General features: G+C 41.5%; 1 protein-coding gene and 1 long non-coding RNA gene across 2 annotated transcripts in view; one reads left to right on the top strand and one right to left on the bottom strand.

Annotated features, from left to right (window-relative positions):
* fam49bb (family with sequence similarity 49 member Bb) overlaps positions 1-910 on the top strand; it is a 40,964-nt gene extending 40,054 nt beyond the window's left edge. Inside the window, exon 12 of the mRNA XM_005922531.3 lies at positions 103-910. Coding sequence (XP_005922593.1) covers positions 103-166 — 64 coding nt within the window. The 3' untranslated portion in view covers positions 167-910. The remainder of the gene's footprint in view (positions 1-102) is intronic.
* A 31,200-nt stretch (positions 911-32,110) lies between these two features.
* On the bottom strand, positions 32,111-56,857 carry LOC102309703. Its single transcript, XR_315813.2, has 3 exons — positions 56,386-56,857; positions 53,244-53,325; positions 32,111-36,506 (listed from the first exon to the last, which is right to left on the bottom strand). It is a non-coding gene; the product is annotated as an uncharacterized LOC102309703 (long non-coding RNA).
* Between the last annotated feature and the right edge of the window lie 15,232 nt (positions 56,858-72,089).

Genomic DNA, 72,089 nt, shown 5'->3' on the forward strand with positions numbered 1-72,089 from the left:
TCACTTTGAGAGCTCGAGCATATTTTGTTCATAATACTTCAGTATTTTCACTCTTTGTTCTTCTACTGAAGTGCACATTTGCTTTCTCTCTCTCGCCTGCAGGTACACAACCAAGCATTTAAACGATGAATCAACCAACAAGACTATCAAGAGCATGCTGCAGTAGGACTGAGCTGCTAGGACTGCTGAAGGGAGACGCCGCTCTCTCGAATGTCGCTGCACAGAATGTTTTTTTTTTTTTTCTTCCTTTGTTTGCTTTTTTTAAATGGAAAAGAGCTACTGCTCCGCCCTCTTTTATACTGCAAAATGCTACTGCCATTGTAAACGTCTTTTTTGGTGCCAAAAAGATGTCGCTGATATGTAATGTTTTCGATAAAAGCCCATGCCGCTATGGCAGCTAATGAAAGCATTGTGGATGCTCCGGTTTTTATTTTAAACATGTCTTCTTTTTTTTCCCCTGTGTAAGGGGACGGGAGTTCTGACTTGAAAATTTAATACAGAGAGATATATAGAGACGTATATATTATTTTTGGTTGATTTGTTATTTAATTCCATCTTCTGCATGATTACGAAACAAAATAGTCTTTTCCTTGTATTTAAAGTAAAAAAAACTAAACAAAAGCAATGGTTCCTCTTAATTTGTCTGCTCTTTTGTGCTTTCATAATTAAATGTTTTGTTATTGAAATGGTACTTGTTGAATTGAGATTAAGAGTACTGTTTTTATATTTTTTTATAGGTTTTAATTTGTGCATATGTCTTTTTTTTTGTTTTTTTTAGTTGTGTTGTATTTTTTAGTTAAACTTTAAACTGTGATACGTTCAAAATCAAATTAAAACTGGGAGTGTGTACTGTACATGCACAGTATGTTGTGGCTGGAGAAATTAAAAGGAGAACTCTTGTTTTCTACGACCCCGACTCGTCAGGTTTGATCTCTTCTCGCCGTCTCCGGGCGGCCGGAGGGGAAGATTGAGAACGCAGTGACACGTACAGTTTATTTTAAACTTAAAACCAAAATAAGCAACTTTAACACTTCAAAGCAATCCTCTTAATCTAATTGCCAAATTATGTCTGTTCACCTTCATGTGAAGGTCAATAACGCTCTCAGGGTTGATGTTAAGTAATGGTAGTTACAAATAACTGAAACCAGCCGAGCGCAGCAGAATATTAATAAAATGGATTAAGTGAAATCCACCTTCACTACCTGCAGGACTGACTTAACATTAATGCATTGATAATTACAGCACAGAAAACCCTTTTTTCCTGTATTTTGAGTGTAATTTAAGCATGATTTGATTTATTTACTGATAGTGGGTCTTGACGAAGCCCCTCAGTTCAGTCTGACTGAAATAGGACATTTTCGCACCCCTATGCCTGCTTTTAGGAAGGAGGGTGGAGCTTCTGTGCTCGCAGCCCTAGATGACCATATTAGGTATATCCACTCTTGCTGACATCACTCAGAGTCAACAGTAGAAAAAAAGAGTCTGGTGCCTAAGCACCATTTAATATGAGCATCCTTCATTGTGATACTTTATATTTGTGACACTGTGAGTTCCCATGGAAATCGGCTTTTAACGGTCCCTAAAGTGATGGCTCAAAACAAACTGCAAAAGCACCTGATGATCAACGCTGGTGTCGTTGGAGGCGAAGTAGATGAATCACAACCCCGGCTTCCACAGCCAGTCAACACTAAGGATGAATGACGACAGAGCAGGTTAATAAGGATGACAGAAAATATAATGAGTGAACTGTGGATGTAACAGCTGATTATAGGAACCTGTTGGCAGTTTAATCTGTCAGCAGGTGCAACAGAGCAACCATTTTTGGGCTACCCAATGAACATGAGTCTCTTATAGTTCTGTTGTTGGTCTCCACCACCTGTTGAGGGATGTATTTTTCTCTTTAGCTGCTAAATGTTGCACTGTGTTCACTAGTCAGTCTCTGATTTACAGTACAGGCACAAACTGAGAAGGGCCCCCTCTTTAAGGTTCATTTAATGTGTTAGGCTAACCTGCACATATAGAGGGAGGTGTGGCACTCTCCTCCAACAGCACCAAACCAACACCTGTTTTCTTTTAGGTGCCTGTTTGTTTGTTTCAGCTGATTCAGTTTGGCCTAGAATCTTGTGTTGGGTTTTGCAGGTAATTGTTTTTGCATTATTAAACTGCAGCAGGTTGGAGCATCCCATTTCAAATGGGCTCTGTGAGCTATCCATTTGGGGGTTTAATAATAGTACCCCAATGTAACCACATGTCCACAGTTCAGTTCCTTGACATTCATTCAGTTTCCTCTTTCTGCCCGTGATTATTGTCTGTCCTCTTCAGACCGCCAGAAGTTTGATAGAGGTACAAAAGCATTAAGAGCTAGTACGAGGTTGAGCAGGCAGTACTTTCTATCCACTTCCTGTGTGTCCTTTGCCCTGCTTTCTTTTCCTGATTTGTCTACATTTACACTTTACAGTTGTGGTCTCATCACTCATCATGGGCATTAATGTTTGTGGTGATTTTTGTCTTTTAATGTTTTCTTTCAACTGTTCCTTTTCCAGGGTAGAATGATCTTTAATGACTTTAAAAACAACGACTGGGTGCACAAGTTTTAATCTATTTTAGATATTATAATCCACACTGTGTGTACACACAGGCTCAAATATATACATACAATCAAGTAAAACTTTTAGTAAGTTGTGCTGAAGGTTCTACAAGGTCCTTTAATTTGAGAAGGCCAAGGCCCATTAACCTCTGGTTAGAGCTCATGACTTACTACAGCTGGTAGTTTCTCTTTGGCAGCATAAAGAGGATTTGTTTGACAGCTCTCATTGAACTGACCAATACTCATTACTTCAAACAACTGAACATAAGTACAAATTATTCAGCTTTCAAATCCAAGACTGTACCAACTATCAGGCATGGTGGTGGTAGCATCATGCTCCGGGGCTGTTTTGGTGCGAATGGTAATGCTACATTACACATAGTGGATGGAATAATATAAAAAGGAGGACTACCTCCAAATTCATTAACTTGAAACTTGGACACAGTTGGATGTTCCTGCAGGACAATGATCCCAGACATATAAAAAGTGGTTTGGGATGGATAAAGCAGGCATTATTATGACATTAAGCACCTGGAAAAACCTTCACAAAGCCCCAAACTCAACACTTTGGAAAATTTGTGGACTATTTGTAAAAATTTGACCAATTCTGTCCAGAAGAGCAGTCACAAATCCAGCCAGAATTATGCCACCAGCCTGTTGATCGCTACCAAAAAGGTACAACTTGCTAAGGGACATTTAACGAAATATCAGTGAAGACGTATGTATATATATTTGAGCCTGTGAAATGAAAACCTACAGACCCAATTCTTGTTTTTAAAGTTATTAAACATGTATGCTGTACAACCGATAAATAAATCATTAAAATCCCCAAATTACCTTGACATTCGTGCCCACTATGAGTGCACGTAAACTTCACATCTGCACAGAGGGTTAATTACCGAGCACTAGAGACACAAACAGGCCTGCTGTTGTGCACAGTTTCCACCTTCATGCCGAGCTAAACTAAACGGCTGTAGTCTGTAGAGTCATATTTAGTGTACACATAAACAAGCAGTAGAATAATCCTCTCCTCTCTCCTATGCAATATGAAAATAATGGTAACAAGACAAAAAGTACTGTTTTGTTTGTCTGCTAATGAAAAGCATCCATTTCCCCCAGTGACACCTTTGTTAAATGAGCTTTTCATTTGTCCTCTTTTCGCCTTTTACGACCACTCAAAGTCTGCTATACTTAATGGCTCACTAATTACACGATGTCAGTGACAAGTGGTCATCTCTCTTTATCTAAAACCAAAAAAAAGCTTTTCAGGATCCATTATTCCTTTCCTCCACATTAAAGGTTTTCTCCTGTTCCATCCATGCTCCGGTAAAAAAGAAAGATCCTTTCTAATCATTCTCACTCTCCTAACCTTTTTATTTTTCCTCCTCTTTTCAGTCGTGACACACAGAGAGAGGGAGCGAAAAGAAGGGGGCCACTCTCGTGTGGCCACTGCAGCAAAACTTCTCAGGGTCAAAGGCAGACAGACAGCAGAGCGTGCATGGGTGTGTCCTCTGCAGCATCGCTGCACTAACAGACTGGGGGGAAAAAAGGGAAGGAAACGAGAGGGAGTGAAGGAGGAGATGGGAGGCAAGCGGAGCGGTTTAATCTTGGGTGGGTTTAAAATCCTTGAGGGAGAGTTATAGAAAAGCACGATGGGGGTGGGGGTGTATAGCTTCTGTTGCATTTTTTAAATGCAGCTCAAACGTGGTTGCAGGGCATGCGACGCGCACAGAATAGCTGCCTTTTTGTCACCGCGACTCCTCCTCAGTAGGGAGCGTTGACCTTGTTTCCCACCCACCGTGACCCTCCATGCAGAAGCTTTCACTGCATCATCGGGGCTGCAGGCGGAGACGGCGGCCCTGCTGTCCAGACGAATGAAGCCTTTCTGAGCTGTATTCAATCTAATATCAAAGTCAACCTTTCCTCTCACCTGAGAACGATCGTAACGGAGCAGCGTGGAGGCGTGGAAGCCAAAAAAAGAAGAAAAAGACTGAATTAATGAAGTTTTTAAAGTGTATTAAACCTCCAAATGTTATTACAGATTGATGCTTGAAGCTACAGGATCAGATCATGTGTGAATATCAGCAAATGCTGATTACACCCACAGCATCCCTGCTCTGTCACTAGAGCCACAGACTTAATAAAAGAAGGAAAAAAGGGAAGGACCATGTCTATGGTATCAGATAAGAGCAGCAAGCTTGGGAAAATGACCTTCACGCAGATTAAATCCTGCAAACACAGATCAGCTAATTAGTGCAACACACAGAATCTCACCTGCTATAACTGGAGTTCCCAGATTCAATCTATATCATCAAATTATGAGAACTTTCTTCTCACCTACCTTTGATCTGCCTGAAAATGTTTTTGTTTGACCATTAAAATGATTGCTTTGAAATCTGAGCTTCTCTTGTACATGCAGCTGATTGGAAACCCCGGGGTCCCAAGGAGAATCAGCAGTGCTGAGAATAGTGGGAGGTGCTTAGGTAACAAAAGGCCACGCATCAGGTGTGTCAGCCCTTTGTCTTGCTCGGTGAGGGGTTTGATTCAACACGCTCCTCCATGATATGTATATGCAGTGAATGTGCTGGTGTGTTATAGGACATCCATAAAGTCCTAAATGGTTCTTCTATAGCACTTTATATAACTTGGCTCGTTCACCCAAGCCTTTCTAATATTCACACTCCGATGGATGCATCGTAGAGCAACTTGGAGTTTGGTATCTTGGGATGAAAGCTAGAACAGCCAAGGATCAAACCACTGACCCACCAATTAGTAGATGACCTGTTCTACCTATTGAGCTACACCACTGCCAGATCTTTTAAATAATTTTGTCATTATCTCAAAATTTCCACTTATTAACTCCATATTTCTTTTTTCTTTCTGCTGAAGTTATTTTCTCAGTGTTTTAATTAACAGCCTGAAAAAACTGTAACATGGCAAAGAGCAGCTGGAGACAACTTCTGAATCATTTATAACTGTATTTCATAATAATGCAAAATGAAACGTATGATTTTTAGTCACAAAAATTCCCCATCAGTTGACCTGGAGAAGCTTGATAATTCAGGTTAAGTTTAAAATATATTAAAAGGCATAAAATGTAAAATTGTCTGTATTTGTATAGCGCTTTACTTAGTCCCTATGGACCCCAAAGCACTTTACACTACATTCAGTCATCCACCCGTTCACACACACATTCACACACTGGTGATGGCAAGCTACATTGTAGGCACAGCTGCCCGGGGCGCACTGACAGAGGTGAGGCTGCCGGACACTGGCGCCACCGGGCCCTCTGACCACCACCAGTAGGCAACGGGTGAAGTGTCTCGCCCGAGGACACAACGACCGAGACTGTCGGGGCTACAGGAAGAGTTCTCCATGTTTCTTGAAAGAAACATTCAAAACTCTTCTTTGGATGTTTGCTGCATTTTGTTCTGTTCTCTGTCGAGATGATGACACACTGCTTCATTACGTTGAAGTCTGGACTCTGGGGAGGCCAGTGCATAACTGATAGTTTTACATTGTGTGTTTTTCTATTCAGGTGTGCTTTTGCTGCATTGTCAGTGTGTTTGAGATCATGCTAAAAATGAAACCACTGCAAATCCGATGCTTTTCACATGTTATTGCAGGTTTTACTGTACTTTAACAACGCTGGCTAAAATGCAGCTTAAACCATGACGGCGCCTCCACCCTGTTTTACAGATGGCTGTAGATTCTCACTGTTGTACCTCTCTCCTGACCTCATTTGAATGTACTGTCAATGATGTAAGACAAGAATGTCAAATTTGGGTTCATCACTCCATAAGACCTGTTTTCACAGAATTTCAGTGCCTTTTCTCCCTGTTTGCTTTCCTCTTTGAACTGAAGAAGCTTCTCAGATGAGCGGTGAAACATCTTCAAGAAACTTAAAGAAGTCTAGTTGCTTTTCTCTCCAAACACAGATTACCATGACCTGGACGACTGAGAACCTGCACAGAAATATTCTTGAATTCACCTTAAAAAAAAGGACAAGAAAAAAAGGCGGCTTGTTCAAGTCTTTTGCACAGTAGCTTTGTAGCTGTTTATTTTATGTTAGCACTCACCAGCAAATCTCATCCATCTATTTATTACTGGTTTATAGTTGTTGTTTTATGTCATTGTTGTAGCCTGTATTTCATTATTATGTTCATGGGTGATTTTTATTTGCTTGGCTGCAGTCTACAAATGTTTTATTATAGGATTAAACTTTGTAAAGCACTTTGAACTTTTGTTTTGAACAGTGCTAAATTTATTCAATTTGCACACTATTCATACTTGATGAGTTATGTCTGTGTGCACTGATGCTGTGGATGATTTGAGGGAGAGAAGGCACACAAAGGGAAAAAAAGAGATAATCCCGAAGCTGTTTGAAGGTCAAGTGTTGCCACATTAAATTTTAAAGTATTTGTCAAGCAAATATTATATCACATCACACATATTTCCTGATGGGGATCTTGGCCTCGAATGTTTGGATTGCTGCTCCTTTGTCCTTGAAGTTTATAGCCTTCAAAATGTTTTCTTGATGTGACCGACTGAATTCGTTTGAGTCCTGCTCGTTCAGCAGGAATTCCTCATGATAAAAATCTCCACGCTCGTTCACGACCACGTTGGGATTGTTTCTGTGGCAGTAATTAAGATGTAGCCTGACAGCTTATTCTTCTTAAAATAAAATTTATTATATTTTCTGTGTTTTTTTCCCTGGAAAACAAGAAAGGAAAAATTCAGTGCCAAGAAGTGAATTTTTTTTGTGTGTTCAGTTGCAGACAACAAGAGGCAGACTGCCAGAAATGAAATATGTTGCACTTCTGATCACCGTAGGTGCATTTCTGATCTGTTGTGTTATGCACCTTTCCCCTCTTTGCACCTGCATTTCTGCAAAAATCGTGCACGCATACTAGGTTAAAAACAGAAAGAATTTTCCCTGGAATTTGAAAAGCTTCACGCGCTGTTTCCATGCAGATTTGTTTAGCTTTTGTTAGAAGATGTTAGTTTACTGATACGGAGCAGTTAGTTTTCCTTTAACGCGAGCAGCTGAAGAATGAATTAAAAGTAAAACAGATACAGTAGAAGAAGTAATGATTTGATCCAAAACTACAAAATAAACAAACTCCCAAATTCAGCAGGGGATCAAATCATCATTTCCCCCACTGTATCCCCTCATTTGTGTTTGTTTGGGATGATACTTGCTGGATTTTATCCGTTATGTCTTCTGTCTAAAACACACCAGAAAAACCGGCCAAACACGGGCGGCCTTTCATCCTCAGTGATCCTGTGAGGCTTCCCATAAACGCCCGAGGGTGAAATCTTCCTGTGTCAGGGAACTTTGTGTTATTTACACAGTAGGCCTTGGAAGATGAGCTAACACTTGGCCCCTCGCAGGGGAACATGGAGCTATACAGCGGCGTCCAGAGGAAGTGAATTATGTTGTTGGTCACACCTCACAGAGAACATCTCACCATGCGGTTTAGTGTTTTAGAGAAAAGTGAAAAGGAGATTCGCTTTATTACAAAACACTCGACTTTTTGGCTTCGTGGAGGGCAAAGCCGCCTCCTTTCCTCCTTTCTGCTCAAGTTATAATTATTTTTTTCTGAAGACACGTGTAAGTGATGCTCTACAGTTTGACATTTCCACTCCCGTGTGTCACAGAGAACGGGCACAACTGTCAGTTTGTTTCCGAGTAAAGAGTTTCTTCTTTTATTCCAGTGAAAACCCCAGCAGCCTGAGAGCCGTGCTCTGTCCATAAACCACAAGGCCCTAACACATTGCTCATCTGTCTCTTGGGTGAGACAAGTTCACTTTTCTCAGAAAGACAACGGCTATCCTCTGAGACCACCCTGCCACCCTCACAACCACCCCTTTCACACACAAACACACTCACAGATGCAGAGACCCCCCCGCCCCTGCTCAAAAATCCCACTTCCTCCTGTACGTTGCTTTAATCGGGGGAGTCTTAGTTAATCAGTCGTGTCAAAACATTAACGGCTCATTGAGGATCACGTTTCATGCCAGCCAGACTGAACCAAGGGTGCCGTAATCTCGGTCCGTTGAGCAGATAGGACTATTTGCTTGGGCAAAGCTTCAACGCTTTATCAGGAACTAAGAGTCAGTGAAAGTATTGCTACACTTCAGTAAGAAGGCACAGGCCAAGTTCCTCTTAAACACTGTCAAAGAAAGTGGACGTTTTGTACCAAGAAGCCTGTTTTTTAGAGAGGGAAGCATAGTCCACATCTGGAGTAATAATAATAAAAGAAAATGCCCTAAGTCCAACTTTAAGAAGATAAAACCTTTCATTTAGTTTCTTAGTTCAATAACTGAAGAAGGCGTAAATCTTCCATTAATATTAACAATATTTCAAAGCAGAATCGTGAATGTAAAATTTATATTAGTGACAATTACATGTCCAAAAAGAAAAACAAAATTATGAATATTCAATGTGGCAAAAAACATTAACTTTAGTTGAACTTTTTTCAACATTTAATCAACAGAAAATAAAATTTCCATGTTCTTGGGACATGACACAAACCAATCCAAACAAACCTTCAGGCTAACGTGCAGAAACACATTTACTTGTTATATTTTAAGCTGGAGAGTTCCCTAAAATAGCACATAGGATATCAGAATCAGAATACTTTAAGATCCATAAGGATATTATGTATGTGATATGTGTTTGTTTGTCTCCTTACCAAAACTCCCTACTGAGAATCTAAGAAGCTGTGACGTAAGAGCAGAGCACTCGTCTATTTTAGCAAGAAAAGCTTCGGTATCCGGACGGTGTGAGGAATTATTGGGGTTGTAAAGAGGAAACACACCTAATTAACCTAACGGTCTCTTCTTATCAGTGTAGAGAAACTGTCATGATTTGGATTGTGGAGTTGTTGAACATCCAAAATCAATCTTTAATTTGCCTAATTAAAAAAACAAACAAACTTAAAGAGGTCTCCAGAATACTGACGCTTTTTTGGTAGTCTTTCTAACGCTCTTGTGCCGTTTGGTGTCAGACCTTTTACATGTGAACCATCTATTATCCTGTCAGCACAGATGCCACTTAATTGATGGTTACAGCAGTTTTCTTCATAGACCTCGTCCGTGTTGGCTTAAAGAGCTCGGAAACATAACGTGATGAAACCTAAATGTCCACGTAGCAGCTGATAACCTGATTCTCTTTTTTTCATGCGTGCCACTGATGAGACTTCAGAGGGGGCAGTGACGGTCTGTTAGTCTATCCACTGAACTGAGACCTCTCAACAATTACTGTCTGGCTTCAAAGAGCTCACACATGTATGGCTAACTGCATTAATAATTAGATCTAGTTAAGGATTTCAGTGAGGGAACTTTGTTTTTATACCCTCCCTCCTGTGTGGTAATCCTGTCGTCCAGTTAAAATTTTTTACACGTGCTCACACTTTTTTTACTTCACACATGGTGTGAAAAGACACCAGAGGAGTGTGAGAGTCTCCCTCAGCGGCTGTCACTTCCTTACTAAGAAACAGAAATGTATAGAAATTATGCAGAGCACGCCAAACCTCGCTGACCTCCAGCAGCAGGCTCCAACCATTCACGCAAGCTGCAAACAGCAGCATGTCAGGTTGCTGCAGCGTGCCACCGAAATTTCACTTAAGTTTCACTTTCCACAGAATTTTACTTTATAAGCTGTTATGTGCAAAGACACCGGGGAATATTTATCTGAAGGGACTTCTGCTTATCTTCACTTTTATGTACAAGTCTAAAAAAAGTTATTGAAGTAGTGACGTGGGGGAAGAAGCACTTAAATGTTAATTTCATTGAATTTTTGACATATTTAAGTAATATGACAACATATAGCACATTTAAAGGGGAATAGTTAATACGTTTTATCTGCTTGGATATTACTGATGAAATTAACAACAATGAGACTACCCCAAACAGGTCTGATTTTACAGCTGGAGGCCGCTCACAAATATGCTTTTATTTCACTAGTTTTGTAGTGTCAGTGTCCCTGCTGGTAGCATGAGGCAATATCTGGACCCTACAGAGGTTGCACAGATAGTCCAGCTCCTCCAGGGTGGTGCCATTGTTACCCAAGGAAAGAAATCACAGTTTTAAGAGCATGGAGAAGATTGAGGAAACAGGCATTTACTCTGGGAGAGCTGGATGGGGCTGCAAAACGCCCTTAACCCATCAGCACGACCAGTATCTGCTCCTTTGTGCAAGGACAACCAGGGTGCAACTTTAACTGCAATCTGTGATGAACCACTGCTGGAGAGAATCATCTACTAATTGGAAGTTGGTGGTTCAATCCCTGGTTCCTACATGTTTGAAGATAATGAACCCTGAGTTTACCCTGATTCATCTATTGGAGTGTGTTGGGGTAAAGGTGCATAGGCTTAGAGAAAAGGGGCTTGTATGAATTTGTATGTGTGTTATGAGACTCAGAGTTACGTACTAACAGTGTCGTTACTGGAGCACAAAAGGCCATGCTTTTCTTCTTTTTTTCTCCCCCAGCTTTACCTGTTTTGTTTAATCACTAAAACACAGCTTAATCTTCAGTATAAAGGACTAAAACATCTGATTCTACATACTTTAACTGTAAAGTATTTATTATTCACATTTTTCAGAGTCAGAAAGAAATGGCATGTTATGTTAGAAAACAACTAACTAAATAGAGTTTTCCAATCTGGCAACCCAAAGACTAACATGAATAATAATGGCCAGTAGGTTTTTTTCTCTTGTTTCATCCAGGCCAAAGCGCATTATTTCCAACTCATCAACTTCCCTTAAGTATGTTTAAGTTTGACACTTTTGAGAGAAGTTTTTCAGGTGTTTTTGACATGCCGGTCACAACACATAAATTCCAACTTAAAACCAAGATTGACCTCAAAGCTGCCTGCCTTGGACTTCTTTATTTTTTTGTCTGTATATACAAAACTGTCACATTCACTTCCACTTGCAGTTTTCATTCACTCTGCCTAATGCAATTTCCTCCGACGGAGGTCCTGAAGGGAGTCGACCGTTTTCTGTCTTTCCATCGGTCCATAAATCATGACCCTGAGTCCTGATGACGATGCAACTGTGGTCACGGTTTCCACCATCAGGTTGTGCTTCCAGCCATCCTGTCACTGAGTAATATCCGACAGAACAGCACACGTTCATGTGAGAAGCCCGGCCGTGTGGTCTCACTAAGTTATTGTGATGGTGTATGGTGAAATAGTTCTGTTTTTTTAATTCTCGCAAGTATTTCACATGACGGTGTGGAAATGATGGAGACCCTCGTACATTGAAACTCATCTTCTTAAGCAATACGAAAGAAAAAATTCATTAAAGAAATGACACAGGACCTAAGAGAGATACATCTGGACCTTCGGTTGGACCACTGGTATCTGCGGTGAAGCTTTGACCGTCAGTTTTGGCTGATAACGGTGTTGCTCCAACCACTTTTGCTGGGACATCCTATCAGTCCTCTTATCGCACTCTAACCAAGCAAACGGATCAACATTTTCCCTAAACTGTAAACTATTCCCTTACAAACCCTCGCAGTGTGTGTGATAGTCTGCATTTAAACAAACGAGTTTATTTGTCACAGGTTTTACTCCTCTCACATGTTCTGTTACATTTTGATCTCATTGTCATAGTTTTATCAGATGAAATCGAGCCATCATCGCTGTGTCCTCGCCACGGCTTTGGCGGAAGAGGTTGTGGTGCAGAAAGCCTACCAAATCAATATAAATTATATATTTGCATCAATTCTGATGAAATTTATGATATTAAATTGCTTTGCTGTGCTTTGAAAAAAAGAAAATCGATGCATATCACTATGACAGGCCTGTGGAGCTGCAGAGTAAAGAAAAAAAAGAAGTATTGATTGGAGAATATCTCTGATTATGTCCGATTATGCCACTCATAATCTCTTTAATCCATTTAGACTAGTGTAAAAAAGAAAAAAATAACACATACACAGTGTCTTTAAAGGCTGATAGAGTGTTTTTATATTGAATTAGAAACCAGGCAGCGTGTGTGCATGCTGTACTCTGCGAAGGGCATAAAGGGAAGGGAGTGTCAGCCGGTGCGCTGCGTTGCTGACTTTAGCCGAGATGTTCCAGCTGCTACTGAGCGTTCACATTACTGTAATCAAGCCCTGCTGGCACTGGTTAGCTGTTCTTCGCCGCCTCCTCTGTGCTACAGCGTTATCTTACGTTACTAGAAAGGGAACGGTGAAACACTGTAAGCTTAAAAAAGACTCTTGTCAGGGGGAGCTTTGAGAGCTGCTTTTGAGAAATAGACATTCAAAGACTTGAATAATTGGCTGCTTTATGTTTATCATAAGCTAGAAGACACCTTCTTTTAAATTTTGAACGCAGATCGTCCCAAAATCCTCTTGAATGGCGAGATGAACTTGGCAGAGAACTTCCTAATGTCAAGGCAGCTTTTGACCTGCTCACACCCACTGCGTAACTGTGCACGCTTGATCTGATGGTGAGCCTGCAGGTGGTGCAGTAGCATCAGCTTTGGCTCGCAGCTCTGTGCGCCTGCCTCTCCCCGACTGGGAGAGAAGAGCTGCTGACTGGAACACATTTGCCCGCCGCACAGGGAAAACACTGATTCAGCTCTTATGGGAGAGCCCCCGTCTCTGGGGTTATTGAGGTTGGGATAACACCACCGACGCTAAAGACATCCCGTCCTCATCACTCTCTGACACGCCGGGAGCGCCTGTGAAGGTTTTTAATCTGCAGCTATTGATTTACTGTTCAAACGAGAGTTGGCTTCTGGTGATGAGCTGGGATGAGATATATTTTGTGCTCCTTTTCTTTTAACTTCCTTCTAACTGTCTTCATGCTCTTGCTCAACTAATGTGTCAAAACACATAAAGTGCTGCGAGTGTGTGTGTGTGAGAGAGCGGCCTCAGGGTGACGATAACAGACGGAGCCCAGCGGCTGGGTGGACGACCTTCTCTGGTTAGAGCCTGGCAACACCCTTACAGCTTCACATACCCCTGCAGACCCTATCTACCCCCCCTTAACCTCCTCCTTTTCCTCTCCTTCCTCTTTTACTACACCCCTCCTCAGCCCCCTCGCCTGCTACTCCACATGAATAATGCAGGGGCCCTCCTCGATCGTTGCTACCAACATGCCACGGCATGTTTTATTCACGCTAAACTCAGGCAGATCCCCCACCCCACTATCACCGCCCCCACCCCCTCATCGCTGACCAGATCTGTGAGCAGCCACCGGCCTCAAAGACATCAGCGACAGCTCGCTGTGTCTGCTCGCAAGGTCTCCTTGACCCCTGCGTCCCTGCAGGAGAGCGACCCCGGTTTTTCTTGGAAGTAAATATTTGCATTTAATTCCTGAAGCCCCGTCACACCCTGCTGAACATAAATGCTCCTGATTCAGTCCAGTCCTTTTCTTTCCCATTATAACTCCCTTTCTATTCTTTTCCTTTTGTTGATGAAGGTGGCTTTTTCAGAGATGATCCTCTTTTATCAGCGAGTCTGCTGCTATCACTTGGGATGCTCTGATACACCAGTGCCCTTAACTATAACCTTAAATCACTCGCTTATGGTTTATGGGTCTCTTTTACAATCTTTACACCCACCTGGTTACGTCAGAGCGATGCTTGTGGTTTGATTGCCTTCTAGACACAACCCAAACACAAGAAGGTATCCTTCAAACGAGGATTTGCGATTTTTCCATTATAAACGTCTCCATTTTTGCACGTCACATGAGTGGGTGACGAGCAGCCGGATTCCTTTGACTAATTGAACTACATGACCTCTGACCTCAAAACTGAAATTAAATTTTCACATGTTAATTAACGGATTAACAGCATTAGAAAAAAGAGTCACATACATATTTTTCTACCTGGTAACCTTATATAATTGGCTTATAATTGACCAATGAACACTTAAAAGACAGTACCCCATGTTTTACATTTAATAACTTGACATACTTTACCTCGGTGTGCACGCGGTTTTATATTTGTATATATATTTGTATTTATTTGGCTTTGGCTTTGGCTCTGAGCTAAGCACAAAGCTTCCTGTGTGACCACACCCAATGTATGTGTGCAAATGGCAAATAAAAGATTTTATCTTATCTTTTTTATTTATTTTAAAGACAAATATAATCCTTTGTCCTTGCTCCACCTCTAAATTAAACTTCAAATCTGCCTTTTTATTTTATTTTTTTTGTTTAATCTTGCTGGCACTTAAAACACCTAAACTAGTGGAACAGGTTAGGTATTATATATAACTGTCAAATTTAAAGCTAAAATCTTCTTATGACGACCAAAAGATGTGACGTCATAGCTGGAGTCAGTCTGAGTGCTGTGTTGTTTTGTCTTTGGAGCTGAGGAGCTCCAGACAGTGTTTGGGGTCCATCTGTAGGAAATGTTTACCTGGACCGTTGTCCTGAAGGTGAGACGTTGCACCTGTCCTGTGTATCACTTGAACACTCACGCAGCCGAGAGTAACCACCTCCGCTCGTGTTTTGAAAACAACACGCCTGCCTTGCTTTAACAGAAGCTGTTGCGAAATCAGAGTTTTTCACCCTTATCTGATGGCCCGATCACCACGCCTCACTGACTCTCCATGGCCACGCCGGTGGGGATGACAGCGCTCTGACGAGTCATTTGTTACCCTTCGAGACTCATTCCTTTGACCCCGTCTGAAATGCTTGATTGATTATTCATTTGTGCTCTCGTGAGGGCTGAGCACATTAGGAAGAAGGTACCAGGTTCAAGGCCTTGAGCGCAGGTTCCTCCTGCTGTCTGCAAACATTAATCTTCATGGACTTGGAGGTGGTTTCAGCATATACAGCTATTTTAGCCCCTCCACAGGTGAAGGTAAACGACAAGCAGCTGGGGGGGGTGTTAAAACCGAAACCCAGCTCTTGGCCTGTTTTTGTTTTCACCAAAAACAATCTCTTGCATCATCTTGTCTCCTTACTATGCTTCCCCTGAAATATGATCCCTCACCTCCGAGTGGTGAAGCGTCCAGAGTCCAGATGGCCCGCCACGACAGCCTCTTCATCCTCGGAGGTGTCGTTAAGAAATAACATACTGCAAATAGCACACATGCTTTTAGTGTCGTACAAAAAGGAAACCTTGGCATTATTTCTGATGTGTTTACGGAATAGCTTCCTTTTCCCTAAAGTCTCCTCATTTGAACCCATGTTATGAAGACAACTACCCGACCCGCATGTAGATTACACTTTGTTTTGTTGTGCAACAAAGGTCCACTGTGCAAGTATGATATGAGTCGCACCTGATAACAGGATGACTCCAAACTCAGAAACAGGTCAAAGGCTAAACAACACCTTCATGTAACAGAGGAGGAAGCCTCTGTTACTGGAAATGTCCCACTCTAAGACTACGTCCACACTAGCCCGGATAGATTTGAAAACGGCGTTTTCGTCTGAGAACGCTCCGCGTCCACACTAGCGTTTTCAGTCGTTTTCACAGAGTTGTGCATCCACATTGAAACGCTTACATTCCAGTCCTGTGCATGCATGAAGCGCAAGAAGATTCGGCCTGCCTCATTCTGTCTGCCCTTTATTTACTTTCTGGCAAAATGTCGAAGAAAAGCACCAAGTTTTTTTAAATGGACTAACAATGAGGTGGAGTTGTTGCTGCGAGTAACACAAAAGTACAAAGTTGCCAAAGTGAGTGAGAATTAAACAATTTGAAGAAAAGCTATCTGGAGCATGTGCAAACTGATATTAATCTTTAATAGGGCTGTCAAAATTGAGAGCAAACAAAACAACTGCTGTATAATGCCCTCCGCTATCTTTTTTTAATTGGTCACATGACTGCATCACATGACTAAAATAAGATAAGATAAGATAAGATAACCTTTATTAGTCCCACACGTGGGAAATTTGTTTTGTCACAGCAGGAAGTTATGCATCATTGTTTTCAAAAGTCTGCATTTTAATCTAGTAATTTATGTCTTTTGCCCCCTTCGTGAATAAAAGAAAATGACACTGCCAAGTTCTATACTGTGGTGATGCTTCCTCACAACCCTAAAGGGGCATCGACACAGAAAGTGATTCATGCGTCGCTTTGTTACTGATGGTAAGCCTCTAATGCAGGGGTAGGGAACTCCAGGCCTCGAGAGCTGGTGTCCTGCAGGCTTTAGATGTGTCCTTGATCCAACACAGCTGATTTAAATGGCTAAATTAGCTCCTCAATGTGTCTTGAAGTTCTCCAGAGGCCTTTTTTACTTCAGTCGCTCGCGTTGAAGGTGAGAAAAGTTTAGAGTTGATCTAAAATGCTGGATGTGACCGACTTTCTTTGGTCTGTTGTCAACATGTTGCTGTGAATCGCTTATTTACTGAGTCACAATTATGCAAGATTGGATTACTGTTTCATTTACTGCCACCATCTTGGGTTGTTATACCCGGGTTGGTGGGGCAGCTTCGGCTTGCCGAGTAAATCCGATTTGAGGGGGCGTTCCAGATTTAAATTTGGACTCTGAACTCTGGCTTCCATCTTATTCAGGATTGATGCCACTCAGAGCTCTCTTTTGTTACTGAGAATACTGCCATGATTCTATAGCTGCACCATTTCGTATGACTGAAACCAACAATGGTTATGTGAAACGATGTTATTTTACAAAGCCTGAGAAATAAGCTCTAAGAAGTCTGAATGGATACTTAAAGCTGCTCAAGTTAACTAACCTTAAATGTCAGAGTAAAAAGATACAATGTGATTGATGGTGGACGTTAAGGCGAGGTTTAAAGTTTTCAGATTAATCGCTCCTATCTGCTCCACTCACCACTGTCTTGTTTTTTCCCCTCCTCTTTCACTCCTTTTAATTTTCACTGAGTGGCTTTTAGTTTTGTTTAAACAGAATCCTGCTCTCTGCTTGCAGCAGGAGTGATTGGATACAGTTGAGGCTCTGCTCACTTTTATGTCATAGCAAGCGTTGCACTTTGCAGTTTAAGGATTCAGTCCTCGGGGAAGCCGTATCCTGGCTTGCCTAGTGGCAAGCAGTACCTCTGGTCATGATTTCCTAAAGCAGTGCTGTGACACATTTGTTATTTTTGCTCCTGGCTTTTAAGACTGCCACACAATTGGACATTTATAACAAGTACTAATGTCACAGTTATACTCACTATTAAACTGGTGTGTGAAATCTATTTAGGTCTTTTGATTAGTTATTTAATAGGGTTATCTGCATTATTAGCTTCTCCAACGGGTCAACAATGTCAATATTTAAAGTTAAACATTTTATTTTGGTACCTTTTATCCTTTTTTTTTAAAAACACTGCCCAAAATCATGGGCGTAAATATGCTGTCAGTGTGTTAAGCTTGGTTTAAAAAAATGACTCTGCTGTTGGAGGATGAAACACCCTGAGCAGACGCATGCTGTCGTTACTAAGGTTTTGTACCAGGTGGAACAAATGCAACAAAAACCACAAAAAGGCAGATTTACGGAGTCCAAAACTAAAGAAGAAAATGTGAAACGCACAAACCAGGAAACAAGACAGGTCACAGGAGGGAAAACAGACAATTCACAGTAGTAGAAATAGAAATAGTCACAACCTCTAATCTAATTTCCCCCACTTATCTTCATTTTTCGTCTCTCCGTTCTCAGATGTGTTTTTCTTTTGTTACAAGGTGAAAAAGTTCAGATTTAGAGACTTGAAGCAGCTACAGTCACACTAGTGAAAAGAGTGATCGGAGACGACACAATTAAAGTTATTGAGGATGTGCGTGCTTTTCTAATGGTTGCTTTAGAAACGAGGACCACATCTGCAGCCTCTTGCTATCAGCTGCTGTGTTCAAAGCAACTCTGGTGCATCCAGACGGCGATAAAACAGCAACAAGACGGAGTCAGTCTGCTATCAGTCTGCGACCAGTTGGAGTCAGGTTGGCAATTACACGCCATCCTGTTCATGATAATACCAGATAAACAGGAGGTCTGTTTTCTACATACACAAAAATCTACATGAACTTCTTGCATTCAGACTTCAGAACTTCATAGATCTGAAAAAAGAATTCAGAAATCCCAGCACATAAAGTGTTGCAATTTAACTGAAAATGACAAAGGCGCCTGCCAACCTTGCTTCTGTACAGGGATATAAATAGAAACCAGTTCAGTCGAGTCATCTATTGCAAAGAGAAGCATTCAGACTAGTTACGTTCATCACTGCAGGACACGATTGCAACGTGTTCATAAATTATACAATTATTTGCAAAACCTTGGCAGCCAGTCTGAAATGGACAATGACTGTTTGGAGACAAGTTGCTTCCCACAAGGAATCTGTGCACCACATTAGAAACCGCAATTAGACTATTTTTAGACGTCATTTGTGCAATTTAAATTTTTTTTTTTTAATCATTTTAATACATTCGTATCATTGAAAACTGCTGGGTTATGTTAGGAAATAAATCAATTTGGTGCCACGTCTTACAACTTTTTTGTTTAGAGCCCAGACAGGTTTTTGAACTACTTCAGTTTCAAAATTGTGCTGACTAACCCAGAGAAACCTGAAAAAGCAGAAGCAAACAGACCTGTTGTAAGTACTTAATGTTTTTACATGAGACCAAGTTGATATACATGAAGGAGTTTTTCATGAAACATGACAAAGGTGAGAGTGAGCCACAGGAGGGGGCAGCCAGCCAGAGGTGAAAAACAATGAGGGCGGGTCGGACAGTCAACAAAAACCCCAAAACAAGATACACGAGTAAAGTAATGCTCAAAGTCGAGAAGAAAACCAAAAAACCAAACCAAAACCAAAAAACAAAGACAATGAAAACTAAAACTAAATACCAGACGAGAACTAGAGACGAGAGAGAAAAATGTCAAAACAAGCAGAAAAATCCTCATCGTTATGGCACACAGACATTTGAGCATCTTTATTAAATGCGTCACACAAATATGACTTTTTAAACAGATTGCATACTTCCTCATTGTATATGAAGTAATGGGACAGGGGTTTAAAGGAGGCTATTTAAATCCCTCATTTATGGCTCACATGCCTCATTTTATGGCTTGTGGATGCTGAAATGCCCTTTAGACTCAACAAGGAGCCTCCTGGGATTGTCTGAATCTGCTGCTGTCCAAGTTTAGTAAATACAGCCTGAAAACAGATGTCGCTGCTAAGAGGAGGAAGGACAGTAGGCCCAGTGGAGCGATTCTGCCCGACAGAGGTCATGTTCAGAGGTGGGAGAGTAACTGAGCACATCATTGAGTGCTCAGCTTGACCCTCGGTGAGTTATTGTGTAGAGGTGGTCTGCTCTGCAGGGAGGCCCTACTTGGATCACTTTCATCCCACGCTACCTGTGGTGCTAGAAACTGTCCTGAGAGGGTCGTTATTGTTTGTAGGTGAAACATCTTTAAGTGTTAACATTATGGAGGCAGAGAAAGCGTTTCGCCTCTGCCGAGCCGAGGTCAGATAGCTTTCCTCCTGCCGAATTCATGAAAACCGGCACCGCCGTACACCGAGCTCTTCGCTTTCTCCCTGTTCAAAGTGTTCCCATCATTCACTCAAGGCTTACTTAACCAGCAGAGTGGAGATGAAAGCCTGATCATTCGAGTACTCCCAAGATCCTTTGATGCCCAACCATGAAGTATGTCTTAGGGCTTTTAGCATTCCTGACTCGGAGAGATGTGTTTTTTCTTTTTTCCCCCCTTTTTTAAGGCTCGGGGAGCAGGAGGTCCTCACGGTGAACGGTTTCCCTGAATTGAAAGCATGTCGTTCGACTGTTGAACTGAAATGTGAAGTCTGCTTAATCTCTGCATGCTTGTTGCTGCAGATAGGCTAACTGCTGGATGCCTGTCGGGCAACCGTTCTTGAACATAACTGGTAAAATGGATGCAGGAGCCGCTCGCTTGTGATAACAGTTGTGCATTGTTTTCTCCAGATGCAGTAGTGAGTCTGCCATCATGTCTTTTCTATTTTGAGCACATCTGTCTCTTAGCTGAGTGCCTGCAAGCCAGTTTTTTTTTTGCTCTCTGCATTTTGTCGATTCTTCGGAGGTTTTGGGTAATGGCATAAGGAACAGCTCTCAGTGTGCAGACAGGCTTCATCTCCTTTCCTCAACAGGCTTTGCTCATCAAAAAGCCGAGTCCCAGAAGCGGCCGTGTGCTGCCTGCCTTGGCCCTCGTGGTCTCAGCTGTTCAGGCTCTGGAGAGCATCGGGCCCACTCAGCTGCCTGTTCCCGTCCTAACCCCCTCCCACTGCTCTGCTCACCACAGGCTGTGTAACCCCTTCAGGATTGACAGCATCTGTCAGTGTCATTCATTCAGCAGCTTTTTGATGTTTGACCTTTTAGGTTGGGAACGTGCTAGAACTATAAACACGGCGTTTTATCGTCATTATTCTTCGCTGTTCAGGTGCTTTAACAGCTTAACGTGGCTTTAAGTAGCCTTTTGTGTACAATAGAAGACTTAATGAGGAACTATATATCACATATGAGAGCGCAGGAGCAGATAAACTACTTCCCAGTGAACACTGGAAACCAAAAACAGAGCTTCATGATGTCTGCAGACAAGATCGCGCCTTCACCCGTTTTATTAGAAGCACTCGCAGACTCGCGCTCCATGGGGGAAGTCGTTTGTCAAAGACAGATCCCCTCAGGAGCTCTGCTGGGTTTAGGGGTTTCCTCTGCTGTTCACGGGGCACATTTCCCAGAATTACACTCATTCATAATGAGTCATCCATAGGGGGAAAACTCCCCCCAGAAGAGCTGCCTCTCCCCTCCATTCAGCTGCCCGGGCCCCTAATCTCTGCTAGGACGGCCCACAATGAGAAAGAAAGGCTGGCACTCACATCAAGCACTGGAATCTGCGATGATGACAATGGATAACACTTCATGCCGTAACGTGGACTGCTTCGTCTGGGTGTGCTGTTGGAAACTTAACACGCTTCAAATAGCCAGGATGTTTTCAAACCACATCATGTTAATGACCTTGTGTGTCATTTTTGGCAGTCTAGTTTATGATAACCATCTGTGTTACCGCTTAATAAACACAATATACAGAAGGGCTTGCTTTGCCCGCATATGATGCTATTTCCATAATATTACTGCTCAAGTGTGTGTGGTCATGGACAAAACACACATGATCGTCACCTCCAAAACATCAACAATGAGTCAGCTAGCATATTGTTTTTCACCTTTACGCTCAATATGATCTTCATTAACGCAGCTAGGTCAATATTTAAAACCAAGACCACATATGGTCATGAGCTCTGAGTGGAGAGCGACAGAATGAAATCCTGATAGAAGTGGCACAGTTGAGCTGTCTCCCTGTCTATGGGTATTTGGGACTGCTATTCCTCCACATCAAAAGGAGCCAATTTAGGCAGCTCAAAACTCTGGTTAGGATGATTCCAAGGGGAGATGTTTCGAGGAGGAGGAGGCCATGAGACAGACCGACGACACGCTGGCTGGGTTGGGAACATCTTGGTGTCTTGTATCTCGCTTAGACTGATGCCCCAGTGACCCAGACCCAGACAAGCAGCAGAAAATGGATGGATGAATGGATTACTGCAAAGCTACAACAAACAGTGTATCCATAACACACCATGCAGAGACAATGGATGTAGTTACATAAACGTAAACGAGAATGAACAACTTGTAGAACTGGGGGAACCTATATAGATGAGAACCGGAAGGAGCGGGTTTGGAGGCGTGGTCCCGCTCCTGAAATTCAGATACTTAATCTCCAGTTATGTGAAACTAGCAGTTGGTGAGTGTTCACAGACAGGTTGGTGTGAAACTACACAAATGAGGAAGAAAGGACATTTAAGTCATTTTGGATGTGGCATGATTGTTGGTGCCAGGTAAGCTGGTCTGAGTATTTCAGAAACTTCTGATCTACTGGGATTCCCCACATAGCCATCTGAGGGTTTACAGAGGTTGGTCCAAAGAAGGCAAAACATCCAGATGTCACGTCAGAGGTCAAAGTAGAATGGCCAGACTGCTTCGGGCAATAGAAAAGGAACAGAAAGTCATAAAAATCTGCTTACATAAACAAGGTGTACAGAATAGTATCTCTGATTGCACAACATGCCCCAGTGATCTTGTGATTCTCTATGGGCAAGCACCTCTTGCCCCTTCCTGAGCGGAGTGATGCTGCTTCCTGTTAGAAGGACATTTTTCCTTCCCACTATCGCCATGTGTTTGCTCATAGGAGGTCATCTGATTTGTTGGGGTTTTGTCTCTCATTGTTTTGCCTCTATTATTTTACACTCTTTACCTTACCATATAAAACAACTTGAGCCGACTGGTGTTATTTTTTGACTATATAAAAAATTAATTGAAAGTGGGGATGAAGAACTCCCTTTTAACAGGAAGAGATTTTTGGCAGAACCAGGTTGTGGGTGTGGGGAAAGAGAAGATACGAAAGAGGAACATAACGAGACCACCGAGAACAAATGGGATGAAACAGAAAACTATGCGAGAGAGCATAAAGTTACTGTTTTGTAACAGTGTGTCAACATGTTTATTTCTGCTGTTAACATGGGGGGGATCTAGAAGGACTGATTCAGCAAGAGACTCTTTGAGGAGATGCAATTCACAGCACATCACTTTTGCTTCATTTCTCAACCACACTGCACCGCTTCTTTAACAAACACCTCTGTGAAATTCTCCCTTTCGCGTGCAGTGTCTCCAGGACTTTTGGCATCTGACTAATACTTAACATTTAAAGGGACAGCATAAGTTGACCAACCTGTGACCACTGATTCTCCAAGGCCTCATGAGGTAAGAAAAACTTCTGTTTTAAGCCTTGAGAAAATGTGCATTCTCGCATTAAGAGGGATTTCATAAGAGTTCTGTTGGTTGAAGAATACGTGAGTTTTCACAAGCCATAAAGGTCAGTAATTTCACAACTTCCCACCAAGTTTTGAGGTATAGTGTATTTTGGTATTAATTACAAGAAAAATTGGGTTTACACTGAAGGAACTGCTTCATTTACACTAAAGTATACACCCATTCTTCATTTACTTCCTGTGAACAAATTTCATTTGCATTTTGCACATTCAGCTGCTGGTTATGCCGGCAAATCCTGCTATTGTGATTAATAGATTTAAGCTGTACTAATTAGACACGGCCTCTTTATTCCCTTTAAGTATTTCCAAGTTGTATTGTTGACTTTGAGAAAATTAATCAGGAAGAAACAGATCAACACCACGAAATGTTTTTGCATTTTACTACATAGAAATACAGTGTTCAATTAACCAATCATAGAGTAGTTTGTTTGAAAAGAAATACCTCCCTGAGGCCAAATATCAACTATAAAAGATCTGTGGAGATCTGTCTTCATACTTAATGACATGCTGTTGCACTGTTGGTCGTCTTTAATCAAATAAAAGACTCTGACATAGCTGGAAGCCTTGGTATTAATATAAATATACTGTGCTGTAGTGATGAATCCTACAGCGGCCTGTTGCATTAACAGTCCTGAGGGGTGACCTGAGGAACATCCCTCAATCGCACTTCACAGACACTGCAAAACATATTTTATATATATGCTTAATCCAGTTTGTCTTCTGTGTTTAAACCAGTTCAGTTTAGCTTTTAACAGTTTAACAAGAACTGGTGGCCTACTTTCCCCCCCCCCTTTCTTTGTCATTTTTTTAAAAAAAATGACAAAACAGCCAAACAAAGCCAGACGACATTTTGGTAAATAGCAGTAGCCCTGGTGGAGCTGGTGGTGCTCTCGTCTTCTGGTGTTGTTGCTAGGAGACGGTGGGTCTGAAATCTGGCTTCGATGAGGTGCACCTGCTTCTCGGGGTCTGCCACATTCAGAGTCTGCACAATCAACACATGGGAGAAAAAAAAACTGAACTGAGCCATGCTAATCTGAGGAGAGCTTCCCCCTCCGTCCGGCATCTCGTGATTAGATAACCGAGATGAGCTGGGTAAAATCTTCAGGGACAGATGTGCGTGTGGCGCAGGTGTTTTCTCATCATGTGCCCTCTCTCTACTGTACATAGTTCCTAAACAGCTTTTCCAAAACTGCAGAATGTCCTTCCTATGCCTTTTGCGACTCAGTAAACACGCCATGAGCTTCAGTCAATAAAGGACAAAAGGATTTAAAAATCACACAGCTTCTGTGACTTTGAAGCAGAGTGGAGCATCCGCTGCTAAAGCTGTCACACCCGGTTACCAGCTCATCTGTTTGGTGTATAAGGAGGCAAAAGACAGAACTTTTTAGTATGAAAATAGGTCAGTCATATTAGAAGGGACTGACTTCTTGTGTGGGTTATAAAAGTATAAAATTAGAGGTTCAGATTTGGTGACGATGAGGATCTACTGTACACACCATCACATGGGAGAGCTGTGACTCTAACGTCCTCACACCCTTTAATTTATTCAGGTTTCATTCACTTTCTTTACAAACACAAAGTCTGGAGAAGCGAAGAAGAAAAATCTATTCACCTTGAGGATGAAAATAGCTCGGCGACATCCCTTTCCTGGAGTCTCATTGGTCCCCCTGTGCTGCTATGTGTGTCAGCCTCCTTCCTTCCATGTGGCTGCTGGACTCCACTGTACTGTGCATGTGTCAGACTGGAGCGCCTCCAGCTCCCAGTCTGGAAGATGATCAGCTGGGCGCGGCGGGGTTTGCCAGGAAAGCAAGGCCAGCAGCCAATAAACACCTCCGTATCCTCACGCTGACCTGCTGAGCTGCAGAGTGTTAATTGTGCTGCGGGTCATTAGGCTGAACACAGGCATATTTCAGACCTGGCCTCTTAGCAGGCTTTGACCTTCTGCTGGGCTCTCTGGGTAGTACAGTATGTGGGTGCCAGCATCAAACCGCCTGGTGTGAGCCCAAGCTAAAATTATCACTTTCGTCATTAATAATGATGAGGGTAACTGACCTAGTGGCCGTGTTATCAGACATATGCTCCATAAACTTCTGTAATAAGTTTTCTCTCTGTTTCTAGAGGCTGCAAGAACATCAGCATCTGTTTGCTATTGTTAGTGGTCCAACTAGTGATCTGTAAAATAATAATGATAATAACTGGTATACAATAAGAGTAGCGAGGTCGTTAGCACCTATGCCTCACACCAAGAAAGTTCCTGGGTGTAAGCCTAGCTGGGGCTTTTCTGGGGGAAGTCTGAATGTTTTCCTCAGCTCTCTGTGGTTTTTCTTCAGGTACTTAGACTTCTTCAGATAGTCCATCGATGTTAGATTAGCTGTTTAGGTCCTAAATCAGCCATGGATATGAGGAAGTTAAAGTGCTTGAAGTGCATAGAACAAAGTGCTGCATTAACATATGGTTAGAAATGTGATCAAACCACTAAAGTGGTTTAAGTGGTCAGTAAGACCAGATATAAATATAAACACATATATGAACACATTATATATTCCTAAAAAAGATGAGCCTTTATTTTGGAAAAAAGAAGAACAAAAACCTCATGAAGTGACAAAATTTGCAAATGTCGTGTAGTAATTTTAGTACTTTTTGTACTTTTATTAGTAAACTTTGTTGTTTGAATGCTTTTATTTTGAAAATTTGTGTTTGTGAGACTTCCTATCCACAGCTCCTCGAGGCACACCTGCTCTGCAACCCTTTTTAGTAAAATAAATGGAGACAGGAGACCAACATGGGGATGTCTGTGTGTTGGGTGGGGGCGTCTGTCTGATGAAAGACTGAGTGCATGCCGACTATATTGCTGCGATAGTTTCTAGAGTAATTGTTATAATAGTGTTGGACGTCTAAATTGCTCTGTATGATTTTATTTTTGTCCTGCTCGTTTTTTATTATTTTCTGTGATACTCATATCAAACAATATTTCCAAAAACATGGTTCTAAGGAATCCCTACAACCCAGAGCCTCCAGCTTCAGGTCTGCTCTGATTACTCAGTTTCAGGTGTTTCCTCTATTTTTGGCTTGTTGGTCCCGCCCACTTGCTTTTTAAGCCTTCTGTTTGCAACCAATCAGCCAATCAGAAAGACAGAGGATGGGTTTGTATAAATAAGGTTGATCTTAAACTCTGAACTGTGAAAAACTACCCTAGCACAATCCAAAGGATGTAAGAATATGGAGCTGGAAAAAAAGCACAATTAAAATAAAACTTATCCATAAATTCGGTAAGGCAGACTTGGTAAGGCAGACTTGAACTTTGTTTATTGTAGCCAAAGACTGCCTAAAACATAGACATAGACATTATAAAGTTACCTACAGGTTTGAGACTCACCTTGAAGCTTCAGCTTTATCTTTCTGGCCACCGCCCCGTTAGTAATTACCTTGTTTTTGTAACCACTGTCCCAGCAGCAGACCTATTTTTTTCAAGCACTCTTTAAATGACCGTAACTCCATTATCATTTATGCGAGAGATAACATTCAAACAGTTTCGGAAAGAAGAGAAGATGAGCTTTACAAGGACATTCGGTGCATCGTGGCAGCAAAAAGCATTGACGAGGTACTGTTGTATGAACATGGACACAAAAAAACATTTTACCATGGGTCCTTCACATTACCGTAACTCAACAATTTCAGGCTACAGAGAAAATTCAAATAGTTCCTGATTTATGAGAATAATTTTATTTAGAATTTTACAGCTAATATTACATAATCAGCCCAAGCAGCCTGTATGATACTTGGTGATAAATGGTGAAGGAGCCAGAATACACAAAATTTGAATGAGGTGGTAGCTTGGTTAGCAAGCTGCCTCCCTAAAGACTATGAGTGAAATGCACAGACAGGCAAGCAGTCTAATTTGAGCCAAAAAACCCCCCAGATTATTAAAATACTAAAAGTTTACTCACCATAACCGAAGCACTAATCTCATGGACGGCTGTATCACACAGAAAAATCACTCATCAATTAAAAAATGCATGCTAAAGTATCCTTGGGCAAGATACTAAAGCCTGAATTGCTCCTGATCTGTTCATCTGAGTATGAATTTTAGATAGAAAGCATTTAAATGTATATTATAAAGGTCTTGGATGAATGTATGTGAGTGAAAAGTGCTATATGAAGTACATTTCAATTCCCAGTCCGTCCACTGTCCACCCTCCTCTGTCACTGTTACCTGGAAACCTGGCCTGCCTCGCTCACTTGTAAGTAACGAATCAAATCAAATCTGAAAGAATAGCCTTGATTCCACAGCATTAACCCTCTCTCTCCCTCTCTCACTGGCAGTTCATCCCTGCTCGCCCAAGTGAAACACACCTGAGTCCTAAGTTCATTTTTGCTTGAGTTAAAACTAGCATTGATCACCTGGATTTAGCGTTTAAGTCCTTTGAATCTTGCAAATATGACAAAAGGACAATCGAGGCTTGAGGCTACGCTCAGATGAAGCTGGAAGAGAGGCTCTCTTCAAAGCATAAAAATCACTATAACAATGGGAATAGTTATTATTTCTCAGGACGTGAGCCCTGTTAGCCTTAATCTGCTGTAGTTGTTCTCGGATCACTAGTTTAATGTAGTCCAAAATCCCCCCAAAAAAACATGAATACTGGAGAGTACTTTTCAAACACGACAGCTAAATTCAGGTAGAAAAACACTTTAAAGCAATCAATTAAAAGTAACACAACTGAAGTGGGTTTGAATCTCAGCTTTTATCAGAATAAAATGAAAACGATTCCTTCCTCTTACCCAAATTATAATGAACCAATCCAGACGAGAGCGGTTTAGAAGCACCTGTCGCAGTTCACCTTAGGCACTCGGTAATGAAGCTAAGCGACTGACAAACGGAAGAGAAGCTCAGTCATGTGAACAGTTTGTTCCATCTGCAGTTGGCAGGCGTACTTTTGCCGACTATAATTCACCCGAAGAGCAGCAAAACACATTTGCAGGAACATTTCAGCACCTTTCTGACAAGCACATCAACTCGCCCATCTGTAAACCAGAATCTGCAGTTCATCTGTATTCTTAACTCGATGTTTCTCGATGTAGTGTCTGCATGCGGCTTGGAGGGTGACAGACGCTGAGATGCAATCTCATCGCTTGCTCCTCCGTGACCTTTGTTAGACATAATCGAGGAGACAGATGCTATTCACTGCTCTCACTCTCTAATGAGCTGGTGCAAAATCATTTTGTTTTTGCTCATAAGTTATTTACTTTTTGGGTTTTGTCTTTGTTTTGAGTGGAGAGTGCGACACATGCACCTCACCATCTACGACAACATCAAAGTGATCAAAGTGATATAGATTTTAGTAATTTAGCTTTAATGATAACTGTTAGGGTCTCAGTCATGGCTAAAGACCGGTCAGTGATCCCTTGGCAACCAGCAGTTGCTATGGAAACCAGAGTATTTTAACAGCCAGTTGGGGAGTGGTTGCTGGAGGTTGCTGGCAGTTGCTAACAAAAAAAAAAGGTCTCAAAGAGCTATAACGTGCTACATAAATGACTTCCTTGTGATTCTTTTAGCTGCTAGATTGCTGCGGTCACTCGCATGCCCAACGGGAAATCTACGTCGCAACCTACGACTTGACTGCAAACCCCTCTAAACCTGACGTTATAATCTACGTCGTAATCTGATGTACAATCTCCTGAGAAATTTAACTCATTACATTTTTTTTCTGTCGGCTAGCACTGCACACAATACAATCAACACATAACGCACCAGCGCAAGCATAAATGCCGGTGACGGCTTGGTCCACTTACGTAGGTTGCGTCGTAGGCTCTGCAAAAATTCCCGGCAGTAATCTAAATCAGGCCTTAACTTGCAGGGAAGACGCCAACTCGTCTACAACACTTGCCAACCACCAGTTTCACCAAGTAATAGTGAAACTGTGAAAAGTGCAGCACAAACTGGAACCGCAGACCACTCGCTTTCAAAGTAAAAGTTGCGCCTTTTGAAATGTGTTGGTTGCAGCAGAAAGGCACAAATTTTTACTTTGAAAGCAAATATTCTCAGACTCTGGTCTGCGTCACAAAGAGAGGAAGTCAGGGGTGTTTGCAGGCAAGTCGGCAGCTTTCACGAAAACCACAGGCGGAAACGGCAATCTGCTAATGACCAAAGCAATCATAAGGAGGTTTTTGTCGCAACAACCTCTTTGCAGCAACCTCCAGCAAGCGGTCGCCATCCAGTCGGGAAATGCATGTTTTTTCTTAGCAGCCAAAGCCTGACAGGACGACACCAACTGTTTTCTAGGCCTGTGTGACCGAGGCCTCAGCAACACCAAACCTTTTCATTTGTGTTTTTAAACATCCCAAAACTTTTTTCCCCCAAATAGAGGAAGAGGTGAGCTTTATGACCCTTTTATCTTTTGGAGGACCCACCTCTGGAAGCCATCACAGTTATTTACAGGCTTACTCAGGTCAATGGGCAGCTCCATTTACGATGCTCAGTGAGGCAGACTGGGAAAGACTACGACTCTGGAGAGGGCAGGAATCATCCACTCCGCTCATTTGATGTGGCTGACTGGGCCGACGTAGATGATATGGTGTGGTTGATGGGTGGTAGAGCCCGCTGGTGGTTTATTTTTCCTGTTTTTAGGTGCTCTGTTGTTTTTGTGTGTTTTTGGTTAATGCCTATTTGCTCAGTGGGGCTACAGGAGTGGTCGAGTATTAAAGTAAAAGATGGAGAAAAGCCTGAAGCTTTAGACCTATTTTACTCTATCAACCACAATCTAGGGCTTCTCTAATGCTCTGCTGGTGGTGATTGTGCAAGGTGGTAAAATGCATTGTGCTTATAACTTTGTTTTTAATCATCTTTTCAAAAATGTATGTACAATTTTTAATCAGAAAGAGCAGAAAGAGAAAAAATATACACTTGCAGAATGACTGAAGCCAGGTTCTCATTCCGGGGACTGCCAATTTTAACCAAATTTTCCAAACCCCCCCCACTATTTATGTGCCAACATTCAGAGTTGGATCTTCAAAAGATAACCAGCTGGTACTGCTAACTCTCCAGTCTGGTGCCTTTAAACCACAAGAGAAGGAGAGGTTTCAGCGAGCGCCAGCCAAGCTTCAGTGAATAGAAACAATACAGAAAAGCAGACAGATTTATGGTATTCCTGTTTGATTGAAGTATTTCAAGAACATTACACCCTCCTCATAGCTCCATGCAGGTCTGATGCTTCTGTAAAACCGATTTCTCACATCTTTTACATGCATTTTGTTTCTGATGCACTGAGTTTCCAATACAGTGTGATAGTTCAACTTTACCTGCTGGAGTTGGTTCTTCTTCACAGTGTTCTAACAAAGGAAAATCTTTGGCTCAGAGTCTAGGATGTTTTTGCTAAAATCATTCTGCCATAGTGCAAAGGGCGACGGAAGCAAGAGGTTGAAAAAGATCCTGAATCTATGATCAAAAGCAGAATTTACGAGTTCACTTTTCAAAATACTTGGCAGAACATGCTGCGAAACCACTGAAGATCATTGTTTTTAGTCAGAAATGGGTCCTACTATCTGGCCATAACTTTAAGGAACCTTAAACAGGCCCTATTAGACTTTTTTCAGTGTATATCTTTCATATATATACTGACACATTATTGGATGTTCACACTGAAGTTTCCAATAAAGTTATACAAATAATCCCTGTGACCCAAAAGCTGCTCTAAACTATACGCTTCAGACAGTTTTTCTACTCTTGGCTCTGTATGATGTCAGCGTGAATGGTCACCTCTAGCCCCACCCACCTGCTGCTTAAGCCTTCAGCCAATCAGAAGAGAAGTAGGGCATGTTTCAGGTATAGGACAAAAACCTAGAGCTGGATATGAGCATAATATTTCTTCTTTAAATAACAACAAAGATCATCCGTAAGTGCAAAGAGAAACATCTGTATTTGCTCGTCTACCTGCGTTGCTGGGCTTTCATCACTTAAGACAGTTGCAATGGAGGAGAAGACAAAGGCGGGAAGCAAGAAATTGAAGTAAAACAGGAAGTAATCAAAAGACATTAGTGAAACAGGAAGACTAAAGGCCATTACACACCAAGCGTGTTGCAAAAAAGTGACACGAAAATTCTGAATTTTCTGGCTCTGAACTTGTTGTGTAACGTACACACACCGATTTACACACCGAATGTGTTTTTGCAGGAAATTCATTGTCACAAATGCAGCATCAAGTGATGAGCTGGTCCTGAAAAAAATGGAGTAAACTGCGATTTTGGGTTCATGCAATTATCACGAGAAGGCAGCAGCAGAGAGAATTTCATGGATTGATCCAGGAGTTGATGCTGGATCTCGATATTTCAGGATGTCAGTCGGGCAGTTTGAGCTCTTGTTAGAGTTGTGACCACATCTGAGGAAACTGAGAACCGGTTGACCCGGAGCAGCGTCTCAGACAGAATAGTATGATTTGACTTTTTGTATATTCAGAGCTGGTACCTGTTTTGAGCTACGAGTGCACTAGCTGCCAAATGCACTGATCTGATTGGTCAGATCTTTTTACTTGGAAAAAATTGAGCTTGGTTTGGAAAAAAATAAATGTAGCAGATTCGTCCAGCAAACATTCGACAGTCAGTGTGAATGGCTGCATCAGGAATAGACGAGTCTAAAAAATATTTTTAAAACACAAAATATTTGTACAGGTTTTACCTGTCCGCTGTGTAAAGGCCTTTAGTCTAAATGTGACGACAGGGATTGGGGTGGATTAGGGTGATCTTCCTGGTGGATTGGGAAGAAAATAACAGCAGAGAAAACTAAAGAATACAACCGGGATCACGGCGCTGTCAACCTGCAGGCACATTAAAATTCTGTTGTGTTTGCTGTGAAGTAATATCAGGAGAATAAAAGCTCCAGCAACAGCACCAACATGTCCACACCAACTTTGTACCTAATATTTCTATTCATGGTTTGAACCTCTGGGGTAATCGCTGATAAGCGATGTCATCTGCTGTCTGAGAGACACGGAGACGGCTCGTCGACAAGCACCGCTCCCACATCCTCTGCTCCCACTGTGGCGCGGCTCTTTTAACCTCGACTCCTTCCACACTAAACAGTATTTCCATCAAAATACCTCAGTGGTTTGCATTGATGTTGCAATCAATCGCCTTCTGCCAGTCAAGTGGGAGCTTTCGCCGGTTAGCATATAGAGATCAGAAAGCTACCTAAGATCCCAAAGTGTTGAGAGTCTGATTCAGTTTGAACATCCCACTTGGTATTCACCAATCCTGGATGTTTGTTTTGTTTTCCTGCAGGAAAACCTAATAAATCCCTCCCGAAGAACGTTGGTTCAACTTAAATCAGAGATGCACAATACGTTTTTCTCAGTGCTTTACAAATGGTGAACTTGAGGTTTGAGGGAGAAAAAAAAAGAAGAAAAACTACAAAAAAAGAAGCCTTGACACAGACATCCTTTATTGCCCATTTTACACCTGATTAAACATTTCAAATTCACACCTCATTAAGCAATCAGCTTTTCTTATTTGACCTCATGACCTTACCTTAATTATGGATTAATTATATGATGTCCAAAGCTGGCTATGTATATGTTTATAACTTCAGAACGGCAGCAATGACTGCGATTATGCAGGAAAAAAAGGAAAAGGTTAATTGGAAATGAAAATCAGACCCACCAACCTTCATGCTCCTAGTTACAGCACACATACGGCTACTTGGTGTTGGCTTTAATGTTGGAATTTTATGTGAATACCAAACCCTGTAATCACTGAGTATGTATGTCATTTCTAGAGATGGTCTTCTGTGTGGATGTGAAGGTCTACCTTCATTTTTCTTTTGGCTACCATCTTCTCCTGATCTAGCTTGGATCCGTTCCCAGACAGTCTTAATCTGGTGTTTATAATCGGCTCATATTGTCTGATTTAAATTCCTCTTAGATAAAAACAAGTTGGAAATTAGCTGACGGTGGTTTGCAAATCTGTAGTGACCTAAAAGTCTGTTTCAACTGACGGGAGGTCTCACCTTAGCCAGATAAGCGGCGTAAAATAAGGTAGGAAGATCTATAATTGCTCATCTGCCTGCTTTCCTGGGTGTTCGGCTGCTACTTTCCCACGCTGTCAATCGCATAAATACAGGTTGTTTTGTTTATACCACTTTGATTTAATCGCTCCACATAGCACAAACTAACTGAGGACAAGGAGGAGAGGCTACAGAGAGAAAACACCCTGACCAGCCTTGAACCATTAGCTTATTATTTGTAACTTCTAACTATACTACTAGTATCTGATATTGCTGGCTTCTCTATGTTTAAGTCAGCTTGTTGTTATTATACAAATCCTCAGTGTAAGAAAACATACATGTACATACACCAGTGTATGAATGTGAGAGTGAATGAATAGTGGTATTGTAAAGCGCTTTGGGGGTCCCGAAAAGCGCTGTATAAATGCAATCCATTATACAATCCCACAAAGGTCCTAGACAGTCGTTTCACTCAGACAACCTTCGATGTGAGAAACTAGAGCGCTTGGAGTTGTCATTAATATCTAAATCATTATTTTTCATATTTGTTTCACATTTTGTCCATCAGCAGCCAGGTTGTGAAATATTGTGTGCAATATAATCCTGTAACACATTTTCAGGTTAAATAAAGAAACAAAACAAAATAAATATAATGTCCTGAATCAGATCTGTGTTTCCAGGAAAAATAAATCAATGCTTTTCTATAAGGCGGACGTTTCAGGTTACTACCCTCCTCGGAGGTTTGGGCTCGGAGCCAGAGAGGACGGGCTGAGCCACCATGTAGTATGTTCCCCGCATCGCCTGCCAACCAGCTCCTCATTCCTCAGCTTCCACTGAGGTCAGTGTGCGGATCCGGTGGAGGTCTCCCCACACAAAGTCAAAAAGAACAACCTGCATCTGAGAGTAATCTGGAGCACATCGTATCTTTCAGGTCTGAATGTGGCTCATGACCTTTGCCCAGTGTCACTGCGTACCCACATCAAGGAGGGAGGCAGGCATTCAAATTTCCACCTGTTCCCCACCTACACTGCTATAGCTGACCGTGACCTTTGACCAAGCAAGAAGAAAATTTCCATTGAACATGTGTTTCGATTTTATACCGTATCTGATGTCAATCTTGGCGGCCCAGTGACAGTGCAGTGATAATGCAAGTGAGGCAGCCTGTGAGCGTACCTCAGAAAACGCTTGAATCGGTACATTAATTGAGCAGTTGGATTCATTAGCTGTTAGTTAGCTAATTAAAAAGTCTCATTTAGTAAATCAGCCAAAGTCAACTTGTTAATGTTTGCTTCTTTTAATTAAATCAAGTGTTTCCATCTAACTGCTACATGAGCATTTAATGGCTCAGAGGCATCATGGATACATTTTCACCCAACACTGCAAACATTTAAACTCTGATTTAAATCGAATCCTGATCCTTAACCCAAACTTCGCCTCTTATTCTTATAAATAGATTTTTATCTATTGTTTTTTGTGAGGTGGACCACTGAATTAGTTAAGCACCCTCTTAAATTCCTCAATCTGGCAATGGATGTCTCACAGACTTTAGTTTATCTGCTGTTTTCTCGTTTGCATCTTCTAATACAAACCCACTCAGCCCATTAAAATCCTTGAAGAAATAATTCAAATTGCCTCGGGGAAAAATAAATTCTATGCACAGATAAAGTTAACCCAGTGTTTTTAAAAAAATGTGGTTTGGTTTCTTAACACAATAAGTAAAGAACAAGTAAAATCACTGATCTGGTGCTTGACAAGAAGAGATGATTGCGCATTGATCTGCATCTCTCTAGGAATCCTGGAAGAAGATGCTAACACGAATTTACAGCCATCTGCAAACCCGTCGGTAGCACCAGCCACATGTAGACATCTCAGGGCTCCTCTGATAATGGGAGTTAATAAGCACAACAACCTAATTACACTTCATAATGGAGATGACTAGCATGTCTCAATAACACAGAGGGGGGTCCTCCAAGAAAATGGGCTCCATCGCCAGCGGGGTGGAGACCTCCTGACTGTGACCCTGACACATTCACCCACATCAAATCAAACTGCAGACAAACACACCGCCGTTGTTATGCGCGTGACGCTTTTTGTGCGTGTGTGTGTGTGTGTGTGTGTTTTAGAGTGTTTGTCTTTATTGACACCGAGAAAAGACCGCAGGCCATGGAGTCTTCTTCTTTTTAAAACCAGGCAGAGGTCAAACAAAGGATGCTGCTTCGTTCTGCGGTGTTTACTTGGCAACGCCTGACACAGATCTGTTAGCTCAAAATACCACACTGGTAAATTATGAGGGGCCATAAATCAGGTGACAAATGTTCTGTCACGGCATTTTGTCTGATGTTCGGACTCTTGTCCCTTAGAGAAAAAAAACTTTAACATTTTATAGCAATCTAGAAAAGAAGTAATCTTAAAATCTATAACCAATCAAATAAATGGATGAATTTAAGTTTGTCAAAGTGTTTTAACGTCTGTTTTACTCTAAATTCAATCATAATTTAAAATACACATTGTGTGGTATTTAATGAGATTTAAAACTTACCATAGAGGTAATTTTTCACTGTGGTGTTGAAACAGGTGAAGCTTCATTTCTTGAGTTTTTAAGCCCCGCCCTGATTTTTCTCACCTATGTTGTCCTTCACACATGGATTCAGTTTGCCTGTCATTGTCCTAAGTATATGTACCTCAAGCTGTTCGCCTAACACTTCCCAGATTGTTGTTGTTACCTTTATTTAACCAGGAAGTCCCACTGAGATCAGATCAGGCATACACACTTAAATACAAGATCAAATACAAAGAAAACATCCCCGGCTTCTTTGTCATGCTCCTTATGATTCTTATAAACTCAGCAACATATATGGGCATGTTTAAAACAAGAATCCATAAAAATGAGGAGGAGATGTAAATGTATGGTGTATAACCAAGTAGCTTCCTTGTGTTTTCTTTGTACTTTTCCTCCTGTGTGACCTTTTGGAGTGTTTTTTGGGGATTTTGTCTTCTGCCTTCTGGTTCGCTGCCGGCCTTCACGTGTATGACTGCTGCCTGTTTCCAGTTAGATTTTGATTTGGGATTTTCTTCTTCGTATCCCATTCAATTGTGTCCTCTTCCCTGTGATCCTCACACCACAGCACGTGTCCTCAACATTTTGTGTTATGTCCAACTAGAAAAAGAATAAATTGTTAAAATAAGCATATTAATAAAAGAAATACTACACAAATAGGAGCTGCCTCTGCTGCTGCTGCTGAGCCTAACCTTCTGTAGTGCACTCTGGCCCACTGTGCCTCCAGGCCATGGTTAACAATGTGCTGTTTCATGTCAGGAACAAAAAAGCCAAACTAAATCCTCCTCATATGTTCAGGTTGTGGGAATTTCAAGCCCTTAGTGTGGTCATTAAAGCTGCCTCTTAATGAAACTCAAACTTCACCTTGAAAAAACAAAGCCAAGCCGGACACGCTAAGGAAGTGTCAGAACGGACGCTCGTGCACGCGTGCAGCATTTTCACCTCAGGTAGAAATATTTCAGGATGGCGTCGTTCTAATGCAGCAGCAGTCGTCCACACACATCTGTCGCTCACGTGTGTTTCTGCTCCCTGCAGCTACTTTGCATTCAGGATTTCTGGCTTTCACGCTGATGTTTTCTCAGCTACTGTGTGTGCGTAGAGAAAACTTCCTAACAAGCTGATTTAGTGGGCTACAAGAGCGCTGCGCAAACCCAAACCTCATGTGAGCTTTTTTCAGCCTCTCGTGCCCCTTATAGGAAAACGCACGAGGTTGAGGGGTCAGCAAATTCATTGCAGTGAAGGTGCTACAAGTGAGACCGACTCGTTTGATCTTGGTATGGTACTCGTCTCCAGTAAATTAACCAGCAATCGAGGCCGTATAGTTTGGTTTGGAGACCATTTGTGCAGGGATCATTAAGTGGCCAAATTCAGGTATTTATGGGAAAATATCGGAGCTCTTTGTAGAGGGTAAGCGGGCAGCGCAGGGGTCTGGCTTAAAACTGAAGTGACTCAGTGCCCCGATGATGAACTTCAGGGAACAAGTTTAATAACTTTTTTTTTTAATGAAGGCTGGAAATGTTTTTCCCCACTTCAAAAGCCGCTCATTTCTCAAATAAATGAAGGGCATTTATTGCAAACAGAAGCTTCTGCGTTATGTTTGTCTCAATACATCAGTCACAACTACAGCGTCCTTTAGCCATTTAGCCCAGACGTCCAAGAGAGCTGCTTCTTAATGAAAAATCACTCTCATTTTGAAAGGAGTAAAGCATACCTTGCAGACTGGTAGTGCATGCAAACACCCACCACAGACCCACCACTTCCCTGTTATGCTGAACCTGAGACGATGCTTCCTCCCTGCTGCTTCGCCAATGATCAGAATGACGCGTTTCAACACCACGCTCTCTCCCACACTCCTATGTTATGCCTAAGTTTGAAGGAGTGTTTTCCAGCCCTCGATGGACTTTACTTGAAGAGCTGCCATGAAGTCATCCGCCAACACGTGGCTTCAGGTGGTCAAAGTGTCTGTTTGTCCGCCCCCGTCTTCATACAGCTTTTTAGCTCAAGCAGGGGGAAGTTTCCACGTGGAGGATGTCTCAGCTGTGAAGTCTCATCCTTACTGGTTAACCATGTTTAAGCCGAGCGCAGAAACATTATGCAATGTGGGCTGATGTATTAGCTTCACGTAGCAGCAGATTAACAGATAACCAGGCTGCCTTTGTTTCATTTTTTTGACGTAGTTTGGGTTAAGGGCGCTTTAATGTCACTGCAAATATTGGTTAATGTTGTTAAGAGGTGTGAAGATGAGTGTCACACTTTCATGACAGGTGGAAGATCTGCAGAGATCTACAGCACTGTGCAAAGGTTTGGAGTCGCTCTTCATTTCTTTGTATTTTGCAAGGAATACAGTGTATAAGGCCAAAACAGAATTTGCACAATTCTAACAAGCTTGAAAGTCGATATTTGGTACGAGAACCTTTATTCTTCAGCACAGCCTGAGTGTTCTTGTCATTTAGTCAAATAGTCTTCAGGAATAGTTCTCCGGGCTTCTTGAAGGACATTTAGAGCTGCTCCTTGCTTTTGTTCCTTTTCTGTCAAGATGATCTCACACTGCTTCAGTAATGTTGAGGTCTGGGCTCTGGGGAGGACAGTCCTCAGTGTGCTCCATTGTGTGTTTTTCAATTCAGGTATGCTTTTACTGCATTGGCAGTGTGACTGGGATCACTGTCATGGTTAAAAGTAAATGCAATCAGATGCTTTTAGAATCGAAGACTCAAAATTAAAAAGCAAAATCTGATTGTATGTTCATAATTTCATACATTTTTCCATAAACTTTCAACACCACTGGTTGAAATATTGTTTCACAATGACCGTAGATGATCCCTGTTGCATCTCTGTCCAGACCTCTTCTGTACATACTGACAGGCATTTGGATTTATCACTCCATCAGACCTGTAGCCACTGATTTCCACTCCGGTTCTTGTGTAATTTGGCAGACCTCAGCCTTTTCTCCCTGTTTCCCTTCCTTAAAAATGACTTCTTAATAGCCACCGTTCCACTGAGACCATTTCTGATGAGGCTTCAGTGAACAGTAGATGGATCAACTAAAGGGTCAGATACATCTCTCAGGCCCTGTTTCTTAAAGACGTGACTTTAAGATGCTGTTCATCTGCTGTAGATCGTTTTTAGGCCTGACTCTTCTGCTTTTACCCTTCAATTTCCACAATTCCTTTTAAGGACACACTGCTTACTTTTCCGAAAAATGTTTGTTGATGCAGCAATATAATTTTGTAGTACTTTTCACATCTTGAGTTTGGTGTTTTCATGCTTGAATAATTCGTAGGTATCTTCAGAAAGCTGGCAACTATTGCTCAACAACACTTTAAAAACAGATTCTGGCTCCTTGGAAGCAAAATATAAATAACTGAATGTTCTAGTAATGAAAACTAGGCCAAATAAAACTAATGGGTCAATATAATATGAGAGATCAGCTACTTAAGAAAACGAATATGCTAAATTATTAAAAACCAATATATCTGGCAGCCTGGAGGTCAACATGTGAGTGAAAACTTCCCCTGCATCAGAAGAAGCTGCCTGTTGAGCACACCAGTTCCATTCACAACTCGAGCCCTTCGGCCCCAGAGGATGTTTGTCTTTCATCCGTCAAACGGTGTATTTTCACAGTACTGTCTGCTTTTCCTTTGCTCTGTAAGTGTCTTTGCTCAGTGGGAGCAGCTGATGTTGTAGCAGAATATGATTTACAGCAGCAAGAGAAGAGTTGCACTTAAACGGGACGCCACGGGGCACGATACGTTTCAGGGGACATTTGTATGCACGCCAGATCGGTGGGGAATCAATGGCTCTTCTTATACACACATACATGACTCATGCACATAAATAACCCAAATCACGTGTATGCGGATGTTGCTGTAAATCTGAAACCCGGTGTAAGATGTCTGCGTGTAGGTTGTAACATAAGCTATCAGTGTATCTCCAGATCGTCGCTAAAAATGGGGAGATCTGCGCCCCGGTTTCTTGGAAACACAGAGCTGCCGTGCAGCGTTGCTTTCTAAGTAAGGGCACATCTGTCTGTTTTCACATGTGCACATAAAGAGATTTATGAAGCTGTTTTTGTGGAAGGTAAAGCTGCTTCAACAATTCCTCAAAGAACCCATATTACGTTAAGTTAAAAAAGACTAAAAAGCGCCACGAGCCCAAACTCAGATTGTGTCAAAAGTCGAGTCAAAGGTCATAAAAAGGGTAAGTGGTACCAGTCACATGAATTACTGGTCATGTGAGTGCTTCTATAAACATTTAGTTCAGTATTGCGCCTTTAACAAGTTTGATATGAATGGAAATTAAAAGCTATACTGCACCGATGACTCATGCATCAACAAGCTGTGTATAATGTGCAGCTGGCATGCTGATGTAGGCGCTGCTAAACAAGCGTCCTGCAGCATGTGTCACACGTGTATAGGCAGTCAGTCAGTGCAGATACGACACTGCTCTGATAAATATAGGAGTTCCGGGATTGCATCCAAACGGGCAGCTGTGCTTTCGTGACACTGATGGTAATCGAATATGACTGGAAGTTTGGTGGAGTGACACACTTCATAAGAAACATGACATATATGCATCATTTGTGGGGATTGTGGGCAATCTGTGGGCAGATCCAGGCCTTTTAAGGTCAAAGATGTTTTGCATTTACGTAAAGCCAACTCACATTTCAGTTTTGAACTTCACAGCAGGGGTTGCTACGTTAGTTCAGAGGGGGTCAGGGCCATGGTGGTCACAGCGTATCCTGTCCTGGCCCCTCTCCTCCGGCGAGGGCCTGCTTGCTGACAGCGGAATGACATCACCAGGGGGGCCCTTTGTCCCCCCTTTTGGGAGCGTTGAAATTTTGCACACAAAGGCTGCGTGGCGCTCCTATCTGCTCATCTGAGTGGACGCAGCACTTTTGAAAATCCCTAACAAGATTAAACCATAGCGCAATCAGCTGTCAGTCCGCACACACTAGCTGCTTCTCAGAACTCACACAGCATCTAAGCCCTGCTGTTCAAACTCTACATGCAAAAACCACATCTAAAGTGGGACGAGTGGAAGGATATGCAGCTATACAAAGCCAGAGAGTTCACAGAAGAAGTGTAACTGGGGAAAAAATGCTTTCAGACTGGCATTCATGCTCTGCCACTTTAGACCGAGAGCCTACAGACATGTTTTTTTCTCACATTTCCATTCAAACTATCATTAAACTATTTTGAGAACCGAGTCTTTTGCAGCTGTCTAAATATCCATTTCAAATCCAATCAACTAAATCTATTTAATTAAAGAAAACATATTAACATGAAGTCAAACATGAATTTATAGTCTGCTAATCTAGTCGGATATAACAACAGGTTATCTTGGTTTTAATCTGCGTCTCCAGTGGAGTACTTCCATACTTACTCCTGCTATTTTGAGTGCTTAAGTTAAGTTTACACTGACAAGTACAGCTACATGAAATGCATGACGAGTATCCAGATGGTGTGCTTATAAAAGTCAAAGAGTTAAACGTGGAGCTCATGTGCACATTGCTCGAGAGTCATCCGCCATACTGGATGTGAGACAACCGCTGGTTGCTAGGGAAACGTGTGTATTCCCGACCAGTTAGCAGTGATTCCTGGAAGTTGCTGGAATTGTTTCCTTTTGTGTCTAAAGTAACTATTTAGTTCTTTTTTTTCTTTCTAGTATTACTTTAGTATTTAAACTCTCAGAGTTTTACCTCGGTTGTTTACTTTTGACTCTGACAGCGAGCTGTCTCTGAGCTTTAGTCTTACTTCCTCCTCTCTTGACTGTCTGATTGTGTTCACTAGTCCCTCATCATCCAGCTGTCTTCACTCCCTCTCAGTGTGTGTAAATGCTGTGAACATCACACCTAAATGTTTCTCTGGGCTTCCTGGATTTCTGGCACTGGGTTTTGGGCTAACCAGCCCAACAACAGCTCACCTTTTGTCTGTCTCTGTGTATCCTGCATCAGGGTGAATCATTCAAAGGCAAAACATACATTTCAGTTGATATGGAGATGATACCCAGTTCCATCTATCCATAAACTACAAGAATAACATTTAAAGATCTGGATGACCTCTAATTTCCTGCTTCTAAATTCAGATAAGCCTAAGGTTATTCTACCAAGGCCTCAAAATCTAACCAAATGTTTACTGTGGATGGATTGGATCTGGATGAATTAGCTTGGCGTCCAGTAAAAGGAGGAATCTTGGAGTTGTTTATGACCAGGATATGTCCTCAAACTGCATGTTAAACAAATATATAGGAATGCTTTCTTGCATTTGTGCAATAGCTCTAAAATTAGAAACATATTGCAGCAGCATGTTTTTCCATATTGGCTTCTCATCTCTCTCTCCCAGAATCAAATTTAAAATCCTGCTCCTCACATACAAGGTCTTAAATAACCAGGCCCCATCTTTTCTTAAGACTTCATACTACCATATCCCAGGCTTACCTGTGGTTCTTACGGTATTTAAAAGTAGAATGGGAGCCTTCAGCTTTCAGTCCACTCTTCTGTGGAACCAGCTCCCAGTTTGATTTGGGAGACAGTCACCCTCTCTACTTTTAAAATTAGACTTAAAACTTTCATTTTTGATAAAGCATTTAATTAGGGTTGGATCAGGTGACCCTGAATCCTCCATCAGTCAAGCTGCAAAATGTCCAGGCTGCTGGGGGATTCCCATGATGCACCAAGCATTTCTCACCCCTCCTTACCTCTTTTCACTCACCATGTGTTTTTTCACCACTCTGCATTTAATCATTAGTTATTATTAATCTCTTGCTCTCTTCCACAGTGTGTTTTTTAACCTGCCATCCCTTCTCACCCCCAACCAGCTGCAGCAGATGGCTGCCCCTCCCTAACCTCTTCCTGCCAGATGTTTCTTCCTGTTAAAACAACGTTTTTTCTTCCCACTGTTGCCAAGTGCTTGCCCTTAGGGGTCATCTGATTGCCCCTAAAGGCTGATTACCTTACAGTATAAAGCGCCTTAAAGTGACTGCTGTTGTCTCACCTTCTGCTTTGAACTCTGCCTCATTATCCCGATCCTAACCTTTCATATCCCAAAGCATGACATCAGTGGTTTATTAGCTATAAAAAGCAGCTGATTTATCCGGTTTATTTCTGTTGTAAAGTTGGGCATGTTATCATTAAAGAACCAGGTTTTCTCAGATGTTCTACCTGTGATAACAAAAGCTCCAGGACTAACAGGCAATCGGTCCAAACACAGTGTCAGGATTTTATCACGGCTACGTCGTGAAATCAGCATTTATTACATAATAAGTTAAAGAAAGAAAAAGAAACTTGTCTATTGTCCTCTCTGATGTTCTTCAGTTGTGGTTTGAAGTATCTGCCATGTTTGTACTGGCTTTATGTTCTCATGGGCTGCTTTAGGTGAATATCCATCCTGTTGCATCACCGCACCCTAGAGAGCTGCTGAGTACACGTAAATCAAGGCCATGAAGTGGGATCCTTCATTGTCTTTAATTTCAAAGACATTTCTTCCCTGTACTCGTACACTTAAACCTTGTGCTTATCTGCAGAAACAGATGACTATCTGTTCTTGCTGCTGTTGTCCAGATGTGGTACTATAGTATCTCAGCATTTTCTCAGAACACGACATAACTCAAAAAAACAACAAAGGCACATCAATGTAAATAGTTTTGCGTTCTATATATAACAGCACATGTCAGTAACTCACAGCTTATGTCAGGTTTTGCGTTTGTGCAGCTGCTTTTAGCTTTGCTCTGGCGAAGTCATTTTCTCAGCTAATTGCTGCGAGGACGGGTCGTCACGTTAAAGCTCATGTTGTCTCCATCGAGTGACATTTCAAGTTTGCCAGCTTCGACTTCACAGAGTCACGGAGCAAGAGGGTGGTGCAACATTCAAGAGCAGATGAAATACAGAAACAGCACCGTGTGAAAGCCTTGAAGTCTGGCCGAAAACTGAAAAAGAGCACAGTGGTGTAAAAGGATTCAAAATACACTGTTATCAGATATTCTTGTCAAAAAGATATTAGCATTTTCTTTCCTCTGCTGTTTTTAAACATACAAGATAAAGCGCAGAAGCCTCATGTTCCCGAACCTCCCCAGGGCTGTTTTTAATTGAAATTTTCTACCTCAAAAGAGTTTTAAATGAGCGCCTCTAACAATCAGCGTGAAGGTGGAGGCTGATTGGCTCAATTGCTGTTCAATGCTCATTTGTATCCAGGCGACTCGCTTTGTGTTTGTGTGCTCTGACCGTAAATGCTGAGCATCTGATGACAAGTGCATACATTATCGTACAGACTTGAGAACCTTTTGCATAACATGAGGTGATCTCCTTTATGCACGAAGAAGGAAACTAAAGGAAAGCCCCTCTAACGAGCACATTAGTCTACATATTTCAGTAATGTATAGCTTTATGTTGCAGACATGCCGTATGTACCTACTCCATCCCAGATTAAATTATTTAAAAAAGGAAAAGCTTTAAGCCTGACTCTTACCGACATGACGATCTTAAACAATGGTAACACAAATAGGTCAGGTTAAAGAAGACAAAGCAGCGCCTTTATGAGCCAGAGCAGAGAGGGCATCAGTGGATATTTGGCTTAACCTGTTTACATTTCACTTATATACAGTAGTATGCCTTTCAAAGCAGTCTCAAGGATTATAGCTGAGGATTACTGACTGCAGAGTTGAAATAAACGCTGGTCTCACATGTAAACTTGGTGCTTTTAAAATAAAGGAAGTGTCTTAAATAATTCACTGCTCACACTGAGAAAAGCTTCCCGCTCTGGAGTCTCTACTCAGGAGTTTAACATCTGTAGGCTGGAGGTTAATACCGCAGACAGGCAAAGGATCTAATCGGGGTCTTTGCATAATTAAAAAGAAAATGAATATTGAGCAATTTAAGGATAATTTCTGCTTAAACGTTCCTTTAATTTATGTATTTTATTTTTTTTAGCAGGCAGGGGCGATTAAAGACAGTGACACACAATTCAATGTTAACTTACAGAAGGTCAGCTTTATGATTCACTGGAGGGTTAAAGGTTGTGATGTGTCACTGATGCGACGTTACACATTTAATGTGACAGCAAAAAATCAGTGAATGCCCGTCTGTCAAATCACTGCAAACAAATCTTCCAGGAATCAAAGACCTATGAAAGTACGGACGACCTCTCCACCCCGCTGACCCCGACACATCCGTCTATGGATTGAGCCGAGCAGGTCAGACTGGTTTCAAGCCTTGAGGTTCAAAGGTGAATGTAAGACCAGATCTGTCGTGGAAATTACACCAAAGTAATTGTCCATAAGTCCATTTTAATTACAGCCGAATCAAAGGAGAGTCTAGTTAACCCGTTCCAGGCCCGTGACACCAGTCATGGATGGGGGTTAGTATGGAAGGAAAATTAGATTATGCATGCTGCGGTGCACTGGACACAAAAGCAAATTCCCAATTTAATTAACAAACAAAGGCCCTCAAACATGAAGCATCCGCTATAGTGGGCTGCAATGTTTTGAAACAGATTTTGCTTAAAAAAAATAAAATAAAGTAGAAAAATCTTACCAATGAACAATAAAAATGGATCACTCTAACTCCAAAGTGTATTTACAGGAAGCCTATAGTTTTAAATTATGAGAAATAGGTTTGCTCTTTTCCCCAAGACAGAGAGAGAAAAATCAATATACCCGAGGGATGCAAACGGGAACTAAAGCATGTGAATGAGTCTACCTTCTGGTAGATGGACTTTGACCTTCCTGTTTCACTGTATTTCAAATCTTATGCTATGCAGCTTTGTTTTGAATTCACCTGGATATTTGAGTTATGGGCGTGGCTCGTGTCCCAACAGGCTGACTGGCGTCTGCTAGGCTTCATCTGCTGCTGTTTGTGCATCTTTGAGCATTTTTATCGGATTAGCTGACAAAGATTATGTGTCGTCCAGGATGTTTATGTGTAAGCTTTGGGAAGTGAAATTCAAATTTTTCTTTAGTCCGTTATTAGCACTAACTAACCAATACATGTTCATTGCACCTGTACAGTTTATGAATGCAGCTTGCTAACCAAGCATGTATTTGTCCATAACTTCTGGTGAAATGCCCAAATGCTGATCTCGTGGCTTCAAAAAGTCCAAAAACAAATGGTTGATGTCCATCTGGTATCCTTCTTAGTTATCCCCAGATTTTTTTTTTTTTGCCTCTTTTTATTCCTGTGAGTTTTACAGTACAATTGCTGTACTGTAAATGTAACTCTACAAAATATATTGTAACGTTTTCATGTGAATATGCCTGGTAGTTTTTAAATCTATGAATGTTACATTTATCATTCAAGCCTTTCCCAAAGGTGGAACCTGACCCTTGTTCAATTGCTCATTACTTGAATCCCTGCGCCAGTGCGGATTGTGATTAGCATATCAACACCACCGTATTAGCATGCTTACAGCTAGTTAGCGGTCTAGCTGATTCCTCCTGTCAGTCCCACTGCAGCCTGTTCAGCTTTGTCAGCAGCCGGGATCTCCATCTGCAGACTGCAAACGCTCCCTTGGTGAAAGGTTTAGCGCTCCTGCTTTGATCAGATAAATCCTCATGCCAATGGATGCGCTGCACCTTCTTTTGTTTCTGCTCCTTATTGAACAAATGCTGGAAGACAAAGCCATTCGTATGTACTCTTGGTAACCTGGGCTTTAAATCTAGAAATGCTCCGGCATCAGAGCATCTAATTTCTGTGCAGAAGAGGCAACAACATGCAAAGCACTTAACCTCAAAGATGTCGTAAGTGCACTACAGACTGGAGTGCACTTTCTGTTGAAAGTGCCATCAGAAGGAGGAGTGTGCAGAAGTGGCTTTGACATGCATGGAGTTTGTGCCTGGTTGCTCCTTTTTACCCCGATCTTTGGATATGCCCAAGTTAGCGCTAAATGTGTTGCGTTAGCGACCACTAGGCCACATTCCTTATCTCTGCTCTGAGTTTGCCTCCCAAGATTTGAGCCACGTGTGGGTCTGGAGACCTGCTATAGAATATCATCCTGAAAGCAATTCCTCACATTGTGGAATGCCTATTTTTGGCCAGACTGGTGCATTTTTGTGCATGAGAGAAAAAAAAAAAAGAGTCAAACACTCTTGACAGCACTGCTGAGCAGTCACAGCCAGCTGTGAAGTGTTGCTTTTAAAGACTCTTAGTGTAAAACATCTGTCTGGCTTCCTTAAATCAAGCTATTTGCGGCTATATAATTACAGTCTAGACACGCTGTCTTTTCCTTAACATGAACCTGGAGTTACTTTACATGTGAATCTATAGATTTCATACACAGACGTGGTGGAATAAAAACATGGAGTCTGCTGCCTTGTCAGTCAGATTAGGGGAAAACGAAACAAATGTAAAGTGCTCAGTACGACATCAGCAGCTGTTTGTTATGACTGACTCAGGTCGTGTAACAGAGCAGAAAGCTCACTGAAGTAATTCACTTTTGAAGGTTTCTTGTTTTTTTAAGTTTTCATTGAAATCTTGGAGGAGAACATATAAACTGCATGTTCATTTCTACATTTAACCCTTTTATTGTAACATTTATTTGAGCTCTTCACTTTTATTGTAGTTTCTGACAAGAAAAGAGAAAAAGGGAGATTCTGTGTTCATCCAATAATTTAATGGTTTGAAGCTGTATAGCAGTCACTTTCCTACATATTTCAGGATGTCAGTGGGGCAGTTTGAGCTCTTGTTGGCAGAGTTGGTAACACATCTGATGAGGGAGAGAAATAATTTCAGAGAGCCGATTGATCCGGAGCAGCGTCTAGCTGTTTGTCAGAGGTAAAACGGTACTATTTAACTTTTTGTATATTCAGTATCAGTGCACCTTTTTTTGTGCTACAGGTGCACTTGTTGCCAGATGCAGTGGTCTCATTGGTCAGATCTGTTTTTTCGGATCCCAAAAAAATCAAGCTTATTTCAACCAAGGTTTGCAGAAGAACATCTTTATGTCAACTTTTGTAGCAGATGAGCTACGCTGACTCCTGTCAGCTAAAAACAGGGAAACCGAGGCCGTGGTTCACCTGGCCTCACCAAAATCAGACCATAGAAGACTGGAAAAACATTACCTAGTCTGATATCTGCTGTGGTATTCAGATTTTGACTTTTCTTGAACACACTCCTGAAGTCAAAAGTGAAACGCTTCATAAGAGCTTACATGTCAATTTAAGGCTTATGGTGCATATATTGCATCTATCAAAGACATAAGGGTACATTTAATGGTGCATGAATGGGGTAATGATAAATCTGTCCCTATAAGAAGGATTGAACGCAGACCCCTGAAGGAAGAGTAAGTACACTTAATGCGCAGGATAAACGACCGACATATGGTGGTGATATATTCTTAATGTAGACACCTAAATAAATCTGATTCATCAGGGATTGGTTTATGGAGTTGTTTTTAAAATATTGTCAGCAGCATGTTCAGCTGTCTTGTCATTTACATGCACTTTTAGGTCCTTTTGAATTAGTGATGACAGAGCGCAACTAATCAATCGTCATTTACATCACAGATCCCTTTTTAGTTTCCAGAAAAGTTCGACAGTATTGAGCCGCTACCGATCAGAAGCCGATCTGTTACCGTTCATGCTTTGAAGTCATGAACTGCACAACCACATCCTCTCGTACGCTTGGTATAAAAGGGAAAGTCCATCAATCAAAGTGTCCTTTGGGGTGGTTGACGTTATGCAAACAGTAATTTGACTCGTCCAGCCTCTAACGGGTGTGTCACGCTGTCCCCCCCCTGGGTTTAGATTCCCAGTGGGGATCTATACAACCCCGACCAGGATTTCTGCATCAATCTGGAATTGTCTCTTCTTTCGGAGAAGAGAGGCCTAATGGGAAAAAATGTACCACCCCATCACCACCTCCCCGGGCTGCCATAATGGAGCATCCATGGTCATTAATGGAGCGTACCTCCCAACTCAAGAGTCCCTATTCAGTCTCTGTCATCATTCACGGCCATCACTTCCTCAGAATTTAATGGTTTTGGAGGTTCCTTTTATCCCATTGTCTCTGCACCTCTGTGTCCCTTCCCCATTTAGAAGCGCAAACTTGAAGACGAGCCTGTTAGCTGGGCGTTGGGGCTGACCTCTGAACCCCTCCACTGGAGACTCCTTCAGCTTTGTTTTGGGCCTCTGTCCCCCTTGCCAAGGCAAATCAGACCCCAAACGGGTCACGGAGAGAGGGAGCCACTGGGGGTCTCATTGTCTTCCCATTCACATCAAGTGGCCCGGAGTGTACATCAGACGCTCCCTATAGCCACACACACTGACAGGACAATGTCCACACAAAGTGACAGCTCCTATTGCGTGAGGAATGCCTGTGAATCAAGAAGGTTCAAAGAAGCACGCCAGCGAACCAAAGACATGGGAATATTTGATTGCCAAGCGCTGTTCCTGCCTCTTTTATCATCTGATGGCTTTTATGCAACAATGAGGAAGATTACACTCACACAGTTTATTGTAATGTAAACTTTTATGTGCAGAGGACCTTAATGCATTAGGAAGATGTCCATATGAAGCTATACCCTGCATGTTCTCACCTGCTTCGCTCAAACAAATGTCTCAGGAAATTAGTTTTTGATCCACCAGGACCTGCCACACTGTGCTTATTCTGCTTTCTGTGCTTTAGGGGGCAGGAGAGAACCAGAAGAAAAGACTGGCTGGACCGCACAGGCAGGGCCGTGGGGTCGGAGCAAGCCTGGGGCTGGGGGTGTGATTAGGGGGCAGCTGAGAGAGGGCACGTGGCCGTCCTCCAATACATATTCCCGCCATGGCCCGAGGCCAGGAAATGGGGATTAATGCAGACTAAAGAGGGGACTTAAGTCACCGACAGTCTATGATTTCCATACATTTTATATAATCACCTTTCTGATGAAAGTGTGCATTCGAATGCATGCAAATCAGGGTGAAAGGATTCATTTAGAGGACTGTGACTGAACTCACATTTGCTCATTAAATTACAGATTCATTTGGTAGGCTTTGCACACTTTAAAATATGCTGCATGTTCCGAATATGTGCACACTAATTTGACTCAGTCGGCTCTTTTCACAGCCCATCGCAGCAGCGTATTCGTCTGTCTGACACAGCTTCTTATAACTCATTTTCTCATCTTTTCTCCAGTGATAATGTAGTGAGATTAGAGCACCAAAGCCTCCCGTAGATCCACTGACCACCCATTCAACACCTCATCACAGGACATATTGCTGTTTTGTTAGGCCTGTGAAAAGCATCTTAAGGGGTTCATCCTCAGCAAAAACCTGCTGGGAGTGTGAACCTGAATGGGACGGTCTCTAATAGTCTTTTCAGTCTTTCCAATCTAAGACTAATCACATCCACAGACCAGGAAGCTGACAGTCCACATCTGAGCGCCAGGTAAGTGATGATTGGCTCTTTTTCAGGCAGCTTGATGTGCATCTGTGCAACTGGCACTGCAACTTCAAAATTACGAATAAATCTATATCGATCAGCATGCATCATTTGTTAAGTCTGAGGTAGTTTTATACATAAGCAGACTTAAATTGCCTTGGATATATTCAAACTATTGGAAATATTGGTGTGGATTAGCTGCCTACATAAAATCGCACATTCTGAACTGCATCTGAACTTTGTGTTCTCGCATGCAGCTCAATGTTTTCATGTTTGTGACAGCTCAGTGCTGCAGTGCAGGTGTAAAAATGGCCATAATGTTCCAACATGTTATGGTTTTTGGAAAATAATCCAATACTGTTGCAACACAACTCCAGAGAGCTTCCATCAACTTTAAAACCCAAATTTAACAGGAATTATTTTTAACTTTTATATTTGAGTCTGACAAAAATTAAACACAGACATTAGGTGGCTACTCTTTTCTTTGAGATGCTTGGCAGCTCAGCTAATCAAAGATATATTTATCCATGCATGTTGGTCTGCTTTCACGTATGAGTCCAACTTCTTGGAAACCCAGCATTGGATTACTCTCTGGGCACTTCTGTTGAATAGTTGGCTATATCTAGTGCACCGAAGAGGAGAGCTTAATTCAATGGAAGGCAGGGAAACAACAGGATGTCCTGTGCTGGTGTTTCTGCTCTCGCTGCTCAGCTGCTGTCCTGGAGATGGTGTTACACTTCCCAGAATCAACAGGAAGAAAAGACTGAGCCAGCCTGGAGCGAACGCTCGGTGATTTAATGTGCTGGAATGCTTGTTTGTTGCTACCTCTGCAGCACAAATGCACACAATCCAGAGCCAAAGCAGCATGTGTGGATAAATGTGCTGCTGATTGGGTAAGCCAAGAGGTATCCCTGGATAAAGATGCATAATGCAGTTAGAAAAATGTCTGATAGACATGAATAACTGTACAAAATAATATTTTTCTCTTTGACGTGATGTTACTTTTCTTTTGTGCAGAATCTCGTTTTTCCACATCTGCAAAGTTAGCATGAGCCGCATTCACACAGCAGCAACAGTAATGGGAACACATACAAGTTGAAATAAGGCACGCTCGTGCTTTAGAGCCATTTTCACAAATTAACTCTAGACAAGTCCGAAGAATTGGATCCAGTGGGCATCCAAAGTATGATTTTTACTGCACCTATCCTTGGAGATTTGGTGCTGAAACCTTACCAAACAGAGTGAAAATGAAACTAATAAGCAAAGTAAAGTGAAGCTCGTGGTCGTTGGTTTTGGTATCAGGGTTTTGAGGGCTTTTGCATTCATGCTTATTATTAAGTGTTTTCTGTTGTTCTAGTGGGTCTTTTAACCTGAAAAACTAAATGCACAGAGCTCTCAAACAAGACACAAAAATAAGGTCTGCTGACGGAGACATTATGACTGAGGATTCATGGCACCTTCTCATCTCTGCTATTTCAAAGAGAGCCTTTTGTTCTGAGTGTCTTGTATTGTATTGATTGGCACGGCCGCTTAATCGCGCACCAACGCTGAAGGATATCTTGTGCATACACTATATGGACATAAGTACTGGGCCATCTGAATGTTACACCTACAGAATGCTGGTGACTTCTACGCCCCATGCACCTCAGCACTTGGCGATTCTGCTCTGTGGCTTTACATGGTTGAGACACGGTGGTTCCTAAATGTTTCCAGTTTGCAATAATACTGCTGACAGTTGATTGTGGAGTATTGAGAAGGAAACTTCAAAACTGACTTGTTGCAGCGATGATATCCTGTTACAGTACCATACTCAAATGCATGGTTAGATGCTTGATATCATATACATGTGGCAATGGGACTGAAAACTCCTGAACTGACATATTAAACGTTTTTACACACCAGACGTGTAAAATCCATGTGAATCAAGCTCAATTGTTTCCAATTTTTTTTTGATCCGAATAAACAGATCTGACCACTGCTTTTTGTCAACGTGTACGCTTGTTGCTCAAAACACGCATTGCTACTGAATATAGAACGATATGGAAATCATAAAATAATACTTTTTTATCTCAGACACACAGTTTGATGCTGCACGGGGTCAATCGGCTCTCTGAAATTATTTCTCTGCCTCCTTAGATGTGGTTCGAACTCTGCACAACAAGAGCTCAAACTGCCCCACGGACATCCTGAAATATGTACGAAAGCGGCCGCGATCCAGCTTCAACTCCCGGATCAAACCATGAAATTCTTCCTGCTTCTGTCTTCTCATCAGAATTGGATGATCTCAGACTCTCCGTTTCTTCCTTTTCTTGTTCAGAATATGTGGAGGATAAATTATCCACAAAAAAAAAAACATGTTTGGTGTGTATATATGTTATACAACAAGTTTGCATCAGAAAAATTCTGAATTTTGGGTCGCTTTTTTGCAGTACGCTTGGTGTTTCATGGCTATAGCAATGTTGCTAACCCAACAAAACACTCACCCAAAAAACTTTATGGATCCGTTTATATATACTCCATTAAATATGTACATCATACAGCAAGCAGCAACATATTTATAAATGTTATTTATCTATTTAATTATAGCACACTTTCATTTAAAGTACAGTTTCCTATAACATCTTTCTTATTAAAAGGTTTTTCAAGTGCAGTTTTAAGTTGGAATGATTGCATTAGGTCTACTTGCAAGATACTACCAACAGTGTGACTATATTTGTAATGCTATAAAATAAGGAGAACCTGTATTCATATAAAGGAGCAGCTGTGACAATTATGCATTGGTGATTAAAAACCACTGATAGATATCACGTGATCCTTTCAGACGGTGGAGAACCATCTGAAAACAAAAGCTTTCTTTCCCTAACAGGGGCTTCTGAGCCCTGAGGCGTCTCATTTCCTCCTCCCTCATCTCGCTGCTATTCGCTGCTGTCAACGTCATGGAATGTATGATGTCATCCCCTGAGCGCACACACAGCACATGCTCTCACCTGGTTTCCACAGCAACCAAACCACAGCAGTTTCCTCCCACTCATGTCGCAAGATGTGTTCACTGAAAGGCCCCCAGCATACCTAGAAAACACAGGAGAATCAAAAAGCGCTGCGGAGGTTTGCATGTGTCATCCGGGCTGCGATGGACAACAATAGCTTCTTCTTCGGTTTTATCTTTTTTTTGTCTCAAACCAACGAGTCCTGTTTCTGCCTGTGTGACTCACAGCAGCTAAAGTTAAATGTTCTGAGGCTTAAGATTCAGCACCTTTCACCAACAGCTTCTCAGCACATCAAAGGCTCAGTTTGTGTCACACGTTTTTTGGCTGCGGCTGCAAACTCAAAAACCAGGACTTGGCAGTCAATTTTACATCCTGATGAGCTTTATCTTTCACTTTCAACCCCCTCAGAGCATACCAGCAGCAAAGAAACAGCTGAAGTTTCCAGCGTGATCAAAATATATCCAAAATTGTGCCACTCAGGTTAATGACAGTGACCACTGATTTATATTTAGACAAACCTAAAAACACATTCAGGCAGTGAACAAAACTCTGAATATATTTGAGCTTTGTTGCGTGAGAGGTAAGTTTATTTCTTTATTCCCCATTTGGTCAGAGCAGCTGTCATTACCAGATGTTTATAAGTAATGTAGTACACTATGCAGTAAATTATTTAATTACTCACTGAAGAAAGTCATTTGTTACACTACTTGTTACTTTGTAAAATAACATGAAATACATTCACATAAAGGCACCATAATGTAAATAAAGTCACATAACGACCAGCCACAACAATATCAAGCTATAGGTTAGGGTCCCACACACCAGCACAAATCCCAACACACACATGATCTTTCTTTTACTTTTAACATAAACCTCATACCAATCGCTGTAGAAACATGAACAAGTAGAAATGGAGGCTACATCCTGATTGCTCATCACTCCCTTTGTTACCTGTTGAAGTTCAAGCTCTGGCTGCTGTGCTTGGGTCTGCACACACTCAGCTTTGAAATCACTCTTGGTTCTTGGCTTGCTTTGAGTTAGCATGCTGTCTGTGCAGATGTTTGCAAGGAGTCGAAGTTCTGTTTGCAGTATAATGTGGTTGCTTCTGTCCTGGGTGCAGTTTGCGTTTTACAATTGTGCTCTTTTGATTTTGTACAATAAAAATTTATGTTTATATCTCAACTCCTGAAAATCTGTATCGCTGCACTGCTGACCTACATGCAGCGTCATCCAAGTGGAACAGATGACAGCATGTTTGCATGGGTCGCAAACTCCTTTGTGTGGGCTAACACACATGCAAACAGATGCAGAATTCCCATACAATAATTTTTTCAGTGGAAACAAAGTTTGAATCAGGACTTTTTCATAAAAAAGTGTTGCAAATCACTAAAGGCTTATCCAACAAGTCCCTAATGTGTGGCAGACACAAGATACCTTTTTAAACCCTGCAACAGACTGCTGACCTGTCCACAGTGTACCCTGAATCTCCTCTTATGGCAGCTGGTATAGGCTCAAGTCACTCCACAACCCTGAAACTGGATAAGTAGAAGAAAATGGAACAATGGATTGACTATAACAAGTTCATTTTAGGAGCTGTTTGAAGGGAAAAGTCTACATTAGTCTCAACAGGTAATGTCAGACCCCGTATCAGGATATTGATGACTAACTGGAAGGGATCATGTCAACAATTCTCCTGGCTGTAGTTTTCATTGTCTTCTTCTTCTTGTCAGTTTCATATTAATTTAACCTACAGTTTAACCCTCATCCTACATCTTCCCTGTGCTAATAATGTACTCATATCAGCCTAACAATAGCTCTTTAGCTGGTCACTAGGTAGCACGTCATTATTGAGGTTTTGCAGAACTGTGACCGTTAACGTCTGCACCATTTTGGACGTATAACATTGTAGGATTGTGTGAATAAGGCCTCGGTCACACAGGCTTAGACACCGGTTCATAACCATCTGGCAACCACTGGTCGTGAAAGAAAAATTTCTATACCCCAGACTCGGAGCGGTTTCTGAAGGTTGATGGCAGTTACACAGGCCGACTGTCACTAGGGAATAATGTGTATTTCTGAAAAACTTACAAAAAACCCCTTTGTAATTGATCTGGTGAGTAGCAGTCATAGTTTTAATGGAAGTGATAGCTTGGACTACAAACACTGTCCAGCTACTCTCTGAACTGAACTGAAAAACTATACAAATCAGATGAATGCTGTTTCCCAATAAAGAAAAGGTTGCACACTTTCAACAACTTTTACTTTGAAAGCGAATCTTCTCCATTTCTGGTTTGTTTCACATTTGATAGAGTTGCACTACTCTTTGGCTAGTAGCTAGTGTTTGCAAAACTAAAGAAAACCACAGTAATCTGCTTGGAACCAAAGCAATCATTTGGAAGCCTTTGGTGCACCACCTTCTTCAGAGTGAAAGCCAGCAGGAAAGAATGAAAAGATAAACCATTTTCAAGCTTATTCCCCTGCCGGTTGTGCGATCTAACATTATAACAAACCACACAGGAAGTACGAACCTTAGCTGGTGTTATCTGTGTGCTTTCGCTCCTCTTTCGCTAGCGCTTTGTTTGGCCCAGAAATATGGCGCCTCAACCAAAAATCCTGGTCACGCCCCCTCCCGTGACATCACGCTCCAAAGCCCTGCCAACCAGTCAGGGAATAGACATTTCCTAAGCAACTGGTGGTGGTATCGCATCCAGTATGGTGGGCAACTCATGAGCAACGTGCACATCACGTGAGAAACCTCAATACTTGCCCAACTTCCCTAACCTTTCTAAAGTCTCAGATTTTTAGTTTTTCAAATGTCTTTATAGTTTTAATTATGCTGTAAACTTTAAAATATTTTAGTAACACATCGCTCAGAACATGTCATCTTTGGATGTTCACTTGCTTGCTTACTCTCTGCTAACTTCTAATTCCACTAAACCGTTTAAATCCTCTTTTTCATGGATGCCTGGAGACACCTGGGAGAACAGCCTCACTGATTGTTTTATTGGCTTTGTCCCGGTGCCTCTGAACAATAGCTTATGGTGAGAAAAAGTCATGCAGGCGTGCACAGTTTTGTGAAATAAAAAAAGGTAAAATGAACCGCCATGCAGTCATGCTGTATGTTACACAACCAGCATCTTACCAGGTTTCAAACAGCACATTTGAGGATATCAGTCTTCTCATATACTTTTTAGACTTTGAATCTGCCGGTTTTCCAAATGTCAAACTCTTCTTATTGTTTCCAAGTTTCCCAGGACATAATGCTACAGGTGACTTTCTCATTGCAGAGTATTTAGCCATGTCCTGTCTCAAATCAGTGCTGCACGGACCCTCTGCAGTCAGACAAAAGCCAACGTTCAGCTGCCTTTGGCCAAGTCTCTCGTCCACATTGTGTACAAAATGAAATACAGTACTGTGCTAAACCACTTAACTGGCTCAGACTGACAAACAGCTGGTGATGGCAGTTAATCAAGAACCTTTTTCTTTCCTTGGCGGTCGACACACGGCACGGTTTGACTTCTAATAATACAAATGTGCATTATCCAGGCATGCTCTTCGTGCACGCACACGAACACACACACACGTGCTCACTACACTCGGCCTGATCGGCGCAACGCCAGGCCTTATGGGTAACTGGCATGGCTGGTTATCTCCATGGCAACGGGAATGTTGGCCCTGGCGGGTGCCAAGAGAGCAGCTGGTAGGTAGTGGCAGATTAGTCTCTGAACAGATTTACAGCCAGTCAAGTACTGGATGCCCTTTGAACAGAGGAAGAAATTATAAAGAAGCCATTAGAGTGAAGCAAAACAAAGGAGGGATTGTAGTGCGACTGAGTGAGTCCACTGACTGAGAGGAGGAGAAACCTTTTCCTAGCTGATCTGCCAGCACACTGGAGGTGCTGAGTGCAAGTGAAGAGCTTGTGGCTCGGAGCGAATGATCAAAAAGAAGCCCCGGCTTTCTGAGAAAATTATACATGGCTGTGTGCATGCCCCCTGCTGAGACTCAGTAAGTGAGATCTGATACAGAGAGGAATGAATTTCAGACCAATTTATTACTCTCTGTTGATTTATTTCTAATTTACTAGAGTCTCTCAGGCATGTTTATTTGATTTTCTGGGGTTTTAATTTGCGCCAATTTGGTGGTATATTTAATAGCATTTGCCTTCTGCACGCAGAAGAACAAAGAAAACAATGCAAAGCTGTTAAAAACACATTTTAGTAGTTTAAAAGCAGAAAAAGAGATCTTCCATTTTTTTCACATAATTACTGCCTGAGGAGCTCATGGGGTGTTAATTACCCATTTTCTGCATCTTCTACACATCTCCAGCGCGGTTATCTGTACATTTGTTGTGTTTATTTGAAGGATCAAGGCGATGGATGGAAAAAGCTGCAGAAAAGTTTCCATATCAACCATTTCTTACTTGCTGTTTCATGGTCATAAACAAAAGCTAAATCCGAGCCGACATGAACCGGAAATCCTCAGATAAAAAAAAGTGTTCTGAATTCTATGGGAAACGGACAAAGTTACTGAAAGTTCCTCAGATCCTGTTGTGTTGATTTCCACCTCTATATTTTTATTCTTGAGCTCTAGTAGAGCAGCTTTGAATAATTTACTGTTCAAAATAATCCTTATTTGTCTCATACATGCAACTCTGTTCATTCACACTCTGAAAGAAGCAGTTTTTGCTCCTCTCCATTTCAGCTAACTTTCTGCTGATTGGCTGGCCCTCGTAAACAGAAGGTTTGAACAGCTGGTGGGTGGAGCTCCTGTGTTCCTCTCTCTGATACAGAGGTTAAGGATACACATATCAGAGCCTCGTTAAACAGCTGCTAAATCAACGCTTCTGTGAGCCTCAGCTTCAGTTATAAGTATCAAGCCATGATCACAGTATCTGCAGGTCTGCACATTATGAAATACACGCCGACTGGACACTCTATTAGGTACACTTTGCTACTTTGTTGGAAACCTTTTTGCCTTCAGAAATGTCTTCATTCTTCATTGCACAAGTTCAAACAGATGCTGGAAACATTCGTCAGAGATTTTGGCCCTTTGTGACATGATAGCATCACACAGTTGCTGCAAATTGTTGGCTGCACATCCATGATGTGAATCCCCTGTTCTCCCATTCCACCACTGCCGATCTGACGGTGGAGGCCATTTGAGTACAGTGAACTCACCGTCATGTTCAAGAAACCAGTTTAAGATGATTTGAGTTTTGTGATATGATGGGTTGTCCTGCTGGAAGCAGCATCAGAAGATGTGTACACTGTGATAAAGGGATGGAAATGGTCAGCAACACCACTCTTTTAGGCTGTGGTGTTTAAATGATGCTCAGTTGGTACAACGGAGCCCAAAGTGTGCCAAGAAAATATCCCCCACACCATTACACAACCCCCAGCCTGAATTGTAAATACAAAACATGATGGATCCATGCTTTCGTGTTTTTTACTCCACATTTTTGACCCTACCATCCAAAGCTCAAAGCAGAAATTATCAGAACAATACAGACAATATTTCTTCAATCTTCTAATGTCCAATTTTTGGTTTGCCCATGTTGATCTCTAACCCCAGTTTCCTGTCTGTATCTGACAGCTCATCTGCTTCAGGTTCACTGTGTCGAGTGTTTAGAGATGCTCTCTTCGCCATACCTTGGTTGTAGCAAATTGTTATTTGACTCACTCTTGCCTTCTTATCAGCTTTAAGCGCTCTGGTCATTCTCCTCTGATCTCTGGCATCAAGAAGGCATTTTCTGTTGTTCACTGGAAAATTTCTCTTTTTCTGACCATTTTCAGTAAACTCTAGAGATGGCTGTTTGGGGAAAGTCCCAGCAGATCAGCAGTTTCTGAAATACTCAGATCAGCCTGTCTAACACCAGCAACCTTAACAAAGTCACTTGTATCACCTTTCTTCCTCTCTCTGATGCTCAGTTTTTAGCAGGTCGTCTTCACCATTTCTACATGCAAAAATGCATAATTGATGCCAATCATGACTGGCTGATTAGATGTTTGCATTAACAAAACAGCTGAAGAGACATAGCATTAAAATAAGCTGGTTCGTACATCACATTTCTGTCCACGTTTTAAAAAAGGGAACAAGTGGAAATCGAAGAGTCTCTGTGATTGAGTCTATTTCAGCGTTCAGCATATTTTCAGGTCAAATGTGAACATAATGCGACAGACAGATACTTCACGCACTGCTTTGTCACCTTTGTGATGAGTTCAACCACTGCAGCTGCATCCTCAAGCAACGAAACCTGTTTTATATGCTGAGTTAATTAATGCCAACGCTTTAACATGTTATAATGCAGCAGTAAGCTGTCCACACCCTTCTGGTTTCATATCCTTTTTGCATATGCACGTGCTTTTATGACTTTTAAGAAAATGCCCAATCACATTCCTCAATCTGGCATCAAGTGATTTAAATTTAACGTCAGTCTGTTTCACAAGAGTCGGTGTCCATTAGAGTGTTTTATGCCTGTTGTTGTTGTTGTTGTTGTTTCAATTTACTGACTTTTTTTGCACCCTGACAAAAAAATGATAGCGTTTGAGCAGCAGAGACATCATTTTGAGTGCTGCTGTTCTCTCCCTTTTATTTTATGAAAACAAACACATAAGAATGATTAGAGCCTATTTTATGACCAAATTACACTGAATTTGATTGGTATTCATTTTAAAACCCTGCAACATAAAGCATCCATCAGGGTGCCACTGGTGATTGCACTTTTTTCAGTTCAGTTTGACTTGCTGCACTATTCCCAATCCAGTCTGACTCAGGAATATCAGTCCTCGCTAACAAGCCTCCCCCTTTTTTTGCAGAGCTCATCAAGTTAACACTTCACTGAACAGATAAAGGCGAGCATAACCAAACAACTAAACCAGTGATTAGGGTGCAATTTAAGTCTGTATTTATCAATCAGAACTTACATAGGCACAAATGTTTAAGGCTTGTGAGAAAACAAGGGCTGTTAATATGTCTTGTTTGGTTGGCAGCTCGTCAAAAACTCCTTATTTTAAGTTCTGGACTTGTTATTACTCCCAATATCTTGGTGACCTTGTGTCAGCTTATGAAAGATAATCACACACACACACACACACACACACACACACACACAGGAAAAATAATACATTATGCAGGATTTCAGCTTCCAAATGAACAATCAGGGACAAGCCGAGGCATGTCCTGGTGAGCGCCCCTCTGCCATCACATCAGTGGCTGAGCATCAAGTGCGGCATGAATCCGCAGATTGTTGGGAGATTGCAGTCTTTCTGCAGAGCAGCAGCTGCCCTGCACAGCTGTCCAGGGATGCAGCTTGTGAAAGATGCAGCAGAACTGGTCAAAACTCACCACGAAATCAGAACAGGTGAAAAAAAAGAGACCTGTGGCGCTTATTCTTTATTCATTAAAAATCTAGTGGCTGGAAACATACTGCGCTACATGCTGCAGACATGCCTTGGGGGCTGGAGCCTATCCTGGAGCTGAGCAAGGGATACTGCAAATCTTGGTATCAAATCGATACAAGCAAAATATAGGGCCAGTGTTGGCGATATCAACACCGATACTGATATATGAGATCTGGAATGTAAATTTGTCTGACTCAGCTTCTGTTGTGTAAATGTGCTGGAGGCTATAAATAAAATAGAAATGACAGTCAAAATGTTTGAGGTGTTGATCATATCGCGTTAGTATCAATCCGATACCAATACCAGCCTTGATATTGATCTGCTATTTCAATCCACTTAAGCAGTGTTATTCTGGGGTTTCTGCTGAAAGGGGTGGCTTGGCAGCATATGTGAGTGTATCAGCAGTAACGACGCTAATTTAGATAAAACTATAATGTTAGAAAAATATGATGAGGTTACACATAACGCTGAGTGAAAGTAACACAGCTGCTGCAGATAAATCAGCCGTGTGAGACGCGCTGATCAATATTTTAGTGTTAAAGCACTGTATGACTGTGTGTGCGCTTTAAACATTCTGCTTAGTCAGACTAGAAGTCTGATTTGAAGGCAGGAAGGAAGGCTGGCAAAGATGCTAACTGCCTCGCTCATCAATATCACAGCTTTATTTAGACATGGGATGATCTGATAGGCTATAACGGAGTATTCCACTAAATTGCTGTTCAATATTTGCATTAGACAGTTTAGCTTATTATTATTATTTTAGCTGCAGCCCAGATGGTGTTTCATGGTCTGAGAGCAAGTACAGAATAAATACAAAAATAGAATTTAAAGTTTAACCTACATGTGAGTACAAATGAGTGTCCCAGATTTTATATCAATGTGTACAGAACAACAAACCTGTTGTAAAATTGTTTGCATCCAAAATATAAATAAACATGTAAAGTTGTGTCTAAGAATCTGTATTTATTGCTGCTGCTCATTCGAGAAACCCATTCCTGCTTTGGAAGATCGTCAGTCAGTCACAGGACTAACATTCATGCCTACGGCCACCTAACCCCACACGAGTATGGGAGAACCCACGCAGACACTGGGAGAGCATGCACGCTCCACAGACAGAAGTAGAACCCAGACAGATGACTGTTCTGACAGTTCAGTTATTTCCTGTGTTATTTTGAAAAGTTACCATGTGGACTTCTAATGTCTGGGTGCGTTACGTATGCATGTGTGTGTGTGTGTGTGTGTGTGTACAAATCAAACACCTCCCTTTTCCTAGTCGCCTTTTCTTGGACCCGGTCCTGGTTGACCTGTAGTGAAATTAATTAATGATAATCCTAAAGACTAATCTCACTTTGATCATTTCAATAGCTCATAATCTTGATTTTAAGAGCTTTTTAATCTATACACTTGTGTTCTTCAAGCAAGGAAACAACTCCATAAGATTTAAATACAGAAGCAGAACATTCAGAGTTTGGAGGTTTAGACAGCCTGTCTTTTGAGGTTCAAGCAGATTATGGCATGAAAGGAAAAACACACTAATTAAATAACAAGATCTGCACCACTTGTCAATCATGTTTGTTTTGTTGAAGGATCTGACAGTCTGTCATTATGTAGTATCATGTTTCCTTCCATAAAGGATGTTCAGGTCTGTAATAGATAGCAGAGATGGAAGCACCTTTCCTTGCACTTATAGAGTTTGCTCTCACTGCTGTGCAGATCATGTGGATCATGTGAGTCAGTTAGGAACCTTCCTAAGTAAAAGATCTTCTTCTTCTTCCCATATCAGATCTCAGTTTGTTGTGTGACATTAAGAAAGACCCCAAGACGACATTTTGCATCTCCTCGAATCTCTTGGCTGTCCGTCTCCTGTGTCGGAGTTTCCCTGGGGCGCAAACATGACACAGGGGTCTGTGTCTATTATCTCGTAATTCACCCGTGACAGGGTGGACAATGAAGACATTCATGTCATAAGCTTCAACACTCCGCTGCACAGCACTGCTCATGTATCAAACACAACTGTAAAATCAAACTTTTACGGCATGGAAACACTCTGGCAGACGGAGCCAGTGTCTCTTAAAAAAGCCTCTCCTGCGTAATTCTGTAGCTTGTAAATTATCCGGGTGCCTTGAAACCTAACGAAAGAGCTTACAGCCAAGTTTGGTCCTGATGTAAAGATATGCCAGTTCTGCACATTAGGGCCTCTGAACTTACAGAGGAGCTCAGAGGAGCAGGAACAATGGCTTTGATTTTAAATGCAAAGAGAGAATATCAGTGATGGATAAGACGATAAAGAGAAATAAGATATGAAGAAGACTTGCACTCGGTCAAATATCTGCTGAAAAAGGAAACGCCATAGCTGCACACAGCTTCTCCTAGAGTTTACTGGGAGTTCAGGGCCATCCTTAAATCATAAAAACAGTGGTGGTGGTGAGATGGGGGGGGTGCTGTTTTCATTTTATCTGAAAGTCACATTTCATCAGTTAACAGCACATGTTGAGCCCCTACTGACACTTGGGTGGAAAAAATGGGTATTATCACTCTTTGTTCAAAACAAAATTGTTGTTTGAGAGGAGGAAGTCAAAGCCACATTTCTGTGAAGTGATTCTTTGCACACATGCTGCTGAAGATGGGATTCAAAGCTTTATCCCAGCTACCTATGTTGTTGGAGCCAGATTTTCCATGTAGCTCGTGTGAAACCCTACATGTCAGGGAAGAGTGAAGTAGTGCAGCCACCAGCAGTTGATGGATAAACAATAGGCTGCATTCTCCCCTATCCTTTCCTTCTTCCTTGTCTTTTTATAGACGCCTTTCTTTCTTTTTCACGTCTCTCTGCCTTCCCCTCTGACATGGGTTTAAACCAAGCCATATCATTAGGGAGTCAAGAGCATCTCTGTTGCGCCTGTGAGGTTTCCCCTCTCTGTTATATAATGATCTTCCCGTAGGCCTCTTCTGGTGTTGGCGGCGCTCCCTGCCTGCTAGCCTGGCCCAGCTCTGGCACGACTCCAGTCTAAACAGAACCCACTTTGTCCTCAGCTCTGTTTTTGGCACCAGCTGTTCCTGCACGACTCCAGCAGCTGACTCCTTTGTTTTACTTACAGCCGGCTTTTTCTTCTTACATCACCTTTCTTTCTCCCCCCTCCTCTAAGTTTGATCTGTTTTTCAGGCCTCGCTCTTCCCTCTCTTTCTGTTTTTTCTCTTTCTTTCTTTTTGTCTCATTTCTATTGACATTTTTTTCCAGCTCTCGCCTCGAGCTCTTTCTCCCCCCGCTGTCTGCAGAAGAGGCTGTTAGTGCTGTGATGTATGAGGGCAGCTGACGCCCACCTGCTTCCCAGCAGTCAGTCCGGAGGGTGTTTCTGAGCTCCAGCATCAGCTATTGGCTATTCATTCAGCTCTATGGATGAATCAATACCAACGGTCACACCTGTCGCAGCTCCTGCTAAACTCTGACCACAGACACAGCAATAAACTATTAGTAAAAATGACTAATGAAGACATAATTATGTTTCTTTAGCACGGCCAATTGTCTCATGATTGGTTACCCTTTTACATTGGCATGATATCCCTCTAAAGCTCGATTAAGTTGTATTGCATGGAGGAAGGACAGCAGGCTTGTTAGGAATGATTTACAGCCTCACTAAGAGCTTTTATCGTGGTTAATTTGAAGCAGGAAAAATTCATAACTGGAGGAAATTGGCTTAATAATTGAGAGGCACTAACAAGGGATTCTTCAATAATTGCTCCACTGTCTTCAGCTCAGTTACTGAGAATCAGTCACCGGTAGAATGATGGCTGGCGACAAACTTCTCATTGGGAATAACTGATGAGGAGTCAGACAGCTTTAAGCACGAGGAAAATAAGTTTGCATTTCATGTTTTATCTGAAAAGGCACCTGGGTCAAAAATAGTACGTTCAGCATGCAGGGAACAAAAATCCGAACACAGATTTGGATGTTTTGGGAGTGGTTCAGAACTTTTTTCTGTGCTGGCAAACTAGCTAACCTCTCAAATTCAACTGTCCCTTTTATTTTGAAATATTGTGATAGTGAATATATTTGAATATATCTGGACTTACTGTTTTTTTGGAGGGTGTTTGTTTTTTGTGTTTGTTGAACTTTTCAATTCTTGTTTTGATTTTAGTTTCTATTGTGACTTTTATTTTTGCTGATGTTATCACTGAATCTTTGATTCCTGTTTTTTGTCACGTTTTTCCTCGCCTGTTCCTTACTATCTTCCATTCCTTATATCCAATTCATATTAACGGTTACATTTCCTGTGCATCTTGTTATATGTTAATATTTATGTCTGTATTAGTTTCCAGTTGTAGTTTCTTCCTGTTTTGGTTTTGTAACAACTTTCTTTTCATCCCCCATCTCTCCTATCCCCATTTATCTACATTTATTGTGTATAGATAGTCCTGCACCTGTCTTGATAGCTTTGTATCCAATGTTTCTTTGCTGTTCCTTGTGTGTAACCTACTGTGAGCTTTAGTTCACCTTCTGATTTTATTTTATTTTTTTTTAACTTGAGTTTGTTTCCTTAAGTGTTAATCTATTGGTTTTAGTCCTGTGTTTGTCCCTGTCTGTTCCTCCCTCTCTCTTATTTCAATATTAACAGCTGGTGGTTTTCCCATGTTCCCAGATTTGATGTTTAGTTATGAGTTAGTATTTATATCTACATTAGTTACAGTTACATTAGTACTTTTATTTATTTCTTATTTTGTTTTGCACTATGTTTCCTGTCATATCCTCCACCCCTCCTATTCCAAATCCCCTTTTAGTCCTAAGTGTATAACTAGTCCAGTCTTTTGCCTATATAACCTCGTCCCTTATATTCCTTCATTGTTTCTCAGTGATCTTCAGTTCTCCTTCTGATTTTTGGACTTAAGTGAGTTTTTGGAGTTGCCAGCTATTTATTAAAGCTTATTTTCTATTAAATCTTTTTGCTATAACTCCACACATCACACATCATTGTCTCACCATCTAAGCTTATAAAAATGGATCAGTGAGAAATTGTTCTTGACTTCATCCAATAGCAGAAGACAGAAACTGTTTTCAGTTGCTCCCTTATTCACAAGGGGTCACTGTAGCAGATAGCTTCACATGTTTGATTTGGCAGATCATCTATGCTGGATGCCCTTTCTGATGCAGCCCTGTCTCCATAATAATAATAAATAAATAAATTCAGAGTGGTGTATAAACAGTAAAAAGAGGTGAGTGAAAAAGAAACACGCATTGCACCATGGGAAGCCCCCAGCAGCCTAAACCTATTGGGGTTTCAGGCTCACCTGATCCAGCCCTAACTATACGCTTTGTCAGAAAGGAAAGTTTTGAGCCTAATCTTAAAAATAGAGATGGTGTCTGTCTCCCAAATCCAAACTGGGAGCTGGTTCCACAGAAGAGGGGCCTGAAGGCTGAAAGGCTCTACCTCCCATTTTACCTTTAAATACTTTAGGAACCACAAATAAGCTGGCAGCCTGAGAGCTGCTCTATTATAAGTGATACGGTATTGTGAGGCCTTTAAGATCTTTAAGATGGGATCTAATTATTCACAACTTTGTATATGAGGAGAAGGGTTTTAAATTTGATCCTGGGTTTAACAGGAAACCAATGAAGAGAAAGCAGTATGGGAAAATATAGTCTCTCTTTCTAGTCCCTTTCAGTACTTTTGCTGCAGCATTTTGGATTAACAGCTTTACAGCGAGTTTTTTGGATGTCCTGATAATAATGAATTACAATAGTTCAGCCTAGAAGTAAGAAATACATAAATTAGTTTTTCAGCATCATTCTGAGACAGGATTTCTAAATTCAGGGATACTGCACAAAAAGATTGCATGTTTAATGTACATGTTTGCTAGCTTTACTTTTAGGATCTGGAAACTACGTTTATCTTTTATACTGTCTGTGGTTGTGATCACGATGCATTTTATTAGCTCTTTTTACCTCCCAGTTTAACGACCATCAGTGTTGCCCCATATTGTTACATGGCAGCCGCATTAACTAATGGAGGTTTTATGGAGGCAGGAGATATGTGAACACAGAGACCACACCTCAAATATGATTAGATGATGTTTACTGTATGGAGAGAGCACAGATCTAGGCGGAGACTGCGGCCTGTGGAAGAACTCAAACTGCAGTCAGTGAGGAAAACTGAGGAAGAGCGAAGACTCCCAGGCCTGGAAGATCCACTGAAACATCCAAGGGGAGGCGAGAACCAAGAAAGAGTGATGGAGGGTGGGGCACAGGAACAAGAACAGACCCGCAGGGCAGGAAGGCATTTACAGATGTAGAAACAGCAGGGGAGTGTATGAAATTGATATAAATTCTATATAATACTCCTATACAACTTAATATTTTCAATCCTTTTCAGCTGGTTTGGTTTTTATTTCTGAATTAAAGAAATTCAGAAAACATAAAAAGTCGTCTTGTTTTACTGGTGTGAATGGTCGCCATGTGTGTCTGTGGACTTCATACAGCACAATTTTAAACTTAAAGAGTAAAGTGTAGTGGCCTCAGTGGCCATGTGTTGTGGTCCCCCTGTTTATTGTAATTTATCCTTTTAAATTAAGGCTTTAATAACATGATGTCATGGTGAAAATAACATATTGCTTCCAGCACGTTTTGCATTTCAGTTTCCTTTTTCAGCTTTATGTTGAATAATGTGTGAAAGTGTGCTTTGTCGACACCACGTAGCTAAAACAATGTGGGGAAAAAAAAGTGTTGCGATAACATGTAGAATAACCTTGGCAGATTACTTTTCTTTGACATAAAGAAAGATAAATGGAGCACAAAATAGAAAAATTCTAAGCCTGAACTATGAAATGAAGTGAAATTATCTTCTGTCCTCTTTTTTTTCAGTGTAATAAAGGCATTGAAAGAAAACCCTTTAGTCTCGGTGGGTTAAACAGGCAAGAAAGTCGCCTATTATCTGCAAAAGACACACAGAAAAGAATCAATTAAACTGCTAAGGCTCACCATGGGGAGAACAATGTCAAATTAGAGTCGGATCTTCGGAAGCTGTCACCGCTCATCTTCATTTTATCACGCGCGGAAGAAGCAGCAGCCGGGCTCAAAGAAAGAAGAAAACGAGACAGTATCAACTGTGGGGTCAGATGTCGCTACCAACATGACTTTATTATTTTCTCCATACATGTCTGAGCATTAGTTACGGGGTAATTGAGCAGAGGGGTATTGATTTGATGTCCAGGCTAATTATGTGCTGGAGCTGAATGGCTGTGTAACTGGCCGCTGTGACAGGTTTAAGGGCCGAGGATGGTGGAGGGGGGTCTAAAGTTTGAATTTTATGTAGTGCATCTGTCAGATCGGGGTGTAAGAAGAGTGCTACCTGCTTGCTGTTAACAGCTCGGTGTGTTCGATTGATTTGTGCTGCAGGCGTCTCTCTGCGGCATGTGTGCTGTCAGCCTTTATTGATGTGTTATTTACTATTGCATCATGTTACAGATGGCTTTGGTTTAAAAATTGCACCCTATGAAGTCTTAACTGAAAAATGCACGCTTCTGATTGGCTGGCTGGTTGTCACATATGCATGTAATGTTGCTGTGTTACCTGCTAAATTTTCTAGCCGTGAATATCAAATTGCTGTGGTTTGGATGAATCTCGCTGGGGTGCTGTGTCTTGTTATTGACTCGCCCAGCATGTTTCTGCATCACATGTAGCACGCAGAAGATTCACGCAGTTTTCTTTCTTTGAATTAGAAGATCTTTATTATGGAAGAGAACATGTTCGTTTAGCATCAGACATCTGTGTTTGTTTCCATCAGACTGAAGAACTGCTGTCGGCTGGTACAAGCAAACGTAGAACAACACTAAAACATTACAAAGCACCCAACTAATTTAGCGCATTGAATAAAAACATTACATAAAAATATTTAAAACCCTTCAGAGAAATCTGTCTATTGCCTCAGTTTGTGAAGTTGTTGAAAGGGAAGAGTTTTAAGACTCCTTATGAGCAAAGTGGTTAATAAAAGAGGGAATTAATCACTTATTTCTCATCATCTGACAGAACTGCGATGGCTCCTGGTCTTATGGTTTCAGCTTCATCTGGGACATCAGTGTCTCCCAGAGGAAGACGGCAAATTTTGCCATCTTAGAGAGGCTGTTTAACTTTTTTTGTCTAGGGAAAATAGCTGAATATAACGCACATGCATCTGCCACAAATAGGTGTGCCTTTACCTGTGGGAGGGGCCAGAGCACCAAGAGAGACCCCACCCAGGCACATGAAGGATGGATGGATGGAAGGATAGATAGACAGATAGAGGACCTGAACTTGAGGAACACACAGAAACCACCCCTTCATGTGGGCGAAGGAGATTTTTTTTAATGTAAAATAATGAATGCATTATGAATCTTCTTTGACCTTAAAAGAAAGACGTAGTTAGACTGATGTCCAGTAATTTACATCAGGTGGTGCATTTGTGTAGATGATCCCATGAATGCTGCTGAACTCTTCGATCTTTGACCTTTAGGTGAAATCTCTCAGACAGTGACATTAAATTTACATTCTGGCTCACTATGCGAATTTCTTTTCAAGTTAGGTCTTGTCCTTTGTAATTATCTGCCACTCCCTCTTTAGTAACACCTGTATTGAATCTGCCACACCTGTTCCCAGTCACCCAGTCATTTATACGTAGATGGCACTGGTTTTCCACATCCCACTTGCTAGATTGCTTTGTTATTTTTCAGCTTTAAAGCCATTTTATTGTGTTTCCTATCTGCTTTTCTCCTTGAGTTTTTTAGCCGCTGCCACCCAGGGGTAACACTTTACTGTTATCTAATTACTTTTTCAAGTAACAACTAAAGTAAGGGATTACCATTGCAAAAAAGTAATTAGATTACGACAGGACTCAGTGCTGCTGAATCTTTGATTTTATTTATTTTCTGTTGTGTTTTACTTGCATGTACCTGAAAGAGTATGCTGGTATGTGCAGAAAATACATTTCAATATTAAGCAAATTTCTTCCAGTCAAAGACTGTTACATATAATTTAATTTTTGCTTAATACAATTTGCATAAAGTTAAAAAATTAAAACTAATAAAAAGAGACTTCTTCATTTGATTCAATTTTATATGATGGGTTATATAGAAAAAAAATAGAATTGGGCTGAAAGGTCTATTGCTTTTGTGTATCATGTTTTGAAAAAGTAACTAAGTAATAAAGTAACTAATTACTTTTGAAAATAAGTAATCAGTAAAGTAATGGGATTACCTTCTTGGAGAGTAATCAGTAATTAGTTACTAATTCCTGTTTTCAAGTAACTTGACCAACACTGCTCCCAACAAAAATGCGAGCAGAGGAGGATACACCTGCATACCCTCGATTGTACCTCCTCTCTCCTCTGTTCTCCGGATGCATTTCAAGAATTGAGAAATCCTTCAACATGACATTGATTTCTGGGTCATAAGCAGAAGAATGGAGGAGCGCTTTATCCTAACGGCTAAACATGCATGAGCCCTGCTTGTTCTAAAATAAAGATTTGGATTTCAGAGTCATACTTTCAGTTTCTCCAAATCATTGTGAAAACAATTATCTATGCAAAAGAACTGGTTAAACAATAAAGCAGAAATTTCCTCCACAGCCTGTAGATGCGTTCTACCAAAGGATGGTGCAAGTATATATTCAAGTGCAACCACTTTTAGAACCAGTGTATTTAGATGTTCTCTGTAATTGTAACAGATTAAAATATGCAATAATTTCACTATAACAAGATAACTCCATTACAAGCTGCAAACATCTCTCCTTCTTTCCTTATACGTTATGTCCTCACTTCTTATTAACAACAGAGCCACAAGTTTTCATCGCTCTGCAACCACAAAATGCACCCGCTTTTGTTTCAGTCGTTTCAGCGGTTGCTCTGTTTGTGCAGGATAAACTGTGAAATGACCAAAGCACAAATAACAATTTCATCCGTGCAGGAGGGATGGATGCCACTTATCATCCGGCACTCGCTCAAACCACAAGCGAGATTAGAGTGAAACGGAAACTCAAACACCACCACCACCCCTCTGCTTTGTGGAGACACTCTTACTCCCGAGATGTTTCACTAATGGCAACCTCTGCTCCCTTTTCTGTCTCTCTGAACGTCTCCGCCTCTGCTGCCTTCTCGTCTCACTCAGCACCGCTACTTAAAGAGTGATGAGGAAATGGCCTCTTCCTGATGTACCTTGACAGGATGAGGGAAAGTGCATAAACGTGCGGTTAGCGTGCATGTGTGTGGGAGTGTGCAACCGGCGAACATCCACAGCTCAGCTGCCTGTGGGGAGAATTTGCTGTGTAATTACAGAGGAGAGAAAATGAGAGAGACAGCTCGAGATAGGGACAAAATAGAAAGCTGAGAGGAATGTGCTGATTAATGGGCGATCGAAGGCAGCGTCCCTAAGCAGCCTGCCTCATTAAAGTTCAGTCTGACCCACCATTCCCTTCATTAGGCCTTAAAACAGCCTGTTAAAATGCTGCCCGTGTGTGGTATCCTCATTAAAGCTACAGATGATAACCAAACAAAGGCCAGATTCCTTTTTGTCAGTTCAGACCGCTATGTTTCAGCCAAAAAAGAAAAAGAAAAAGGGAGACAGACAGCAAAGAATGACAGGAAGAAAAGGACCCTCTTGTTTTGGGCGGTATAAAAAGAAACTATAATTAGAGCTTGGGAAATTACAGCTGGATCATCAAAATAAATACTTTGAAGTTCCACTAGTTATTGTTTTTACATACAGACTACTGATGAATCCAGAAAATTCAGGAAAAAACACCTGCTGCATTCTCATCTATCATCTGCTACTGTTGATTGTGTTTGTGCTGTTGTTGGTCCTCCATTGTGGCATACTGTTTTATTTTTTGCTCCCTTCTTTGTTCTCACTTCTTTCTCTTCAACCAATCAGCATTTGACCTACACACAGAATCATTGCCAAGCAAAAGCCACAGCTGGTTTATTGGAGGATAGCGTACAGTAGGAGCCTGTGTCTCATGTTCTATTGTACAGCAATAGAACATGAGACTTTTGTTTTTTGAAATAATAATAAGCTTTAATTACTTAATTACTTAAATCAGGATCAAAAATCAATGCTTTTCGGTGTGTATTTGATAGCTAGGCAAACAGGCAGCATCAGAGTCAAGCAGCATCCTCAACAGGTTACACATGAGATCATCACAGAAATACCAAAAACAGCTCCTCAGCTGGACGCTTGACAGGCAGTTTATCCCCATTATTGCCGCTCCTGTGAATACGCTTTGGTGTTTGAGCTCCTTGCGATTTTTTTGTAGACAGCCATAAGCAGCTCAGCCTGTGTAGGTGTATACATTCAATGATACATCAATGCTGGAGCAAAGAAATCCCCAAATTATATGGAGGGTCGTGCAGTAACAGCTAAAAACGATAAAATGTTATGCAAAAAACTTAAAAAAAGCAAAAACTCAACAAAAAGAAACTATCAATCATTT

The sequence above is a fragment of the Haplochromis burtoni genome, unplaced genomic scaffold (assembly GCF_018398535.1).
Source record: "Haplochromis burtoni strain Fernald_Lab_line unplaced genomic scaffold, NCSU_Asbu1 Contig_58, whole genome shotgun sequence".
NCBI classification, from domain to species: Eukaryota; Metazoa; Chordata; class Actinopteri; order Cichliformes; family Cichlidae; genus Haplochromis; species Haplochromis burtoni.